Source organism: Gossypium hirsutum, chromosome A05 (genome assembly GCF_007990345.1).
Source record: "Gossypium hirsutum isolate 1008001.06 chromosome A05, Gossypium_hirsutum_v2.1, whole genome shotgun sequence".
NCBI lineage: Eukaryota > Viridiplantae > Streptophyta > Magnoliopsida > Malvales > Malvaceae > Gossypium > Gossypium hirsutum.
In genome coordinates, this window is record NC_053428.1 from 39,122,692 (window position 1) to 39,194,780 (window position 72,089).

The 72,089-nt window shown below is 35.2% G+C and overlaps 4 protein-coding genes, 1 non-coding gene and 2 pseudogenes across 5 annotated transcripts in view; 3 read left to right on the forward strand and 4 right to left on the reverse strand.

The window, feature by feature from the left end:
- Nucleotides 1-6,253, reverse strand: part of LOC107960593 (putative disease resistance protein At3g14460) — an 8,786-nt pseudogene extending 2,533 nt beyond the window's left edge.
- Nucleotides 6,254-6,260: 7 nt separating this feature from the next.
- LOC107960594 (putative disease resistance RPP13-like protein 1) lies at nucleotides 6,261-7,900 on the reverse strand. The gene has a single exon (XM_041112379.1). The coding sequence runs from the start codon at nucleotides 7,308-7,310 to the stop codon at nucleotides 6,405-6,407; it is 906 nt and encodes a 301-aa protein (XP_040968313.1). The 5' UTR covers nucleotides 7,311-7,900; the 3' UTR covers nucleotides 6,261-6,404.
- Nucleotides 7,901-20,299: 12,399 nt separating this feature from the next.
- On the forward strand, nucleotides 20,300-47,271 carry LOC107960595 (putative transcription elongation factor SPT5 homolog 1; annotated as a pseudogene).
- Nucleotides 47,272-55,715: 8,444 nt separating this feature from the next.
- LOC121229869 (small nucleolar RNA R71) lies at nucleotides 55,716-55,822 on the forward strand. Its single transcript, XR_005927824.1, has one exon. It is a non-coding gene; the product is annotated as a small nucleolar RNA R71 (small nucleolar RNA).
- Nucleotides 55,823-60,466: 4,644 nt separating this feature from the next.
- On the reverse strand, nucleotides 60,467-61,710 carry LOC107941839 (uncharacterized protein At4g13200, chloroplastic-like). Its single transcript, XM_041112380.1, has 2 exons — nucleotides 61,569-61,710; nucleotides 60,467-60,681 (listed from the first exon to the last, which is right to left on the reverse strand). The coding sequence occupies exons 1-2, from the start codon at nucleotides 61,635-61,637 to the stop codon at nucleotides 60,496-60,498; spliced, it is 255 nt and encodes an 84-aa protein (XP_040968314.1). The 5' UTR covers nucleotides 61,638-61,710; the 3' UTR covers nucleotides 60,467-60,495.
- Nucleotides 61,711-65,589: 3,879 nt separating this feature from the next.
- On the forward strand, nucleotides 65,590-66,640 carry LOC107957379 (probable acetyltransferase NATA1-like). The gene has a single exon (XM_016892888.2). The coding sequence runs from the start codon at nucleotides 65,729-65,731 to the stop codon at nucleotides 66,434-66,436; it is 708 nt and encodes a 235-aa protein (XP_016748377.1). The 5' UTR covers nucleotides 65,590-65,728; the 3' UTR covers nucleotides 66,437-66,640.
- A 178-nt stretch (nucleotides 66,641-66,818) lies between these two features.
- The window catches only part of LOC107957377 (probable lysine-specific demethylase ELF6), a 9,288-nt gene continuing 4,017 nt past the window's right edge, over nucleotides 66,819-72,089 (reverse strand). Inside the window, exons 4-7 of the mRNA XM_016892887.2 lie at nucleotides 71,512-71,662; nucleotides 70,380-70,939; nucleotides 69,783-69,980; nucleotides 66,819-69,391 (exon numbers count right to left, since the gene is read on the reverse strand). Of these exons, the coding sequence (XP_016748376.2) occupies nucleotides 67,092-69,391; nucleotides 69,783-69,980; nucleotides 70,380-70,939; nucleotides 71,512-71,662 (3,209 nt within the window). The 3' untranslated portion in view covers nucleotides 66,819-67,091. The remainder of the gene's footprint in view (nucleotides 69,392-69,782; nucleotides 69,981-70,379; nucleotides 70,940-71,511; nucleotides 71,663-72,089) is intronic.

Genomic DNA, 72,089 nt, shown 5'->3' on the forward strand with positions numbered 1-72,089 from the left:
ATGAAAATGATAATGATAATGAAAACGGTAATATTAATAATATTGATAATAAAAATAGTGATAAAAGGATAATATAAAAGATAATAATAATAATGATAATAATAATAATAATATACCTATGATAATGTAAATATGGAATAGTAGAGGACATATATGTAAAACACCTAATACTAGATTAAAAATATTTACAGTATTTATTGAAAATAGTAAATAAAATAAAAAAATAACTAAAAAAATAACTAATAATAATGATATATAAATTTATACATATATGTACTAAAATATATACGTAATAATAAGAATAAAAAGTGTATACATGATATTAAAAAGATATATAATATATATATTAGAAATAATAATAATGTTAAAACAGCTATTAACAATTCTATTTATATATGCACATATATATATATTAATAAGTATATACATAATAATGATATTAAAATATATACATAATATGTACATGATATATATAAAGAAAAATATACATAGTATATTAAAATATAGACATAATATATATAAAAAAAATATATATATACATATAAGGTTTAAAAAGAACAAATATATGTAATATAATACTAATATATATGCGTAATATGGACAAATATATGTAATATAATACTAATATATATGCGTAATATGGAGTATAAAGTATATATATTAGAAGAATACCTACATGACATACAAGTACCTTAACAAAACAATAATATTAACTTTTAATAGTATTACATAAATACATATATATATTAAAAGATATATATACATATGAAATGGAACATATACTAATATTAATAAACATAATAAGAGTAGAAATAGACATAATAATAATATGTATAGTGGTTTAAAATAAACTATATACCTATAATTTAAAATGAATGGAAGTTCAAAAGTGTAAAGAACTTAAAATACATAATAATATGATTTTTTAAATAAATACTTAATAATAAAACAATTCTTAAAAAGGCTGAATGAATAAATAACTAAATGAATTGACAAGCTAGGACTAGACTGAAATTAAATTAAAGATTAATGGTACAAATTGTAAATAACCTAAAAATAAAACCAAGGACCAAAGTTAAACACACATAAACTACCAAGGACTAATTCGACAAATAACCCTGACTCTAGACACATGTCCCTGCTCAGCGAGCTAGGGATTAAATTGAGACTCACGACAGATTAGATGGCCAAATCTATAAAGAGAAAAAAAAGAAAAAATGACTAAATTGAAGCGTGACTCAAAATTGAGGGATCACGTGCGTAAATAGACCAAAAAGACGGAAACAAGCGGATCCTCTTTGGGTGTCGGGTCGGGTCGCACGGGTCAGGGGCCAAAACGACGTCGTTTTGAGCCCCTGAACCCACACATCAAACGGCGTAGTTTGCTTCTTCACAAAAACCCCTAAAATTTCTTTTTTTGCTTTATTTTCAGCCCTCCCTTTTTTAAAATAACAGAGAGCAGCCACTACTCTCTCTCCCTCTTTTCCCCTTTGCTGCTAGGGTTTGAACCCTAGCTTTACGCCGCCGTCATGAAGCCACCATAGACGGTGATCGGGCCGTAAAAATGGGTTTTTTAACCCCGGTTCGGGGTACCTTTGAAGACCAAGAGAAGGTCATTTCCGTCTCCCTTTCGAGTCCGTTTCTGAAGACAAAGATGAACTCCGACGTCGTGACCCTCGGGATCTCGGTAAGTTTCCTCTTCCCCTCTTCTTTATATTTTTATCCAAAAAGAAGTTAAAAAAATAGAAAAATAAGCAACGAAAAAAAAGGAAAAAATCGAAAAAAAGCACAAGTAATGGGATTCAAAATCAACCTTTTGCTTTTTGATTGCTTAATGCTCTGTGTTACAATTTTCTAAAAAAAAACCTCCTTTTAGAATACAATCGGCCCCTCTTCAAAAAACTACCCCCGGTTCTTAAAAAAATGGCTTTTATAGCCGAAAGATATCATTTTTTATTATCGTTTGCTTCTTTTTGCTGCTATTGCGTGTTTCTGCTCTCTGTTTTTGTCTTGTAGGTGATGGGACGATGGGACGGAGGCAGTGCAAGTGGAGGCAAGTGGTTTAGGGTTAGGTGGGTTTGGGCTTCTGTTTTAGGCCCAAAATTGGGCTTGTACAGCTGCCCCTCTCTGCTTATTGTCGTGTAACGAGAACAGAGCAAAGTCTTAAGAAAAACCAATTTTGCCTGGTCTCACCGTGTTTGGACTTGTTTAGCGCTCCTTTTCTCCAGGTAGCTTCATTCTAATCCACTGCATCTTGTTGCTTCACTTTGCTTTACTGCTCTACTGCAGCTTTAGTGAGATAATGTTTGTTTTGATCTGCTCTATTGCAACTTCAAGGGAATAAGACTTGTGACTTCAGAGAGATAAGATCCGTTCATTATAGCTTCAATCCATTCCACTGCACTTTAGGGAAATAAGACTTATGACTTCAGCCTACTTTACTGAAACTTCAAGGAGATACTGCTGTGGCTTCCAAGCTCTCCAGTGCAATTTCAAGGAGAAGAGATTTGTGATTTCTAGCCTGATACCCTACTGCTTAGGGGTTTAGGCTCATCGCTTTTGATCTCTTTCCCTCTTACTTAGAGGGTTAAGATCCGTAAATTTAGTTTGCTCCACTACAACTTCAGGGAGATGAGACTTACTAGATTCGATCTGTTCCACTGCAACTTCAGGGACATAAGACTTGTGATTTTCAGCCTATTACCTTACTGCTTAGGGGGTTAAGGTCTGTAAATTTGGCTTGTTACCATACTACTTAGGGGGTTAAGGCTTGGTGGTTTGAATCTGCTTTACTACAACTTCAGGAGGGCAAGATTCGTCGTCTTTTGATCTGCTTCCCTACTGCTTATGGTGATGAGATCTATAAATCTTCAGCCTGTTACCCTACTGCTTAGGAGGTTAAGGCTTGTTACCTTTGATCTGTTTCCCTACTGCTTAGGGGGATAAGATCTATAATCTTCGGCCTGTTACCCTACTGCTTAGGGGGTTAAGGTCCATCTTTGATCTGTTTCCCTACTGCTTAGGGGGTTAAGATCTGGAAATCTTCAGCCTGTTACCCTACTGCTTAGGGGTTTGAGGCCCTTCGTCTTCGATCTGCTCTACTACTACTTAGGGAGATAAGATCTGCAATTCGATCTGTTACCCTACTGCTTAGGGGTTTAAGACCCTTCGTCTTCGATCTGTTTCCCTACTGCTTAGGGGGTTAAGATCTGTAAATTCAGCCTGTTACCCTACTGCTTATGGAGATAAGGCTTGTGAATTCACCGATTCCACTACACCGTCCTCTGAGGAACATGATCTGTAGAATCAATTTCATGTATCTATGTTTATGCCAAATAATTAGGATGATATGATTGAAATGAATCAAATGCTCCTAACTAAATGTGATGCTTATGTCAAATAATTAGGATGCTATGATCGAAATGAATCAACTGCTCCTAATTAGATGTGTTATGAATGCAGAAATGAAATGATCCTTTTTAAAAGGCTTAAAGTATCATTGCTCGTTGTTTATTAGGACATTATCACTCACGCATTACACTGCCATCTTGTTCGATTGGTATTCTTGACAGAAAAGTTAAAGAAACAATCACATTTTGCTCAGCAAGCTTGCCCCGCTGTAATTTCAGAGTCCCTTCCACTGTACCTTCTGGGACATAAAGTTTGTGCCTCCCACTGAATTTCAGGGGAATAAGCATTTGATTTCTTCTATCCATCCTACTGCCATTCAGAGGTATAGGATTTGTATCATCTTCAATCAGTTTGATCTGTTACACTATTCCCTGAGTGTAATGACCAGATGTATATGCCTGATATTTGCATAAATGCACAGTATCATTTTTCTTTTCCCGAGAATAGTCCCATTGCTCGTTCTTTGCCGGGATTATAACACCATCGTAATTTTTCTGCTCAACCAACGTCTTTGACAGAAAACCCAATGAGATAATTTCAAATTGGGCTCAAATATTTTCAACCCTTAGGCTTGGTGAGTTCTGAATAATGGTCCTGTTTCAGGCTCCTGTACTATTTAGAAGCTTCTAAAGTAATATACAGAACCTCTTTTATAAAAGTATTATTGGTCTATTAATCGTTATTTCAATACAAAATGCTTGAAAAATATCAAAACGATGGACAAGAAGGAAATTGATTGGGAGCATAGCTCGAAATGAATTAATCAAAGATTGCAAATGCAATAAGAAGGAAATTAACTTAAAATGAATAAGTTAATCAAAGATAGCAATGCAATAAGAAGAAAATTTATTCGGACATATCTTGAAAAGAATCAAAGATAACAAATTTAAAATGGGCAAAATAGAAGCTAGATGCCCCAGATATCACAGCTTGAGCTTCTCTGTACCAACTTCTTAAGGACCTTTCTGAGCTCAATATGTGTTTAGGGGATCCGGAGTACTTTGTCGATGCCCCAAGACGTAACATACTTCTTCATTATTAATTCAGGCATAGCAAAACTAATGTATGCCCCACTTTGATCCAAATTTGAGCCGCCCCTTTTGGGTTTTCAACTCAAATCCCCTTTGGTCTCAAGGCGCTCTTTGCGGGTTTTCACCATGGCCTCTCCCCCCCTGTTTTTTTTAAGGCACCCTTTGTGGGTTTTCACCTTGGCCTCTTTCCTTTTAAGTAGAATATTCCTTGACTGGATTTGAATTCACTGGATTGGACAAATCTTTGCCATCAACGCTCCTTCAGAATGGGCCTTTTTTACTACATAAAGTCCTTTCCAGTTTGGCATCCACTTTTCTTTGAAGTCCTTTTGTATAGGAGGAATTTTCTAGGATAAACTTCTTCATCGTAAGCTGGCGTCAATTATTTTCGATGCATTGGACTTCGACAGATAGCTTTCGACCCTCTCTTTTCAAATTCAATTGATCCTATCAGGATTGGATCTATTCTGCCTTATTTAACTTCAGCTCTGACGAAACTCGGAGAAAATGAATCTCATCTTCAAAACCGATTCTATCCTATAAACCAACGAGTAATGTGTTGCCCCAGCTAAGGTCCTAGCCGACATTCGATGAGCATTGAGGGTACATGATGACTTCTTATGCCGATCTTTACAAGTCTCAGTCATCTTTCCATGATCTTCTTCTTCTTCTTCTTCTTTTAGGATTTGATGATTGGCATATGAAGCGACTTTCACCCTCTTGGCGAAGTAATTGATGCCTGCTGGAAGCCTTCGACGAGATCGGCCCAATAACTTCCATGCCCCATATAGAGAAAGTCGAAAGAATGAAGAGGCACATGAATTTTCTCTCCATAAAGTCGAAATATATCATTTTTCATTATCGTTTGCTTCTTTTTGCTGCTATTGCATGTTTCTGCTCTCTGTTTTTGTCTTGCAAGTGATGGGACGAGGGGACAGAGGTAGTGCAAGTGGAGGCAAGTGGTTTAGGGTTAGGTGGGTTTGGGCTTCTGTTTTGGGCCTAAAATTGGGCTTGTACAACCATCAATATCATCATCTTTACCCCATCTCAACTTCAACTTTTTAAGGTCCACCTTATCCTTCAAATTGGCATCTTTGGCATCCATGGCACTTGCAACATTTTTTAGTCCTGAAATGGAAAGTCTTCCACGTAAATGCTTGAGTTTTCCCAACTCATTAATTCTTGATCCAGTTTGACAGCCTAAAACAAAATCTGTTACTATTTGAAAATCTTTCAACCTACCCATTCCTTCTGGCATCCTTGCTAACTTTGTTCCCTTGGTATCAAGATATAGATCAATCTCTCCATGTCTCTCGGCAGCTCATCAAGGTCGCTGCATCCACGCAATTTTAATGCTTGCAAATTATACAATGTATACAAAGAGTTTGGCAACCTTTTAATTTTAGTTCTTGAGAGATTCAAATTTCGTAGATGCTTCAAATTACCAATATCTTCTGGCAAATTCTTGATATCTCTATACTCAGCCAATGAAAGCACTCGTAAGCTTGATTTCACCATCAAATCATGCATTAGGACATCACTGACAAATGAGCAATACCAAACTGGTTTTGTATTTAAGAAAGTACGCAGACCCTTTGCTTTAGCTAAACTTTGAATTTTTTGCCGCACATCATATGGTTCTTGGACATTGGACATATGATGGGTCTTTTCAGTTATTACACAAGAACCACCACCACTACCTTCCAATCAGCAAATGAACTCTCGGGTTATAGATTTAGCCAAGTCACTAATTAGGTCATGCATGATAAAACAAGATTTCTTTCCTTTAGATTGTTGAAAGAATGACCTCAATCTTAAATATTTGAAGTACTCATTACCCCGTTCTTCCAGATCTCCATTGTCTTTGGGAAGCTCTAAAAGACCTTCAGCCATCCATAATTGAATAAGTTCTTCCTTTTCAAATTCGTAATCTTTAGGGGAAATTGAACAATAAGCAAAACATCACTTCAAATGGGAAGGAAGATAATGGTAACTCAATGTTAACGCTGGAAGAATATTAGTTGCATCATTTGGAATGTCCCAAAAATTGCTATGTAAAATTTTGTTGCACTCATCAGCATCTGGTTTGCAACGCAGAAGACCTCCAAGAACTTTTGCAGCCAAAGGGAGACCGCCACATCTTTCAACAATTGCTTCCCCGATTGCCATCAGATCTGGATGCTTGGTGGGGCTTGAACCATCAAATGCATGCTTTGCAAATAACTTCCAACAATCATCATCTAATAACACATCTAAACGATAAGTTGGAGCGTTCCTCATGATTACTGCAACATTTTCATCACGTGTTGTTACAATAATCTTGCTATTCTTGGCCCCAAAAGTAAAGGGACTTGCAAGCTCTTTCCAATGAAAATAATTCTTGTTCCAAACATCATCCAAAAAGATTAGATATTTCTTTCCGGACAGCTGCTCTTTGAGTTTAAGTTGAAGCTGATTTAAGTTCTGGTTTCCATCACAGCTACATTTGATCTCTTCAAGAATGGTTTTGGCTACCTTGAAAGCATCAAATTCCTCTGAAATACACACCCATGCTTTGCGGTCAAACCATTTATCCGTTATGGGGTCGTTGTAGATCAATTGGGCAAGGGTGGTTTTGCCAAGCCCGCCCATACCCACAATGGGAATCACAGCTATCTGATTTTCAGACAGATTTTGAGGATCCAACAACTTCAATATTTCTTCTTTTTCATCATCTCTGCCATAAACATCAGATTCGTCCACCAAAGAAGTTGCAGGCGTTATTTGAAATGCCTTTTCTCCTTCATAGCTTTCTTTCAGACCCAGAATCTGTTTTTGGTTGAGTAGGTTGTCTAGTGTCCCAAGGATCTCTTCCAGCTTTGACTGCATCCCATCTTTGAAAGGATAGAAAGAAGAGAAAAAGCTACTAACCTACTTCATAGGAGTAGTTTGATATTCGGATTCGATCTTGTTCCGAAGAGCTTCAGTAGAGATCTCGTCCAGGAGGTCGTCGGCATCATAAACATCATCTTTGAGCTCATCAGTCCAACTTTTGACATTTGGGTTGGTAATCTGCTTATTTTCAGCATCATCCAACACTGCTTTCACTGACATCAAGGTTGGCTTCAGTTTCTTCAGCAGCAAAGATTCAAGTTTCTTTCCTTTGATAAGCCTTAGAACATCCCCAGAAACAATCCTATCAAGCAGCACCTCAATGGAATCAGAGAGAAAAGCTTCACCGTACAATAGCCATGTTTTTTTTTTGCTTTTTGTTTTGCAAAGAAAGGTTTAAAGGAAGTAATTGCTAACAATGGAAAAGAAGAGTGAAGAAAGTTGCAGAGATGAAGGATTGGAAACATAATAAAGTAAGAGAAAGTGAAAGCAAATTGAAAAGACAAGAGCAAGAGTGAAAATATGAGATGAAGATGAAAAGGGGAAGGCTTTAACTTGGAATACTTTAATTTCAATAGAGATGAAAGAACTTCATCACTGCTAATGGGACTTGTAAAAGGGAAAGGCTTTAACTTGGAATACCTTAAAATTCTTTAATATTTAACAACATAAAAGAAACACTATTTTCTATAACCATAGTTGGTTTTTTACAGATTTAGCATAATGAAGAAATGGATCAAATATTATATTATAATATAAGCAATAGCATTATTATTCCAAATATTATATTAATTGTCATATAAAAATATTATCTATACTATTATTTATTTAAGTAAAGCTATGTTGAACATTTTGGTTATGCTTTTTGGCATATCTTTGTTTGGTTTTGTAGCAAGTTTGTCTTGTTTTCTATTTTTGTTTTTTCTATTTTGGCTTGAAATGAGCTTTTGTATTTCAATGGAGGCAGATCTAGTGGGTTTATCCATTATTGATGGAGAAAATACAAGGCAAGTGGAAATCGGTATTCAAAAAGGGGAGGAGTTTGAGTTCTATTTGATGGGTTGCTTTTTTACTACCAGTGTTACCCACTTCTAGTTAACGAGAAACCCCATGGCCAACCTTTGGCAGCCTGTTGACGATATCTCTGTATCAAATATGGGAGAAACATTTCTTGTTTACGTTTTATTATGAGTTGTGTAAGACCCAAATTTTGCCCGGGCCCAGACCATAAAATCCAAATAGACCAAGACCAATAAAGAATTAACAGACCATTACAACAAAATTAACCCCAAAACCCAATCCAAATGCCCAATAATGATAAAAACCTTAGAGGCCCGAATGGCCCAAAACTATACTAGTTTTCAGCCAAACAAAAAAAAAACCTAGCCTCATGCTTTGTAGCTGCCGCCGCTTCACCTCCCCTCACGCATGCACGCCTCTGACCGGTCGCACTCGCACGCCTCAGCCTTGGCCACTTGCCCACTAACCTTCTGACACCAGCTCTCCATGCCACCATGTCGGCCACCTGCTCCTCTGTACCATCATGCCTCTGCCACCGCCGTTTGCCCATTCCCTGCAAGACCAGAAAGAAGATGGACAACAATATTTTTAAAGGCTATAAAAGCCCGAAGAAAAACAGATGCAGGAGGGAGGAGGGGGTTCTTCTTTTTTTGATATAGAAAAAAAAGGATTTTGTAACACAGATATTAGAGATCGAAACAAACATAAACAAAGGGTAGCAAGAAATCAAAAAGGTTGATTTTCACTTTCGTTCTAAGATCTGAGTTCACTTATTTTGTTTTTTATTTTTCTTTTTTATATACGAAAATAGACAAAAGTAAAAGAAAAGAAATAAGGAAACCTCACCTGAAACCACGGACGCGTCGCCGGAGAACCTTCTCCATCGTGGCGATTGGGTTCGAAGGAGAGGGCCACGGGTTTCTCTTTTGGCTCCCAAAGGACGTCGAGGTGCTTGGCCTTCGAAGGGCCCCCAAGCGGGGTTTAAATACCCATGGTCGCGCGTCGCCGGGCACCGAAAATAGTGGTGATACGGTGGACGGCGAGATAGCCCGATCGGCTGAAGCAAAGAGAGAGGGAGAGAGGGCAAAAGGCCCTCAGTTTTTTAAGAGAAACTGAAATGAAGAAAAGAAACTAACTTAAAGACTAGAGGCAAACGGCGCCGTTTGGGAGTGGGGGTCAAGGTGCCAAAACGACACAGTTTTAGACCTCCCACACGCGACCCGCGCTACGCCCACGGAGGATCCGCGCATTTTGACCGAATGGTCTATTTGCGCATGGGATCCCTCTACTTTCTTGGCGCATTTCAATGTGTCCTCCCTTCCTTTTTTTATTTCGAATTCGCCCCAAATTTGTGTTCCAAAATTCAATATAGTTTTTTTTTAATTAATCAACTTTATTTTTATTATTAATTCTATTATTGCTGCTTATTATTATTGCCATTATTCTATTATTTCTTATATTTTATCATTATTGTTGTTACTATTTATATCACTGTTTTACATAATAGTTATAATCATTATTATTCTTTATTTGTTATTGTTGTTATTCTACTATTGTCGTTATTGTTAATATTGGAGCTATTTTTGTCCTTATTATTTATTGATATCATTGTTTTCTATGTCATTATTATTGTGTTATCATTAGTATCACCACTATGTCATCAAATCAATCAATTTTATATTAAATTTGTCATATTATATTATTTTATTTTCTTGTTTCTTATCTACATTATTATTACTATTATTATTGGCATCATTTTGAATATATCATATATTCTAAATCATTATCAATTTTAGAAATTTTGCATATATGTTATTTCTTCTGAATCATCATACGTAATATTCATTTTAAATTTTTATATGTATCTTTATACTCTAAATTATTATGTGTATATATACGTACTTATACATACTTAAATATATTTTTCACATTTCATAATTCTTATATACTTACATATATTTATGCATATTTTACATCATATACATACTTATATATATTCTTTATATTCTTAAAAATGCTTTTTGTATATTTCACATATTTTATGATTCACATACATATACTTTATATTATCACAATTTGTAAATATATATAAACACATATTTACATTTTTATTTTTATAATACTTACCGATTTTTTATATATGTATATATTTATCTATGTTTTCACATTCTATAATTTATACGCATTTCTTATTTTATGGCTTAAAATTATACATGCATATACATTTTTACATAATTGTATTTATTGTCATCATTGTTATTTGGTGTTTGTTTATTTATTCATGTACACTTGTGCTTTTTCTAAAATGTTAGTTCTATTTATTTATTTGTATGCTTTGTTTATGTAATCGCCTCGTCATTTCATTTTGCCTATTGTATTATTGTTACTCACTTTGCCTTGCTCACCTTGTCGTATTCGTTATTGTTTTGTCAAGCATTAATACCAAGCATCAAAAGGAAAATTTTTCTAAATAAGGCAATATTTCGCGTTTGGAAAATCGAGAAAACGTGCCCTAACGTGCTGGGTTTCGATTTCTCGTTCGACTAAATAGCCAAATATCCTCTTAAAGCTTCAAAGTGTGGTTTCATTAAACTATAAGGTGATCTTGGTTTCGATGATTTAGAGTATCGTGTCCTAACGTGCTGGATGTGATATTCCTTCGGAACAAGAGAATCTTATATTCCAATTCACGTCATCAGAGTTTCTTTCAAGGATCGTATTTTTTAAAAAAAACTCTTCAAATTTCCAATTTTCGACACTAAGACACTAATTAATCAACTAGGTACCAATTTTGGGCGTATCGAGGGTGCTAATCCTTCCTCGTGCGTAACCGACTCCCGAACTCATTTTTCTAAATTTTGTAGACCAAAATCGTTGTTTTAATAAAATTAAATCATTTATTAAAAAAACAACCACTTTTTGAGGTGACTCGATCACACCTCATCAAAAAGGATTGGTGGCGACTCCCGTTTTCATTCTTTTTTTAAATCCAAGTCGACCCCGTTTCATCAAAAAAAATGGTGTCAACAGCTTGGCGACTCCACTGGGGAATATAAGAGAGTCAAGCCACGTGTTGATTATTTCTTGTCTTTTTGTTGAAAGTGGAAAATTCGATTTAAATTTACGATCCTCTCATTGCATCTCTTTTTGTTTTGAGTTATATTTTTTTATCATGTTCTGTATTTTATTTTATACCTCTGCACATTGCATTGCATGACCGTTGGTCACACCTTTTAAGTGGGAGTGAGAAACTACGCCTTCGTGAGGCTTTCACCTCCGCATGGGATAGTGAATCGCTTCCGGGATACATCCGTACCTATGTCTTCGTGAGATTTTCATCTCCGCATGGCCATAGAGAAATGTATCCCCCTGAACCGAACTCGGTCCGCATGAGCCTACAATGGGTGAGGATCGAGGAATCTGCTGGTTCAGGTACCCTTACTTTAGAACCAAACCTCATGTAGTGAGCCTTAGGAGCTCACCCTAGGTAGAACCACTTCGAACCCCTAGTATTCACCCAAATAGGTGTTCTATTTATTCTTGCTTGCTTTTTCTTTGTACTAACATGTTTTCTTTTTGTTATGATTGCATTGCATTTTCATCATAAAAAGAGGTGTTGATTCACGTTCAATTGCTAAATAGAGAGCTTGTCATAAGAAAATGGGTTTCTTGATAAAGTGGATGACGATACGGTTGTCCTAATACGGTCCGAGAAGATATAACAAAAGAAGGATGATAGTTCAGTAGAGGACTATACGACTTTGCCTCGTTGCCTGAAGACTCAAGATGATAAAGATTATTCGAGAACCGCTAAACTTTTTAAAGAGAAGCCAACGAGCATCACAAGGATGAATGAGTAACGAGTCACGGCCCAGATGAAGAAAAAAGAGATAGAAGGGATGTCCCTTTTGAAGAGTTCGGGAGATTTATCTTAACGCTCGAATGAAGAAGAGGATCGAATGTCCCCGCCTATGACCGCAAAGCCGTATATATATCTGCTTTATGTAAATAGATTTGTTTTCTATTCCAGTTGTTCTAATAGAATTGAACCAAGAATCAACGTTTCTTTTGGCATTCATTTAATGCATTTGCATTACATTGCATCATATGCATTAGACTTTCACGAAGTGACCCTAACTAGGTAAAATTATTTCAGTTACCCTGAAAACCACCAAAAATCTAATCAAATATCACTACGGTACTCGTCGCCAAACGAAAGCAATGGATCAAAGGTTGGAAAGATTGGAACAGTTGCAACGAGAGATGCAAGATCAGATGCACGAACGACTGGAAAAAATCCAGCAAGACATGTTAGAATCCTAGAACACTGTGATGAACCAAGTAAAGCAGTTATTGACTGGAAGGAATGACAAAGGAAAATGCCCTTTAGTTGATGCTGGGGATGATCACGATGACCCTGCCTATCCTCCAGGTTTCACCCCAACTAACATCCAAGCGCAACCAGAGGTGTACCCGCAGAGGGCACCTGTTACCATTAGATCCCAATACCAGGTCGGTGCCCCAGCATCGATGAACTTTCCAACAGGCTCGGGTTCTAATCCCGGTGATAATCCTACCAACCCCGTGTTTCCTGATCTCGATAACATGGCAGAGATGGAGAAAGTGAAAACGGACTTGTCAAAACAACTTGAGGACCGATGTAGATGGCTAGAGGAGAAATTTAGAGCCATGGAGAACACCGACTACCATTGTGGAGTCGACGCCAAGGACTTGAGTTTGGTACCTGATCTAGTACTCCCTCCCAAATTCAAAATGCCGGAGTTTGAAAAGTACAACGGGACTAGTTGTCCTGAAGCTCATATAACTATGTTCTGTCGAAGAATGACAGGATACATCAACAATGATCAACTGTTGATCCACTGCTTCCAGGACAGTCTGATCGGGTCTGCAGCTAAGTGGTACAACCAGTTAAGCCGCGTCAACATCCATTCATGGAAGGACTTAGCATAGGCTTTCATAAAGCAGTACAACCATGTGACAGATATGACACCCGATAGAATCACATTGCAGAACATGGAAAAGAAGCAAAGTGAGAGCTTTAGGCAATATGCCCAAAGATGGAGAGAGGTCGCGACACAGGTCCAGCCACCTCTTTTAGAGAAAGAAACCACGATGCTTTTCATCAACACTCTGAAAGCACCGTTCATTAACCACATGTTAGGAAGTGCTACCATGAGCTTCTCAGATGTAGTGATGTCTGGTGAAATGATTGAAAATGCAATAAGAAGTGGGAAGATAGATGCGGAATAAGGCATCAAGAGATCAACCCCAAAGAACAAAGACAATGAGGTGAACAACACGAGTACATATAGCAAGGGTTATTCAAAACCAATTACGGTGAATCAGCCAAGTAAAATGGTCGCTAACTAACAAGGCTCATTGAGACAAGAACCTGGAGTGAAACCAGGTACTGAGAACCTCCAGTTCACAACAATTCCAATGTCATATGAAGAGTTGTATCAAAATTTATTCGATGCACATGTTGTTTCCCCTTCCTACTCAAAACCCCCACAACCTCCATATCCAAAGTGGTATAATGCGAACACACACTGTGACTACCACGCAGGAATTACGGGGCACTCAATAGAGAATTGCATCACATTCAAGAAACTAGTTGAAAAACTCATCAACATGGGTATTGTCAAGTTGGGTGACTCATCTACGGCAGAAAATCTGCTACCCAATCATGATTGACAATAAGGTGAATGCGATGTATGAAGAGATGTTGGGAAGTGTTTACATCAATGACATGCATGAAGACACAATTGAAGAAGGGACTTTGTTAGATATCGACCCTTATAAACTTGGAAGTGTTCTAAATAAATCAGACTGTAAAAGAAGTCTCTGTAGTATTTAGAACCTACTTAGAGTAATATTCAGAATAAACTTGTTACTTTTAGCCTGAAGCAATATGAACTCTTTTTGTGAAATAGGCTCATGTCTGAACGTCGTTATTTTAATGAAATGCATCTTTGCGATCATTTTTGAGCTAATATTCTTTCATTCTTTATGAATAATTATTTTTAATCTTTCATTCTTTCTTCCAAATCATTCATTCATTCATAATCATACTGTACAGATAATTATTCTTAAATTCGTACATTCTTTTGCACTTATAACGGGTCCCTGAATATCAACGACATGAATGACACTGCTACAAACTCAGAACCTCCTTTTGAGTGAGACATGTGTTTAGAGGAATCTCATGACTTCGAAGAGGACATAGATTGTGGCCTATCTCCGTACTTATTGAGGAGGGTAGAACAAGGTGAAAAACAGATTCCACCTTACGAAAAATCAATGGAGTCCATGACTTCCCCTATGTGGGGCATGAAGGTTGTTAGGTCAATCTCGTCAAAAGAGTCTAGCGGTCATCAGTTTATCTTCACGGGAAGAAGCTGCTTCATATGCCAATGTCACAAAGTCGACAGCAATTTTTTTGAAAAAAATCACGTCAGCTTGAAAAGTCGAAAAGGATCATATTTGACAATGCACTAAATTTGAACAAGAGCACAATATCAGAAATTTACAGTCTGTTCAAGAATAACACCATATCGCCAAAAAAACTCTCTCAGGGCAACGCCCTCTTTTTGGGCTTATCGCGGTTTCACCTATTGAGGTCAAGATTTCCTTCTCTTTGAGTTTTTGGATCCAATCCTGGTTGAAGAGGAATGTTCAAAATATCTATCATGGTCAAATGTACCAAAAGCAAATGGTATGAGTTCACCAAAACAAGGTTTGCTCCAGAGAATTCCACAAAGGGAACCCGATATCAAAGAAGATCATTCCCATACAAAGGGGACTTCAGAAGAAAGTGGATGCCAAGCCAGAAGGACCTTATGTGGAAGGCTTTATCTGGGAGAGTGTAGGTATTGACCAAGATAGATGGCAAGAACTTGCCTAATCTTGAGAATTTTGATTCAAGGAACAAATACTTCACTTAAAAAAAAAGAGAAAATTAATGAAAAAGAAGAAAAGAAAAATGAGTGAAAAAAGGAGAGGCCAAGGTGAAAACCCGCAAAGGGCGCCTTGAGACCAGAGGGGCTTGAGTTGAAAACCCAAAAAAAGGGCGACTCAAATTTTGGATCAAATTGGGGCATGAGGTGATCAGAGCAGCTCAAATTTTGATCAAATCGGGGCATGTAATGATCTTGCTATACCTGATTCAACAGGAAAGGGTAGGTAGCATCTTGGGGCATCGACAAAGTCTTGTAGATCTCCTAAACACATGTCAAACACAGAATGATCTTTCAAAGAGTTGGTACAGAGAAGTTCAAGCTACGATATCTGGGGCATCTTGTCCTCATACTATTTTTTTTCTTGGAATACTTCATTCTTTTTCAAGATACGTGTTCCCAATTAATTCCCCTTTTATTCTTGCTATCCTTGATAGTTTATTCATTTTGAGCTATGCTATCAAATCAATTCTATTTTATCTATCGTTATGATCTTTTGCAAGCATGTTGCATTGGAATAATGATTAATGGACTAATAAAACTTTCACGAAGGAAGTTTTGCATATTACTCTGAAAAGTTTCTAAATAATATAGGAGCCTGAAGCAGGACAATTGTTTAGAACACTCCAAATTTAAAGGTTGGAAATTTGGGAAGGAATAGTCTAAGTTTAGACTTTCTCTTTGGATTTTTGTTGTCAAACGCGTTGATTGACAAGACGCCATGTTGGTGACAAAGCTTGAATAAACAAGAAAGTGATGATCTTCAGGCAATAGGAAGAGGTTACCTCGGGAAGGAGAGCCCTCGTTTGCGCATGAGTCTTTGGTACGACACCTTGGGAATGATGTAAGGGACCAGAAGGATTTAAATCTTATACCCTTGAATTGCGATAGGAGAAGATTGACAAAAGCCATATCTTTCTACCCTGGGGTTACAGTGGGAGATTGATGGTACAAATTTTATGTCCCAGTGGGTTGAACTTCGATGTTCACAGTGGGGGTAATCAGATTACGTGTTTCTTTGGAAATGCCGGCCGGTCAAGAAGGCGTTGCGACACGTTAGTGATAAAGCCTTAATAAGCTTTTGAGCGATGATAACCTAAGCATTAAGGAATTATTTTCATGACATTCTGCATTCATTCAAATACCATTCACGCATGTCTAGTTAGGAGCACTTGATTCATTTTGATCATGCCATCCTAATCATTAGGCATAATTAGGTTCATTATACAGGTCATGTTCCCTAGAGGACAGATCAGTAAAAATTGAAGATAAACCTTACCTCTCTCGGTCGTAGCAGAGCTGGTTGAAGTTATCAGATCTTGCCTTCCTGCATTGACAGCGAAGCAGATCGAAGACAAACCTTGCCACTCTCGTTTGTAGTAGAGCTGGTTGAAGATAGCAGATCTTGCCTTCCTGCACTGACAGCGAAGCAGATCGAAGACAAACCTTGCCTCTCTCGTTTGTAGCAGAGCTGGTTGAAGATATCAGATCTTGCTTTCCTGTATTTGGCAGCGAAGCAGATCGAAGATGGCAGATTTTACCTCCCTGACTACAGAGGAGTACATTGAAGCCGATAACTCTATCTCCCTGTATTTGGCAGTGGAATAGATTGAAGATTGCAGATCTTGCCTTCTTGTATTTGGCAACGAAGCAGATCAAAGATGGCAGATTTTACCTCCCTGACCACAGTGGAGTACATTGAAGCCGATAACTCTATCTCCCTGTATTTGGCAGTGGAATAGATTGAAGATTGCAGATCTTGCCTTCCTGTATTTGGCAGCAAAGCAGGTTGAAGACGGCGGATTTTACCTCCCTGATTACAGTGGAGTACATTGAAGCTGATAGTTCTATCTCCCGGGGCAAGAAGTAGATCGAAGAGAGCTGATCCTATCTTCCTATATTGGTAGGAAATGGATCGAAGATGCAGATCTTGTCTTCCCATATTGGTGGCGAAGTAGATCGAAGAAAGCAGATCTTGTCTTCATGTATTGGCGTGAAGTAGATCGAAGATAGCTGATCCTATCTTCCTATATTGGTAGGAAATGGATCGAAGATGCAGATCTTGTCTTCCCAAACTGGTGGCGAAGTAGATCGCAGAAAACAGATCTTGTCTTCATGTATTGGCGTGAAGTAGATCGAAGATAGCAGGTCCTATCTTCCTATATTGGTAGGAAGGGGATCGAAGATGCAGATCTTGTCTTCCCATACTGGTGGCGAAGTAGATCACAGAAAGCAGATATTATCTTCATGTATTGGCGTGAAGTAGATCGAAGATTGCAGATCTTGCCTTCCTGTATTTGGCAGCGAAGCAGATCGAAGATGGCAGATTTTACCTCCCTGTGACTACAGTGGAGTACATTGAAGCTGATAACTCTATCTCCCTGTATTCGACAGCAGAATAGATCGAAGATTACATTCTTATCTCCCTAAGCAGTAGCGAAGCAGATGAAACCACAGATCTTATCTCCCTAAGTAGTAGTGGAGCAGATCACATCCAGTCTTATCTCCTTAAAAAGTAGTGGAGCAGACTAAAAACACAAATCTCATCTCCATGGAGTTGTAGCAGAGTAGATTGAAGCTACAAAGCATATCTGAAGTTGCAGTAGAGTGGATCGAAGCAACAAGACGTAGCAGACTGGAATAAGGCTACTTGAAGAAGATGAGCACCAAAAAGTCAAGACTCAGCCCGATTTTTTATATATGTATATATTTATCTATGTTTTCACATTCTATAATTTATACGCATTTCTTATTTTATGGCTTAAAATTATACATGCATATACATTTTTACATAATTGTATTTATTGTCATCATTGTTATTTGGTGTTTGTTTATTTATTCATGTACACTTGTGCTTTTTCTAAAATGTTAGTTCTATTTATTTATTTGTATGCTTTGTTTATGTAATCGCCTCGTCATTTCATTTTGCCTATTGTATTATTGTTACTCACTTTGCCTTGCTCACCTTGTCGTATTCGTTATTGTTTTGTCAAGCATTAATACCAAGCATCAAAAGGAAAATTTTTCTAAATAAGGCAATATTTCGCGTTTGGAAAATCGAGAAAACGTGCCCTAACGTGCTGGGTTTCGATTTCTCGTTCGACTAAATAGCCAAATATCCTCTTAAAGCTTCAAAGTGTGGTTTCATTAAACTATAAGGTGATCTTGGTTTCGATGATTTAGAGTATCGTGTCCTAACGTGCTGGATGTGATATTCCTTCGGAACAAGAGAATCTTATATTCCAATTCACGTCATCAGAGTTTCTTTCAAGGATCGTATTTTTTTTAAAAAAACTCTTCAAATTTCCAATTTTCGACACTAAGACACTAATTAATCAACTAGGTACCAATTTTGGGCGTATCGAGGGTGCTAATCCTTCCTCGTGCGTAACCGACTCCCGAACTCATTTTTCTAAATTTTGTAGACCAAAATCGTTGTTTTAATAAAATTAAATCATTTATTAAAAAAACAACCACTTTTTGAGGTGACCCGATCACACCTCATCAAAAAGGATTGGTGGCGACTCCCGTTTTCATTCTTTTTTTAAATCCAAGTCGACCCCGTTTCATCAAAAAAAATGGTGTCAACAAGTTGGATAAGTAATTTTTTTTATATTTTTGTATCGTGTTTTAATTATTTATATGTCTAAAATTGGTTCTATGTAACTATGAATCCAACGAAGATATATGAATTCAAACTTTTAGTAAAAGTCTCCTCCAAAATCAATAATGGCAAACAAGTTAATGATCTAGCTAGTTACCTCAATCATCATCTATAAATACCAACAATCATATATCCTTCCTCCATTCAAATATCATAATCAAAGCAAAAGCATCAAATATTAACAATGGAATGCTTCCTATGATTTAAATAACGACAAGATGGTATCAGCTATTATTTTACAGTAATAACTATTTTTATCGCAATTGATTGTGATCATTATGTTTTAGTTATTTTTTTTTAGATTTCTTCATGTTTATTTTATGGTACATGTTAAGAGTTCATGATTGTCCCTTTAACAATATTGTCCCCAAAATTCAAACTTAAAATTTTCTTTTGGAAGTACAATATGTCTTATCATTACACCCAACTAATTATTGATAAAAGAAAATTACATCATGTAATTTTATTGATTCTAATATTGTCATAACCATTAAAAGAGCTCTTACTAATTTAGCAAGTCAGTTGCATATCTCAATTTAAATAAAATAAAATTTAAGATTATACATCTCTTATCATATTTAATAACACTAACAAGTGAAATTTAGATGATATATTTAATACAATTTACTAATATAATTCCATTTATAAAAATTCATTTTATTTAATTAAATATAATTAATATGTTTTTATATAAAATTTAAATATTTTATTGAAATAATATCTTAATTAAAATTTATTATTTTTATTTTATTTAGGAATAGAATTAATTTTATTAAAATTTAAGATAAAAGATTATTATTGAGAACTAATTTAGAAAAGTGTATGGTTCTTATTTTATGGTTGTAGCTAGATAAAAAAAAATATTGATGAGGTAAAAATAAAACATAAAAAATAATTCTGCTACAAATTTAATTTTTTGAAATGTGGTTTTAGATAGTGGTCTCATAGAAAAATTTGACTATAAAAAAAATTCCTCGTTTCGCTTAGCTTTTTTTAAAATTTATTTCAAATATTAGATATTATATATTTAAATTTATAATTGTTATATTTTAATAATATTTAAAATATAAATTATATTCTCAAATTAAATTTTGCAAATAATTAATATAAAATAAAAAAATAGACTCTTGACAATTAACAATTAGAATCATAATCTAATTCCAAGGACATAACTAATCACCAGCCACCACTATAAAATTCCTCAATAAATTTGATCTTCTGGGTTAAATATCAACTATATAATACACTTAATTCAACAATAGTTGTGGAGGGAAAATTTTGTTGTCGAATAAAAATGACTTTAGAGCCTCAATCAAGTTGATGCAATGTCCAAAGGAAGAGGTGAGGAAGATGATGACATTGAAGATGAAGAGTACTAAGATGAGGACCAATTTTTGGATGAAGACGTAGGAAGAGGCTGTTGCACTTCAAGTAAGAAGCGGCAGAGATCTGATTTCATCGATGACGTGGCAGAGGAGGACAATGAGGATGACGATGAGCTTTATGGCGGTGGTGGGAAAAAGCATAGCAAGGCTCCTCGTGTTGCCTCTCAGTTTTTTGATCTTGAAGCTCAAGTCGATAGCTATGAGGAAGAGGAAGAAGATGAGGGAGAGGACGATTTCATAGTTGAGACTGGAGCTGATCTACCTGATGAAGACGTTGGTAGAACGACGCATCGTTACCCATTACTACTCCGGAAGGATGAACAAGAAGATGTTAAAGTTCTTGAGAGAAGCGTCCAGGCTAGGTATGCAAGATCAAGTCACACAGAATATGATGAGGAGACAACTAACGTGGAGCAGCAAGCACTTTTACCTTCAGTAAGAGATTCAAAGCTGTGGATGGTGAAATATGCAACTGGTCGTGAACGAGAAACTACAGCTTGTCTCATTCAGAAATACATTGATAAAGGATCTGAACTACAAATCAGGTCTGTGATTGCCCTTGATCACCTTAAAAATTATATTTATATCGAAGCAGACAAAGAAGCCCATGTGAGAGAGGCTGTCCAAGGTCTGCGTACCCTATTTGCAGCAAAAATTATGCTTATTCCAACAAGAGAAATGACTGATGTTTTATCAGCAGAAAGCAAAGCGATTGATCTTTCTAGAGATACCTGGGTTAGAATGAAGGTTGGGACATACAAGGGGGATCTTGCTCAACTGGTTGATATGGATAATGTGGGAGGCAGAGAGTCACTGTGAAATTGATTCCTAGGATTGACTTACAGGAACTTGCTAATAAATTGAAAGGAAGAGAAGTTGCAAAGAAGAAAGCTTTCGTCCCTCCTCGTTTTATGAATGTTGATAAAGCTAAGGCTCTTCATATTCTTGTAGAGTGCAGACGAAATTCGACCACTAGTGATTACTTTGAGAATATTGGGGGCATGTTGTTTAAAGATGGGTTCTTGTACAAAACGATGTCCATGAAGTCAATTAGTGCTCATTATCAGAAACCATTACAAAGTACATACAAAATATCTTTCTTCCTTGAATTCATTTAGAGTCACTTGCCGACTATTTAATATACAAGGATAACTGCTAACTAACTAAAGCTAATAGCTAACTACCTACTGTTAACAACAAGCTAACTGCTTTAACTGACTTTAGCTAACAGATACTCATAACATGCCTCGATATTTGTTAAGCTTTCATTTCTCCTTGAGCTTTCTAAGCATTACTGACCACTCGAAGTTGAGTCTTAAATTTGTTGAACATCCCTTCAGATAGCGGTTTTGTTAGAACATTTGCGATTTGGTTTTTGCTGAATATGTGACCTACGTGGAGCACTCCACTTGCAACTTTTTCCTTCACAAAGAATAAGTCCAACTCGACGTGTTTGAAATTGGAATACATGACTGGATTCCCTACAACTGCAACAGCAGCTGCACTATCACATCATACCAAGGCTTTAGTCTTTGAAGCATAAAGTTCAGACAGTTAGAACTGAATCTAGACCATTTCTGCAGTAACGTGTGCAAGACCTTTGTATTCTGCTTCTGTTGTAGACCTGGATACCACTTGCTGCTTTCTCGAGCTCTAGAACATAGGATTATCCCCAAGAAAAACACAAAAACCAGAGGTGGACCTACGATCATCCGTATTGGATCCCCAGTTTGCATAAAAAAAACCCTCAAGTAAAAACTTTGATGAACGAGTAAACTGTAGACTATAGTCCAACGTCCCTTGAAGATACCTCAGAATTCTTTTAACTACTGTAAAATGAGAATCCAACGGCTTGTGCATGAACTAACATACTTTATTTACTTAGAAGGCAATTTCTAGCCTTGTGATCATAGCCCCTACAATGCTTCTGTAAAGGTGCTCATCTTTAGCAGGACTTCCCACATTAGCTGACAACTTGTAGGTGGTAGTCATTGGTGTAAGGGTGCCCTTTGATCTATCCATGAAGGCTCTTTGAAGAAGTTCTAATATATACTTCCTCTAACTTAGAAAAACACCACCCTTATTATAAGTGACCTCTATGCCAAGAGAATAATTCAGCTGGCCTAAGTCCTTTAAGGAAAATCGAGCATTCAGATCTTGCACAAAATAATCGATGACTTGACTATCATTCCCGGTAACAATGATGTCATCCACGTAGATGAGAACGTAGACCAACGTTGACCCCGAGAGATAAACAAAGAGGGAATTGTTAGCCTTCGAGGCTTCAAATTTGGTAGCGAGCAAAAACTCATTTAGTTTGTGAAACCAGGCCCGGGGTGCTTGTTTAATGCCATACAAAGCCTTTCGCAACCTACACACTAGCTGCTGACCAGATACACCTTGTTGTTCGAATCCTGGTGGTTGCACCATATAGATTTCTTGATGTAAATCACCGTTTAGAAATGTGTTGTTAATGTTGACTTGTCTGAGAGCCCATCCAAAAGAAATAGCTAGTGCAATGACCACTCGTATTGTTGTTGGCTTGACTACAGGACTGAAGGTTTCCTAAAAGTCAACACCTACTTTTTACAAATATCCCTTAGCCACTAATCGTCCTTTGTATCTTGCAACTAAACCATCAGCATGCCTTTTTACTCTGAATATCCACTTACATCTAACCGCCCTATGTCCTTCAGGAAAAGGAACAAAGTCCCAAGTATGATTAGAGAATAATGCATTGTATTCTACCTGAGCTGTTACTGTCCATTCAAGGCTTTGAAATGCCTCTAAAATAGTTGTAGGTTTCTTCTCAATCAGAAAAGAGGAGAAGGCCTTAGGCTTATAGATGCCACTCTTTGACCTAGTCTGCATGGGATGAAGGTTGACATTGATGGATTCCTATGAAAGAGCATGAGACTGATTAACCAAGGAAGGAACACAAGTTGTTGTTGAGGGATCCCCATACTGACTTGAAGAAGAAGGTGAACGCAAGTCAAAGGAGCCAGTGGGCGAATCAGCCTAAGGAGGACTGCTACTTGACCCTGAGGAAGGAGATACCACAGGAACACTATGGTCAGTAAGTAAAGCCATAGAGAGATGAAATGTCTGATGATCTGACCGAATAGAGGCTAAAGGTGAATGTGGAGAGAATCTATTTGTAAAAGGATACTGAGACTCATCAAACACTACATGTCTCGAAACAAAAATATGACCATCTTCATCGAGGTACGTGTATCCCTTTTAATTAGTGTTAACACCAAGAAAAACACATCTCTTTAACCGAAATTTTATCTTGTATTGTTGAAAAGGCCTCAAATGAGGAAAGCAGGAACATCCAAATACTTTAAGTTGAGAGTAAGTGGGTTTTAAATTGTAGAGTTTCTCATAAGGACTGCAGTGTTGAAGTATGGGGGTGGGTAGTCTATTGGCTAAGTAACTGCATGAGCAAAAGCATATGACCAAAACTTCAAAGGCATAGATGCCTGAGCTAATAGAGTAAGGCCCATGTCAACAACTTGTCTATATTTTCTTTCAGCAACCCCATTTTGTTCGGAGGTGTGAGGACATGTGATTCTACGGTCGATACCAAATCGAGAGAGCTCACTCGAAAGTGCCCGATACTCCCTTCCCCCGTCGCTTTAAAGCATCTTAATGGAACATCCAAACTGCACCTTGACCATTTGATGAAAATGAATAAAACATTGGAGAACTTCAGATTTTGTCTTGAAAAAGTAAAGCCATGTATATCTACTACACATATCAACAAACGACACATAGTAGGAAATACCATTTTATTTCACATGCGATGGTCCCCAAACATCAGAAATAACAAGTTCAAAGGGTGATGAGTATATCATTTTTGAATGATTAAAAGGAAGCTTGTGTGCTTTTCCTAGCTGACAAGAAGAGCATACATGAGGTAAACTATTGTGTTTGAAGGGAACATTACAGGTACGCAGTACATGACTCAAAATGGTATTACAAGGGTGGCCCAGCCTGGCATGCCATAACATAGGTGAAGTGAGCTGTGCACTGTTGAGAAGAGCGGAGCTAAATTTTTGAGCACCAACAGGTTCTGTAGAGGCCATTATGCATGTGGCCCACTAGTAGAATTGTCTCTATCTGTATGTCCTTCAGAAAACACAAAAATGGGTGAAACTCAAAATACACAGCATTATACCTTGCAAATTGCCCTACTGACAGCAAATTCCTACAGACATTGGGAACATGGAGAACACTTCTAAAATGTACGAGCCTAGAACCAGCCAGTAGGGTAGATGAACCTACACTACTTATAGAAACCAGTTCACCATTACCCATAGAAACTCGATTCATACCTGTATAGGTAGAAGCAACTGTGAGATTGGACATGTCAGGGGTGATATTATTCGTTGCCCCTGAGTCAGGATACCATGTCTGATCGAGTGGAGTGGAGAGGGAACCTCAAGATGTAGTGTGACTAGAGATAGCGGTACTAGGTGAGAACGCTCCACAACAGTGAGGCACAGAGGGATATCTAGAAGAAGGAGAAGAAATCCCTTGACCATGAAGTTGATGACAGTTAAATTGTACTGAATGACTAGGTCCTACCCCAGTAAAATTCTCATCGAACCTGTGATAGTAAGTCTGAACTATATGACTTATCTTTCCACATAGCTGACACTGTGGTCTAGAATGTGACCAGCTTCGTCCACTGCTACAGCCCGCCCACGAGACTAGCCTCGGCCTTGTCCCATTTGTCTTTGCTTAAACTCCTGAAAAAAAACAAGTGGAGGCTGCAGACTGACCCGAGTTGTCTGTACTATCTTGTTGAGAATGAGAAGCTAGGTTGGCTTGCAAAGGAGCATCAATTAGTCAGACCATCTGTCATGCTTCACAATCAAGAAGCATTTTGATTAGCAAGTCAAGGGTGGCAGGGGTTGCCGAGGCAAGAACACGAATAGATTCATACTCTATGGGAAGACTAACTAGTATGATACTAACTTGTTCTTGTCTAGAAACTAGGCTGCCTGCTGCAGTTAAACCATCACTCAGTTGTTTAACCTTGAACAGATACTCTTTAACAGTGAGGTTTCCTTTCTTGTTTGAGTAGAGGGAATGACGCATATTAGAGATCTTGATGTTTGACTTTGCTCCAAATTATCTTTCAATTGCAGTCCAGATTTTAAGACTGGTCTTGGCCATTGTGAGATGAACCAAGATACAATCTGTAACCGTAGATAACTGTAGAAGCCCAAATTACCCGGGCCCAACTAAACCTACCCAATCAGCCCACATCCACCAAATTATCAACCCCATACCCCAAGTACCCAAAGCCCAATTTTAGCCTAAACCCCAAAACCCAATCAAAAAAACCCAATACCCAAATAAACTAAACAAATCAGAAAAAACCCTAGCCCCCACCCTAGCTACCGCCCCTGTCCCATCACCTCTGTCAGACACCACCCACTGCCACCTGCTCCTCTATCACCACTTGCATCTGCAAAAGGAAGGAAAAGACAGCAAATAATAGAAAAAACATGTACAATGGCTATAAAAGCCGAATCAAAATCTTGTAGAAGGGTCGGCAAAATTTTTTTTAAAAGACACAGAACATTCAGCAATCTCTTGAGAAATACAACAAAGGATATTCAAATTTTACTCTAGCAGCATCAAAGCAAAAGAACAGTGCAAAAATCAGACCAAATATCACAAATCGGAGGACCAAAATACCAAAACCTAAGGTGATTTTAAGTTTATTTTCGTTATACTTTCAGGTCCATTTTCTCACATATATATATTAAAAAACCTATAAAAATATACAAAAAAATAAAAAAATAAAAAAAATACCTTTTTTTATTTTCTACGGTGGCCGACAGCGGCGGCCAACGACGGTCCGGCGACTGGCCCTGTGGCCGAAAATCGCCCCCTCTCCCTTTCCCCTCTCTTTTTTTTTCTTTCAAATGCTACAAATGATTTTTTTTTCAAAAAAATTGGCCTTTTACAGCCTTCCAAAACGACGTCGTTTTGGGGGCTGCCTTTTAACCTCAAAACGACGTTATTTTGACTTAGACCGGATCGACCCGACCCAATCCGCCTAGGATCTGCGTGTTTTTTAATAGAATGGCTAATTGCACTTTTAGCCCTTTCGCTTTTTTATTACTTTGAATTAAATCATTTTTTAATTTGAATTTGGCCCCGAAATTTGTCGCGATTTTCAATTTAATCCTAGCTGATGCTGTGCATTTTAGGAAGGGGGTTATTGCACTTTAGGCCCTCCGTCGTTTCACGCGCGTTTAAATAAGCCCTTTTCTTCTTTTTTTATTTCAAATTTACCCCAAAACTTCATTTTTAATTCCAATTTAGTCCTTTTTTTTTAATTTAAGTTGATTTTTATATTATCTTTGCTATTTTATTATATTTTAAATATTATTTATATTATCCTTATGACTATTATTATTAATATTCTTATTATCACTATTATTTTTATTCATTTTATCAATATATTATTACTACAGTTACTATTATTATATTATTATCATTATTACCATTATTCTTAATTTTTTAATATTAGTTCCAATAATAATATGTATATACTTTTAAATACACTCTTTTATTTTCTTTTATTGTAAATATTATTACTTTATTTTCCTTACGTTATTATTATATCATATTGCCTTTTTTGTTTTTTATTATCATTATTATATCATTATTATTTTTCATGTACACATTATTCATATTATTTTTATAATTATTATTATTGTATTTATTTTTACTACTATTATATTTATTATTAGTATTAATATTATAATTACTATTATTACACTTATATGTATATATATTTATATGTAAAGTTATCAATGGTTATTTTAATATTATCATCATCTTAATATTAATATTTATATATTTTTAACATATGTATGTATATATTTATGTAATATTATTAATATTTTTTTAACATTATTATTATTTCTTAGATGTATACATCATGTTTTTTAATACTATATTTTTAATACTATATTATGTATATATTTTTACATGCATTATGTACATATTTTCAATAACTATATCATATGTATATATTTTATGTACATACTTTTAATATTATTATGTATTTATTTTTAATATATATGTATATATTTATGTAGTATTATTAATAGTCGTTTTTTTTATTTCTAATATGTATATACTATGTAAATATTTTAATACTATATTATGTATACATTTTTTATATATTACGTATATATATATCTTTTTAATATTGTATTTTATATATGTCATGTATATATTTCTAATACTATATTACTTTTTTTACATATTATCTTATGTATATATTTTTTAATAACTATATTATGTATGTATTTTTAACGCTATATTATGTACATATTTTTAATACTATGTATATACCTTTTATTCCTATTGTTACGTATATATTTTAATACATATATGTATATATTCATATATCGTTATTATTAGTTATTTTTTTATATTATTACTGTTTTCAATATTTATATTGTATATATTTTTAATCTAGTATTATATGTTTTATATATATATGTTCACTACTATTTCATGTTTACATTATTACTATTATTATCATGTTTAATATCATATGCACTACTATTGTTGTATTATTATCATGTATACATTGTTAATTTTTTATGTATTTGCTTCGTATATTCTTAACTTTTTATTATTATTTGTCTGTTCCGAATTTAGCATATTTGTTCACATCTTATTTCAACATCAATATTAGTTTCCTTTTACTTTCTTTATATAGAAATATTTCCATTCTTGTTTTTAAATTAATTTCAACAAGTAAGGCAAAGCACCAATTTAACATTAAGTCGTCGATTTATCGCTATGTTGGGTGAATATCAATCGGCTCATGTTAAAAACGGAACGTCCTTCTCAAAAGAAACCGAAACTTGAAATTTCTCGTGTTTTGTCTAGATCATGATTAAATGTTACACTGAACTCGCATTTTTGAAAATTAAGACAACGCATGTTAAACGGGATACCAATTTTTGGCGTCGCGAGGGTGCTAATACCTTCCTCGTGCGTAACCGACTCCCGAACCCTATTTTTTCTCTGGCTTTTGACGTAGACCTAAACTCAGCCTTCATTTCATTTAAAAAAATAAATTTTCTTTAAAAAAAAGGATTTATTAGGTGTCCGATCACACCTAGGAAAAAGGATCGGTGGCGACTCCCCTTTTTATAAAATCGAAATTTGATTTTTAAATTTTCAAAAAAATCACCTTAATTAGCAACCGAAACAAAAAATTTTACGTCGCTACAGCTGGCGACTCCGCTGGGGACTTATTTTTTAGAGTCAAGTCGAATTAAAAGCGTGTTGTCAAAATTTTCGAATTTCCTTGTTCAAATTAATATTTAGTCGTGATCCTCAAATTTTGTTTCCAAAAAATCATGCATTTGCATCATGTTGTAAATATTTTTCTAACTTGTTTTATCCTTTTGCTTTTTAGCTCTAAGTCTTTATAGTTTTAATCTCTTTTAGTTTTAAATAAAAACGAAAAGGTTTGTGAGTTTCTCTCCACACACCGAGCACTTGCATTTTTCCATAACATGAGCTCTCTACCCGGGCTCCGTCCGCTTAAGTGGAAGTAAACGTTATGCCTTCGTGAGTTAACTCGTCCCTCCGCACAGGCTAGTAAATACTTCCGGGTTACATATGACTTATGCTTTCGTGAGTTAACTTGGCCCTCCGCATAGGTATAAGTGAATGTAATCCCTCGAATTGAACTCGTAAGCCTATGATGGGCTACGACTGAGGCTTCGTACTAGTCTTAGTAGACGATAATGCGAACGATTCGAGTACCTGTCTAGAACTGAAACCGCATATAGTGAACCATACGAGCCACCTAACTAGAGCCTTGCCGAACCTCCGTCCGTTAATAATTACCAAAATAAGTACACGGGAGAAACGCCTCCTGCCTTTCATTTCCTTTACATTTACACTGTTTATACAAAAGAATTGAATCGGGTAGTTTAATTTGTTGAAGTTTCCATAGTTTTTCTCAGTTTATATTTGTTGCGATTACTAACCAAGGTTGTTTATCTTTATTTTATTTTTCATCACGCATCGTAGGCATCTTGATTAGAAAGGTGTTGATTACAGATTGGTTGCCAAAAATATGTTTCTGATGGAGGAGTCAATTACGCAAGTAACCGAGAAAAATGTAGTGGTTCGAGACTGGTCTTTGAAAACCCAGAAAGTAAAAGGGAACAGTTTAACGGAAAGATGTACCTCCAATCTTCCCGAACATGTAACTTCGAACGTTCGTCAGAATAACCTCGAAGACTTGACTCAGATTTGGAAATAGTGGGACTCAGATACTAGGGGAATTTTCACTGAAAAGTACGGGGATATAGCTCACTTGATCGCCGTCAATGTAGACGAATAGTTGATTCAAGCCATGGTTCAATTCTGGGACCCAGCGTACCAATATCTCACTTTCAATCATGAAGATATGACTCCGACCATAGAAGAATATGCTACTTTGCTTCGTGTTGACAATGTACAATTCAACAAGATATATGTGAAAGAACCTAAGCCAATGACCTTCAAGAAAAAGCTAGTGAGGTTTACTGGAATGACCGATATATGGGCTGAAAAACAGATAAAGAAAAAGAATGAAGTTAGTTGTGTTCCGTGGTTTTCTTTGCGAGACTTAGTTCAAAATCATCCAGATATTGCGAAGAGAATAGATCTATTGGCTTTGGCCATTTACGGATTGATCGTCTTCTCAAAGGTTTTGGAGCATGTAGAAGTAGCGGTAGTGGATTTCTTTGAAGGTTGGGGAAAGGGATCAACCCCGTCCAAACTATCTTGGCCGAGACTTTTAGATCTCTGAGTAGTTGTAGGAGAAAAGGGGAAGGACGTTTTATCGGATGTGCGCAGTTGCTTAATGTCTGGATTCTGAGCCATTTCTGGAAAGTAGAGCGCACACCTTTCCACATGTTCTCAAAAACATTCGCCCCATTAAAGGCTTACTTTGAGAAAGATTGGCCAAAAGATGTCACCGAGCAACACTGGGTTTCTGTTTTTCAAAACCTTCGCGCTGAAGAGATAACCTGGAGAACACCATGGATTCGTCCTTCAGTTCTGATATATAAATGCGGAAGCCAAGATTGGGTGCCTTTACTAGGATTATGGAGAGGAATTGGATACGCTCCGTTAATGGTTCAAAGACAGTTTACTTCACACAGTTCATACCCGCTACTAGAAGATTGGCACAATCAGAGTTCGTCTTTAAGGGTGAAGGCTACATGAAAAGAGTCTGAGATACTCCAAAGTCTTGGAAGGAAATTCACCTAATGGAGTTAGCCCTTTATGCTGATACTATCACTCAGGTTTATGACTTATGGAGAAAACGATGAGTGAATAGTCAACAAATCTCACCGACGAGTTACACTTTCCAGAATCCTTTCTCAGAAGAAATGCCATCCGAGCTGGAAGTAGCGAGACATGAATTTGAACATGAAAAGGCCAAGCTGTTACGGGATATTAGTTCTCTTCAAGAGGAAAACTACCAGCTGAAGATCGGGGTTCAGATTGAAGAATCCAAAACCATGAAAGTTTAAAAAGAAGCTGAGATCGTGAAAAACGACTTAAGGGACCTTCATTTGGAAAATAAGAAATTAAGAAACACTATAAAAAAAAGTGGTTTGGGCAAGTCATCAGCAGAATGGAAGGAAAAAATTAGCAATATCAAATGAGGGATAGAATTCTAGAAAGGTAAAGCAAAGAAAGAAGAGGAAAAAGCTGCCGTGCTATGATAGAGTTAAGGAAGAATAATGCTGAATACGAAACTATGTCTGCAGAACTAATGACTAGTCAGTCTAAACATCAAGAGCTAAGAGGGAAAATACAAGATTTAGAAAATACACTGCAAGCTCATCAGCAACAGTTGGATAATCTCCTAAAGGCCCTAGAAGAAAAGAATAGTCAGTACGACCGAGACACTCACACCTACAAAAGAGCTCTCCAAGAAAAGGAAATACAACTCAGCTTTTTGATCAATGAAATTCGCAAGGCGGCTATGCAAGTTGTGCAATTATCAGATGAAGCCGAAACTCCCAGTTGCCAATTCCCTCCGAGCCAAAGATCAAGCATATCAGAATTCTTAGAACGAGTGAAGAAACAAGGCGATGTGGCTAGAAAATTTATGTAACTGTTGAATCAAAGATAGTGAAACATTTTGTAATAGACTCTTTTGATTAATGAAATGCCTAAGTAGGGGCCATCTTGGAATCAACACCAAATTCTTGCACATTCATTCATGACTAACATTCATTTGTCATTCATCGATCCATCTATTCGTTACATGTACATATCACCATAATCATTCACTAAGGCTAAAATCGTATAATCCGCAGTTGCGACACTCCAAGTCTGGAATCACGCCATTCTTATAGGACGTGCCGAAAAGCTAAAATTATGGAAGCTGAGTTCAATGAGAGAATTGAAAGGATGGAAAAGACCCAAAGAGAATTGCAAGAGCAGTTAACCAAGTCACAATAGGAAGCAAAAGATTTGACGTTAAGATCTCAAGAGGAATCACTCGAGCAAAGAGATCAGATGGCCAAAATGATGGAAATGATGACAGCTTTGGTCAAAGGAAAAGGACATATGCAGAACCCTGACACTATGGAGCCTCAGCCAAGAACTAATCATGATCAGGATCCACTCTATCCCCCAGGATTCACTTCACCTCATGCACATGTAATGTAAAGAGAATGTCCTCGAGGAGAACCTGCAAGCCTGGAGCAACGACCCGTACCCCCTGCTCATCTAGGGCAAGGTATATTCGTATCGAACCCCAGAGCTAATCCTGCCGATCCCAATTTTTTAGATTTGGATGATCCGGTAGAAATAGCCAGATTGAAAATGGATGATCATGATGTTCAGGATAAGTATAGGAGTTTGGAAGAAAGACTCAAAGCGATAGAAGGTATTGAAGCCTTCTCTGCATTGAGTGCTAAAGAGCTCAGTTTGGTGCCCGATCTGGTTCTGCCTCAAAAATCAAGTACCAGATTTCGAAAAATACAATGGCACGAGATGTCCAAAAATGCATCTTATCATATTCTGTCGAAAGATGACTGGTTACGTGAATGAAGATAAATTGTTAGTACACAGTTTCCAAGATAGCTTGGTCAGATCGGCCCTTCGATGGTATAATCAACTTAGTAGAAAAAGGATCCGATCATGGAAAGACTTGGCATCAGTATTTTGCGAATAATACAAGCATGTATCCGACATGGTACCTGATTGACTAACTTTTCAGATGATGGAAAAGAAGCCAACGGAGACTTTTAGGCAATATGTGCAAAGATGGAGGGATATCTCGGCCCAAGTAGAACCCCCATTGACCAAAACTGAAATAACGGTCCTCTTCATCAACACTTTGAAAGCACCGTTTTATGATAAGTTGGTAGGAAGTGCCACGAAAGACTTTGCAGATATTGTAATATCCGGGGAACTTATAGAAAATGCCATCAAAAGTAGAAGGATGGAAGGTTCCGAGAGCTCGAAAAGGGCAGCACCTGTAAAGAAAAAAGAGGCAGAAGCCTATATGGTGGGAATTGTGAATCACTACACTTCTAATCCGTATCCAACCCAGTCACGACCTCGATATCGCCCACCTCCAAACTTCTATTATCCTCCCCAAAGCCCTTACTATCAAGCACCACCTCATTACCCTTCTTACCCCGTCTACGCCACAAATAACCAAAGACCAGTCACTACGTTCCCACAGAATACCATGCCAACTCAAAGCCAACCCAAAGATGAACAAAAACCGACAAGATCCAATCCTAAAAAACCCCAGTTCACCCCAATTCCCGTGTCATACAGAGAGCTGAACCCAAAACTGTTGGAAAAACAATTAATATCTTCATATTATATGGCACCGTTGAAGCCTTCATACCCAAAATGGTACGATCCTAATGCCAGTTGTATGTACCACACCGGAAATCAGGGGCATTCTACAGAAAATTGTCTGGCATTTAAAAGGAGGGTTCAAGGAATCATTGATGCAGACATCTTATGATTTGATAGTACTAGCAATACAACTGGAAATCCGCTCCCTAACCATACTGAAGGGAATGTGAGCGCGGTGACCGAGGAAGACAAGTGGCGAACCAAAAGCTGCGTTTATGAAATAAAGACACCTTTACAGAAGATATGGAAGGTGATTGTTGAAAAGGGGTTGTTCTGTCGCCCCTACAGAATTTTTAAAGAAGGAAGTATAAAAATTCAATGTTTTTGTGACTTCCATGGTATTGAAGGGCATGACATTCGGTCTTGTGAGGAATTTAGAAAGTTACTTCAAGACATGATGGACAATAAGGAGATTGGGATCTTTAACAAAGAGGCCGATAAGGGAGAAGTATGCGCTTCTAACAATCAATCATCAAGTTTTCCTTATAGCACCGATCGACCATTGGTGATTTATTACGATGCAAAAAAGGAGCAAGTGAAACCAAAAATGATAATTGAAGTACCATATCATTTCCCTTACAAAGACAACAAGGCAATACCATGGAAATATGATGTCAACATTATCATACCTGAAGGTGAAAAATCCAAAGTCACGACCAGAAATGTTGGCGAAGTAGGACACTTCACCCGCAGCGGGAGGTGTTATTCTAAAGTGGTCGAACCAATAAAGATGACTAATGACTTGAAGTAGAAAGGAAAGGCACTAATGTAGGAGGTCGAGGTTGAACTTGAGACTCCTTCCGAACAAGAAGTTAAAAGGCCTGTGAATGAAGAGAAAGCACATGAATTCTTGAAGTTCATCAGGCATAGTGAATATAATGTCGTGGAACAGTTAATCAAACAACTGGCACAAATCTCGGTATTATCCCTACTGTTGAATTCAGAACCACATCGGAATGCTTTGCTGAAAGTGTTAAATCAAGCTTACGTGGCAAGCAATATATCTGTCGAAAAGCTGGATAGATGGGTGAATAACCTGAATGCGGATAATTTTATTTCTTTTAGTGATGACGAAATACCGCCAAATGGTAGGGGCTCCGTAAAAGCATTGTATATCACAACCCGTTGCAAAGTTTATATAATACCGAATGTGCTCATTGATAATGGGCTGTATTCAATGTCATGCCTTTGGCCACATTTTCTAGAATTCCAATTGATCTGTCTTATCTAAGGCCTTGTCACTCCACAGTAGGGGCATTCGATGGGATAAGACGAGAAGTCATGGGAAAGATCGATATCCCTCTAGAATTGGGCCCCAACATATATGATGCCGAGTTCTAGGTCATGGACATTACACCTTCATATAATTGCCTTTTAGGAAGGCCCTAGATCTATTCTGTTAGGGCAGTTCCTTCATCTCTCCATCAAAAAGTAAAGTTTATCATGAATGGCTGTTTGGTCACTGTCGCGGGTGAAGAAGACATTGTCGCATCTATCTCTGCTGATGCACCATACCTCGAAGTAAGCAAAGATGCAGTAGAATATTCCTTCCGATCCCTCAAATTTATCAATGCTACGTTTGTTGCTGAAGGAAATAGAATTCCCATGCCTAAGCTGTCAAGGAATACCAAGATGGGAATCAAGCTGACTGTGGGAAAGGGAGCCCGAGCGAGGAAAGGTTTGGGAAGATATCAGCAAGGGATAGCTAGAGCTCTCAAACCTGTACCCCACAAAGCTCGATATGGTTTAGGGTTCTAGCCGGATATACGACAGAGAAGAAAATAGTTGCAGAAAGATCGTGAAAGGTGGATTGCAAGAGTCTTAGGACAAGAATTTGAATGGGAGCCCATAACGTACCCTCCTTTGTCAAAAACATTTACATTTGCAGGAATGATATACCCTGGGCAAGATAATCCACGAAGCATGCTAGTATTAATTGAAAGGGGTCTTCAGAATATCAGTATAAATGTCATTGACAAAGGAGATGATGCAATTAAAGATGTTTCAATGATACGCCCTTGTCCTCTTGGATTCGTTTTGAACAATTAGACTGCTGTAGATCTCCTTGTAGTTTCTAAGTCTTCTCCAGAGTAATGCTCAATGTTAACACTCTTCTTTTTGTGTGTCCCTATGTAATAGTAGGGATTCTTTTGTAAGAGCTTATGATTTGCTCTTTATCATTTAAATGAAAATTAATGGAGATGCATTTTGTCATGGTCTTTTCATTCTCATTAACTTCATACTTTTTCCCTCTTCTCATAGCCTGTCACTGCATATATCTCACATCATGCCATTATGCTTGTTGGTCCCAATACTTTGATGCTCCTCTATAGTTTTCTTTTCCATTCAACTTTCAAGTGTTCAGATATCAACGATATGAACAAACCCATTACAAATTTTGAAATCGATTTCGAGAAAGCTATTTGTTTAGGAGAGTTCGAAGCTGAGGAAGATGTTGAAGACTATGTCTCGTCTCCTGACTTACTAAGAATGTTAGAACAAAAAGATAAAAAAATTCTACCTCATCAAGAATTTGTTGAGCCAGTAAACTTGGGAAATGAGGAAAAGAGGCAAGAAGTGAAGATTGGGACCTCCATTTCAGATAACACCAAACATGATTTGATCGCTTTGCTTCATAAGTACAAAGATGTATTTGCATGGTCGTATCAGGACATGCCAGGATTAGATAAGGATGTAGTGGTCCATAGACTCCCACTGAAACCAGAATGCAAACCCATTCAACAGAAGCTAAGACGAATGAGACTTGAAATGTTGTTAAAGATAAAAGAAGAAGTCAAGAAACAATTCGATGCTGGCTTCCTACAAGTCTCCAAGTATCCGCAATGGGTAGCTAACATAGTCCCAGTACCAAAGAAAGATGGCAAGGTACGAATGTGTGTGGATTATCGCAATTTGAATCAAGTGAGTCCTAAAGATAATTTTCTTTTGCTGCACATCGATACATTGGTGGATAATACAGCCAAACATTCATTGTTTTCATTCATGGATGGATTCTCGGGTTATAATCAGATAAAGATGGCTCCTGAAGATATGGAGAAAACTATTTTCATAACGATGTGGGGAACATTCTGTTATAAGGTGATACGGTTCGGATTAAAGAACGTCGGGGCAACGTATCAGAGAGCCATGGTGATGTTGTTTCATGACATGATGCACAAAGAAATAGAAGTCTACGTTGATGATATGATCGCCAAATCCAAGGGGGAAAGAGAGCATGTTGGGAACCTCAGGAAGTTGTTCGAAAGACTGAGGCTCAATCCGGCCAAATGTACGTTTGGGGTTACCTCGGGAAAATTGCTAGGCTTCATCGTCAGCGAGAGAGGCATTGATCCAGATAAGATAAAAGTCATACAAGAACTACCACCTCCGTGCACGCGAAAAGAAGTCAGAGGATTTTTAGGGAGATTGAACTATATCGCTCGGTTCATTGCTCAACTTACCAACCAGTGTGACCCAATTTTTCGACTTCTTCGAAAATATAATCCGGGAGAATGGAACGATGAGTGCCAAGTGGCTTTTGACAAGATAAAATAGTATTTGTCTAGTCCCCCAGTGCTAGTCCCGCCAACTCCAGGAAGACCGTTAATATTGTATCTGACTGTGTTTGAAAATTCAATGGGTTGCGTACTGGGGCAACATGATGAGTCAGGGAAAAGAAAAAATGTGATTTACTAACTCAGCAAAAAGTTCACAGAGTATGAGGCAAAGTACTCATCAATTGAAATTTTCTGTTGTGCTTTGGTTTGGGTAGTTCGGAGGCTCAAGCAATATATGTTGTATCATACGACATGGTTAATTTCAAAGCTAGACCCAATAAAGTACATGATGGAATCACCTGCACTATCAGGAAGAATGGTACGATGGCAAATCCTACTATTAGAATACGACATCGTCTATGTGAGTCAAAAGTCGATAAAAGGGAGTGCAATAGCTGATTTCTTAGCAACTCAAACAACGGAGGAATACGAGCCATTGAGATTTGATTTCTCAGATGAAGGCTTGATGTGCATTACGGGAAAAGAATGTGAGTCATCCAAAGAGAAGTCATGGAAAATGAGCTTTGATGGCGCATCGAATACATTGGGGCATGGGATTGGAGCAGTCTTAGTATCACCAGAAGGAAACCATTATCCGTTCACTGCCAGGTTGAATTTCTTCTGTACCAATAACATAGCGGAATATGAGGCCTGTATCATGAGACTTCGTACAGCTATTGAATGAAACGTCAAAATCTTAGAGGTGTACGGGGACTCAGCGTTGGTGATATACCAAATTCGGGGAGATTGGGAAGTGAGAGATTCGAAATTAGTTAAATACAGTGATCTAGTGGCAGGAATGATTAAAGAATTCAAAGAAATAACTTTTAATTACTTCTCACGATAAGAAAACCAATTGGCTAATGCCCTGGCCACTTTGGCTTCAATGTTCAAAGCAAACAGAGAAACAGAAATAATGCCTCTCTAAATGAGCATATATGAAGTCCTTACACATTGTTTCAACATTGAGAAAAAGTCAGATGGACGGTCATAGTTCCATGATATCTTATAATATGTCAAGAATCAAAAGTATCCCGAACAAGCAAATAAGAATGATAAAAGAACAATCAGAAGAATGGCAGTAGGATTTGTTCTTGATGGGGACATTCTGTACAAAAAAAGGAAAAGATCAAGTGCTCTTGAGATGCGTAGATGCTGTTGAAGCTAGAAAAATACTTGAAGATGTCCATAATGGAATCTGTGGGACACATGTCAATGGTTTCACTATGGCCAGGAAGATTATGAGATTCGGTTACTACTGGCTGACAATGGAAAGCGACTGTATTAGTTATGCACGAAAGTGCCACAAATGTCAAATTTACGGTGATAAAATTCATGTAGCCCCTTCGTCCTTTCATGTCATGACTTCTCCGTGGCCTTTTTCTATGTGGGGCATGGATGTTATAGGGCCAATTTCCCTAAAAGCTTCTAATGGACAACGGTTTATTTTTGTGGTTATTGATTACTTCACAAAATGGATAGAAGCCCCTTCGTTTGCCAATGTGACGAAGACTGCAGTTTGCAGGTTTTTAAAAAAGGAAATCATTTGTCGGTATGGTTTGCCTGAAAGAATTATTTCAGATAACGCCTTGAATCTGAACAACAAGATGATGAAGGAAGTGTGTGAGCAATTTCAAATAAAGCATCATAACTCATCACCCTATCGCCCGAAAATGAACGGAGCTGTTGAAGCGGCCAACAAGAATATTAAGAAGATTATTGGGAAAATGACCGAGACATATAAAGACTGGCATGAGAAACTACCATTTTCTTTGTATGCATATCGTACATCTGTACGGACATCTACGGGAGCGACTCCTTTCTCTCTGGTCTATGGAATGGAAGCTGTGTTACCTATCGAAGTTGAGATCCCTTCTCTACGAGTCTTAATGGAGTCGAAATTGGAGGAAGCAGAATGGGTTCGAGCTTGATATGGCCAGTTAAACCTCATTGAAGAAAAACATTTAAAAGCAATTTGTCACGGACAGATATACCAGAAAAGAATAATCGTGGCCCATGACAAGAAAGTACTGCCGAGAGAATTCCACGAAGGAGAACTCGTGCTGAGAAAGATTCTCCCAATATAAAAAGACCTGCGAGGAAAATGGGCACCAAATTGGGAATGACCACACGTAGTGAAGAAGGCTTTCTCAGGTGGAGCTTTGATTCTCACTGAGATGGATGGGAAAGAGTTACCTAACCCAGTGAACTCAGATGATGTAAAGAAATATTATGCCTAAAAAAAAAGATTAAGATGAAAACCTGGAAGGGGCGTCTTGATTAACACAAAAGATTAGGATGAAAACCCGAAAGGGCATTCTAATGAAGTAAACCTGGGCTTAAAGAGCAAGGCGGTTGAACGGTGGGTCAAACAGCGAGACTATAGTATTTGAAGCATTTCTGAAAGCTCGAAATCTTCTACACAAGAAGCCACACTCGAAAGGATTTTTGATTAAGAAATGTGGAAGAGTTCATATGTTGAATATCTAGAGCATTTGTATCCACTGAATGCGATCCCCTTTCTTTTTATTACACTTTTTACTATTATTGGTTAACTTTCTTTGTTTATCACCTTTGAAATAAATAAATGGAGGTATCCCTTTTGTACCTACCTGACCATTTTCATGCATCTCATTATGTGGTTTATTTAAATGATAAATAATGAACTGACATACTCTAGATAAAAGAAATGTTGAGCATTACCTGGATAAGAATTTGATAAGTACAAGAGTCTCAAAGTCAGGAAAAAGTTCAACCAGGGGCAAAAGAGTGATATCTGAGAAACATTGATTACTCGTGAAACTTGAGGACAGGTACAGGGCCTAAAGAGAAAGTCAAGAACCAAAGTAATGAATGCAGATCATCACAAAAAATCGTGACGAAAAAGGATATACGACAAACATGCCTAAGGCGCATAGCATAATCATGTAGGCATAAAGGCATTTAAGACAAACATGTGCATATCATAATAACATCATGCATGACATATACAGGTACTTCAGTAGAGCAAGAGGATATGATGATAGCTGTACTGAATCAAAGGAAAAGACACCTGAGTTCCACCAGATGACATGTTTTGGTATTTTGATGTTTTTATTTCTAGTTCAAAAATCAACTCATATTGTGAGAGGTGAGTTGAGCCTCAAGACACGCTGAGGTATTTTCAATTTCTATTTTTCAATTTCTGTCTTTCGGAAAAAAAATCAACTCATATTGCGATAGGTGAGTTGAGCCTCAAGACATGCTGAGGTAATTTTAATTTCTGTTCATCAAAAAAATCAACTCATATTGCGAGAGGTGAGTTGAGCCTCGGCTCACATGCTGAGGTATTTTCAATTTCTGTTTTTCAATTCCTATTCGTTAAAATCAACTCATATTGCGAGAGGTGAGTTGAGCCTCAGGACACGCTGAGGTATTTTTCAATTTCCGTTTTTCAATTTATGCTTCAAAAATCAACTCATATTGCGAGAGATGAATTGGGCCTCGGGACACACTGAGGTATTTTCAATTTCTGTTTTTCAAAAAAATCAAGCTTATATTGCGAGAGGTGAGATGAACCTTGGGACACGTTGAGGTATTTTTAGTTTCTGTTTTTCGAATTCTGTTTTTATCAAAAGTCAGCTCATATCGCGAGAGGTGAGTTGAGCCTCGGGTCACATGCCGAGGATAAATATTGGAGTTAATCGAAGACACAGATTTTGCCTCCTTGAAGTTGCTGTGAAGCAGGTTGAAGTTACAAGTCTTATCTCCCTGAAGTTGTAGCAGAGCCCTGAATTTACAGTGGAGCTGATCGCAGTTGCAGTGGAGCACATTGAAGTTGTAAATCTTATCTTCCTGAAGATACAGCAGAAGAGCAGATCACAACAAATTTTATATCCCTGAAGATAAGAATAGATTGAACTTACAAGTCATAGCTCTGAAGTCGCGATGGATTGAACCAAAGCTACAAGATGCGATGGATTAGAACGAAACTACTTGGAAAAGAGGAGCTCCAAACCAAGTCAAGACTCAGCAAGACTGGGCAAATTTGGTCTTCCTTGAAAGTCTTTGCTCTATTCCCGTTGCACGACAATGAGCAAAGAGGGGCAGCTGTAGAAGCCCAAATTACCCGGGCCCAACTAAACCTACCCAATCAGCCCACATCCACCAAATTACCAACCCTATACCCCAAGTACCCAAAGCCCAATTTTAGCCTAAACCCCAAATCCCAATCAACAAAACCCAATACCCAAATAAACTAAACAAATCAGAAAAAACCCTAGCCCCCAACCTAGCCACCGCCTCTGTCCCATCACCTCTGTCAGACACCACCCACCGCCACCTGCTCCCCTATCACCACTTGCGTCTGCAAAAGGAAGGAAAAGACAACAAATAATAGAAAAAACATGTACAGTGGCTATAAAAGCCGAATCAAAATCTTGTAAAAGGGTCGGCAAAAATTTTTTTAAATGACACAAAACATTCAGCAATCTCTTGAGAAATACAACAAAGGATATTCAAATTTTACTCTAGCAACATCATAGCAAAAGAACAGTGCAAAAATTAGACTCAAATATCACAAATCAAAGGACCAAAATGCCAAAACCTAAGGTGATTTTAAGTTTATTTTCGTTATATTTTCAGGTCCATTTTCTCACATATATATATTAAAAAACCTATAAAAAATATACAAAAAAATAAAAAAAAATACATTTTTTTGATTTTCCACGGTGGCCGGCGGTGACCGACAGCGGCGGCCGGCGACGATCCGGAGACCGACGGTGACTGGCCCTGTGGCCGAAAATCGCCCCTTCTCCCCCTCCCCTCTCTTTTTTTTTTCTTTCAAATGCTACAAATGAATTTTTTTCAAAAAAATTGGCCTTTTATAGCCTTCCAAAACGATGTCGTTTTAGGGGTTGCCTTTTAACCTCAAAACGACGTCGTTTTGACTTGGACCAGATCGACCTGACCCGATCCGCCTAGGATCCGCGTGTTTTTTAACGGAAGAGCTAATTGCGCTTTTAGCCCCTTCACTTTCTTATTACTTTGCAATTAAGTTATTTTTTATTTTTAATTTGGCCCCGAAATTTGTCGCGATTTTCAATTTAATCCTAGCTGATGCTGTGCATTTTAGGAAGGGGGTTATTGCACTTTAGGCCCTCCGTCATTTCACGCGCGTTTAAATAAGCCATTTTCTTCTTTTTTATTTCAAATTTGCCCCAAAACTTCGTTTTTAATTCCAATTTAGTCCTTTTTTTTTAATTTAAGTTGATTTTTATATTATCTTTACTATTTTATTATATTTTAAATATTATTTATATTATCCTTATGACTATTATTATTAATATTCTTATTATCACTATTATTTTTATTCATTTTATCAATATATTATTACTACAGTTACTATTATTATATTATTATCATTATTACCATTATTCTTAATTTTTTAATATTAGTTCCAATAATAATATGTATATACTTTTAAATACACTCTTTTATTTTCTTTTATTGTAAATATTATTACTTTATTTTCCTTACGTTATTATTATATCATATTGTCTTTTTTTGTTTTTTTATTATCATTATTATATCATTATTATTTTTCATGTACACATTATTCATATTATTTTTATGATTATTATTGTATTTATTTTTACTACTATTATATTTATTATTAGTATTAATATTATAATTACTATCATTACACTTATATGTATATATATTTATATGTAAAGTTATCAATGGTTATTTTAATATTATCATCATCTTGATATTAATATTTATATATTTTTAACATATGTATGTATATATTTATGTAATATTATTAATATTTGTTTTTTTAACATTATTATTATTTCTTAGATGTATACATCATGTTTTTTAATACTATATTTTTAATACTATATTATGTATATATTTTTACATGCATTATGTACATATTTTCAATAACTATATCATATGTATATATTTTATGTACATACTTTTAATATTATTATGTATTTATTTTTAATATATATATGTATATATTTATGTAGTATTATTAATAGTCGTTTTTTTTATTTCTAATATGTATATACTATGTAAATATTTTAATACCATATTATGTATATATTTTTTATATATTACGTATATATATCTTTTTAATATTGTATTTTTATATATGTCATGTATATATTTCTAATACTATATTACTTTTTTTACATATTATCTTATGTATATATTTTTTTAATAACTATATTATGTATGTATTTTTAACGCTATATTATGTACATATTTTTAATACTATGTATATACCTTTTATTCCTATTATTACGTATATATTTTAATACATATATGTATATATTCATATATCGTTATTATTAGTTATTTTTTTTTATATTATTACTTTTTTCAATATATATATTGTATATATTTTTAATCTAGTATTATATGTTTTATATATATATATGTCACTACTATTTCATGTTAACATTATTATTATCATGTTTAATATCATATGCACTACTATTGTTGTATTATTATCATGTATACATTGTTAATTTTTTATGTATTTGCTTCGTATATTCTTAACTTTTTATTATTATTTGTCTGTTCCGAATTTAGCATATTTGTTCACATCTTATTTCAACATCAATATTAGTTTCCTTTTACTTTCTTTATCTAGAAATATTTTCATTCCTGTTTTTAAATTAATTTCAACAAGTAAGGCAACGCACCAATTTAACATTAAGTCGTCGATTTCATCGCTATGTTGGGTGAATATCAATCGGCTCGTGCTAAAAACGGAACGTTCTTCTCAAAAGAAACCGAAACTTGAAATTTCTCGTGTTTTGTCTGGATCATGATTAAATGTTACACTGAACTGGCATTTTTTAAAATTAAGACAACGCATGTTTAACGAGATACCAATTTTGGGCGTCGTGAGGATGCTAATACCTTTCTCGTGCGTAACCGACTCTCGAACCCTATTTTTTCTCTGGCTTTTGACGTAGACCTAAACTCGGCCTTCATTTCATTTAAAAAAAATAAATTTTCTTTAAAAAAAGGATTTATTAGGTGTCCGATCACACCTAGAAAAAATGATCGGTGGCGACTTCCCTTTTTATAAAATCGAAAGTCGGTTTTCAAATTTTCAAAAAAATTACCTCAATTAGCGACCGAAGCAAAAATTTTTACGTCGCTACAATAACAACCAAGAAGCCAAAAACTTTTCATGCCTCTTGTGAACAAGAAATGCAGGATTATTAATGAGTTAACCCTCGTTTTCAGAAATGAAAGGTGAGGGAATAGAAACAGTACCTAGAACAAATCCCTCGAGACCATATCCTTCAAGAATCAACATAAGTTGATGTTTCCATAATAGGAAATTATGTTCCCCGAGTTTGATAGTGTCATGTTTTAAAAAATACTGAACAGTATGCGAAGAGAAATTACCAGAACCATGTGAGTGAACTGCTTTATCATTATTAGAGGAATACCTAGGAGTATCAACTGTTGGAACAGCTTTTGTAGCCATGGCCCCAAAAATATTTTACTGTAAGAACCTAGCTCTTGATATCATGTCAGAAACCATAACAAAGTACATACAAAATATCTTTCTTGCTTGAATTCATTCAGAGTCACTTACAGACTATTTAATATACAAGGATAACTGCTAACTAACTAATGTTAACAGCTAATTGCCTACTGTTAACAACAAGCTAACTGATTTAACTGACTTTAGCTAACAGATACTCATAACACTCAGAACATAAAACCATCGTTTAATGAACTCGAAAAGTTTCGGCCACCTAGAAATAATGGAGAAGGTGAAATCATTGGTTTATCAACTTTGTTTGCAAACAGAAAGAAAACCCATTTATGAAGGGTGATGCAGTTATTGTTGTCAAGGGGGATCTAAAAATTTAAAGGGATGGGTTGAAAAGGTTGAGGAAGAGAATGTCCATATTAGACCAGAAATGAAATGCCTCCCTAAAACTGTTGCTATTAACGAAACAGAGTTGTGTAAGTACTTTGAGCCTGGGAATCACATGAAGGTTGTTTCTGGGACGAAGAAAGGTGCAACTGGTATGGTTGTCAAGGTTGAGCAGCATGTTCTCACCATTTTATCTAATACAACCAAAGAACATATCCGTGTTTTTGCTGATAATGTTGTTGAGAGCTTTGAAGTAGCTACTGGTATTACAAAAATTAGAGACTATGAGCTTCATAACCTTATGCTATTAGATAACAATTGCTTTGGAGTAATTATACGTGTAGAAAGTGAAGCATTTCAGGTTCTTAAAGGTGTTCTAGAGCGGCCAGAGGTTTCTCTTGTCAAATTGAGGGAAATCAAATGCAAGCTTCACGAAAAATTTAATTTGCAAGACAAATATAAGAATCATGTTTCTATGAAAGACGTGGTTAGAATCCTTAAGGGTCCTTGTAAAGGGAAACAAGACCCTATAGAGCACATATACAAGGGAGTTGTGTTCGTGTATGATCGACACCACCTTGAAAATGCTAGGTTTATTCGTGTTAAAGCTGATTCTTGTTGTATATTGGGAGGATCACGTTCTAATGGGAACAGAAATAGTGATTCTTTCTTAAGATTTAGTAGCTTCAAGACTCCACCACATGTACCGCCATCACCAAGGAGATTTGCTAGGGGAGGTCCTCCATTTGATTCTAGTGGGAGACGATGCGGTCGTTGAGAGCACCAAAAATATCCTATTCCCTATAAAATAATGAAAAAGAACAGTAAAGGGGAAGTAGGGTCGAATCTTCAGGGATCGAATTATACGAATGCTTGTTTCTCGAAATCCTGGGCAGAATCATGCCCAAGAAAACTTGCGTGACAGAAAAAAATAAAAAATAACAGAATTAAAGATTTGATTTGGAAAAAATAAAAAAACAGAATCTAAAGTTGAGTGAAATTGTGATTACAAAAATAATAAAAATAATACAGTGAGTTGAAGGAAAAGAAATTCCTATTGGTAGATTCCAGCCTCCAGTTGTCTCATTCCGCCTTGGGTTCAATCCTCGGCTTTTAAATGACCCTTCTCAACTCAAGTAAGCTAGTTATAGTGGAAGAGGACACCTACGACCACTAGCTCCAAAGATTAGACTTACGATTTTTAAGGAACCTGACTCTAGCCAGTAATCTATGCTAGATCAACGCTTCTCAATGGCGAATCCCATGCCATTTCGTCTCTTTGGCTCGCCAACCTCTGACGCAGTAAGTTAACGAATTGACTATGCAATCCTTCCAAAACATACAAAGCGGTCGCCTTTGCATATGCTAAAAAGGTTACTTCTTAAGGGCCATGGACGGAAGCGTCAACCCGTAGTACGAAGAAACGATGAATACTTGGCGAGAAGGCTAAGTACGAATTCTAGGCCTCAAGAACCCTTTCTGAGGAATATTGACAACTTTCGGCTAGATAGGTTTTAGTGGCTCATGATAATGGTGGAAAAAGAAATAAATATAAAAAGGGAAAAGGGAATTTTATTGAAAGAAAATATGAAGAAACAAAAGCCTAGACTTTCAGCGGGAGAGTGCTTACAGAAAAAGTTGAACACCAAATAGAGTCACTTCACCCCCTCTTTATAGTGCTAGGGAGATAGTCTAATTTAACTTAAATTCTAAAAAGATAAATACATTTAATTAAAGATAAATAAATAAAATTAAAATAAAATTCTAAAATTAAATAATCCTAATAATTGTCTTAATATTAATTATTCTAATATAAATAAAATGGAGTCTTATAAAATAAAATCTCTTCTTTTTGCGTTTTTAGTCCTTGTGTCTTCCATGCTCGTACTTTTGACACAATCTTTTTCCTGTGTCGCATATCAGCCCATTGTGTCTCCAAATTCACACTTTTGTCCCTTAATTTTGCTTTTGCCTCCAAATCAGTCCCTAATCGATAAAAAAGATATAAATAGCTCCAATTAGTAGGATCAAGCCCAGAATAAACACATGATTAATACATGAAAGTACATTATTCTAGAGCATTATCAGAGACATAAAGGTGAAAGAATAGGGAAGAATAGGGCATGATGCTTTGAACGGTACTACTGTGAAAATTCGACAGGGTCCTTTTAAGGGTTACCATGGACGTGTTATAGATATTAAAAGTCAATCAGTTCGAGTTGAGTTGGAGTCTCAAATAAAAGTTGTTACAATCGATCGTAATTTTATTATGATAATGTAATTATTTTAACACCCACTTGTGATACATCTCGATATGTATGGAAAGTGAAACACCTATGCACCCTTTACGAACTCCTTTACATCCATACATAACTCCTATGAGAGATCCTGGAGCAACACCAATCCATGATGGCATGAGAACACCTAAGCTTGACAGGGCATGGAATCCTTATGCACCAATAAGTCCACCCAAGGATAATTGGGAAGAAGGAAATCCTATCTTGAATGATATATAAAGTTTTGACATTATCAAAGGTTTGTGATAGTGAAATCAATTTTATTTATCAAAATAGAAAACGTAGAGAACCAACTTTCCTTAACAATTAATTTGATAAGAAATTTCCCATTGCTGATTTGTAAGTGCATTGGAGAATTTACTTAATTAATTACTAACTAATGCCACCTTTATTGACTTAACAATGCCACCTTTATTGACTTAACAATCTCTTGTTAAATTATTTTTATGTAATTTCTGGGGTATGTTTTGCAAAACTTAAGGCAGTAGGAACTTTTCCAATGAAAATTTATTTATAGGTCGAGCTATTTGTTATTATCTTTGAATATTAATGTAAAATAAAATTATAGATATTTTATTTTATTTTATTTTTAAATTGTAGAAAGGGTCAGCTGCTCAGCCCCAATTCGGACATATGCATAATTTCTTCTAACAATAAAAGACTTTATATTTTTATAATATTATTAATTAATCTAAATAGTTAAAATCGTCAATTTTTATTAAATTGTTATATGGTTATTTGAACGCACTAAAAATCTTAGAGAATGAGACATGATTTTTTATTTCATTTGAATTTGCCTTGCTTTTCTTTCTCACATTATAAGACAAAGACTTGAGACTTAGTCTATATACTTTATTTTTTAAATTTAATTTGGTTCCTCTATTTTTATAATATCATTAATTAGAGTTAAAGTATTTGAAAAGTCCCTCTAATATAGGGGCTAGATCAAATTAGTCCCTATACTATTAAAAAGTCAAATAAGTTCAAATTGTAACAAAGTTAACATTTATTATATAAAAAATGTCTTGAAAATTATTTTTTCTATTGTAATTCATTTCCAAACAAAAAATTCCATTTATAGAATCATAAAAACTTTAAAAATATTAAATCTGTTAAAGCGTAAATGATATTTTTTAAACAGTAAATGTTAACTCTATTCCAATTTTACTTTATTTTATTATTTTTAATAATTTAGGGACTAAATTGATCCAATTCATTGTAGCAGGGCTAATTTGATTAGGTCTTTATAATAGAGGGACCTCATGTACATTTACTCATCAGTTAGTTTAAATAGTTAATATTGTAAAGTATCTCAATCAAAATGTTAATGTCAACTTTTTTTTAATAATACTACTCCTACGAAAAAATTATTTTATCATAACAAGTTCAAATAGTTTTTTTAGGAAAAAAATCTTAACCAGTATTTTTAACATTATTTTTATTGTTACGTGACTACCAAATGAAAAAAAATTACTTTCAAAAAGTTATACACGATAAATTTAATAGAAGAATTTTAATTACTATAACAATTGGAGCTAAATTTTTTAATTCAAAAAGTAGAGAGGCTAATTAAATTCTTTAAAATAAAAGTAAAAGACTAAATTCTAAATGTACAAATATATATAGATTTAAAAAATATTTTAATTTTTAAATTTTACTTTATAATTTAATAGAAACAAATAATTCACTCAAGACGAAAAATGGATGAAACCATGCTAATATCTATATACATGTATGTAAAAGGAAGGTCCAACTAACACCTGGCACATCAACCAGTTTTCCTTTCTTTTCTTTAGCATTTTACAAAAAATGTTAAATATTATTTTTAATTTCTTTAATATGTCTAAATTTGAGATTTAATATTTTAACTTCTAACATAATTTGATCTTATATTTTTATAATGTTATTAATTAGTTCAAATAGTTAATAACGTAAATTTTTCGATTCAAACACTATATGGTTATATATAATTTGAATACCCTAATACCACGTTTGGTTGAGGTGAATGGAATAAGACTGTAATGTAATTGAGATGTAATGGAATAGAGTTGTAATAAATAACTCAATTGTTTGGTTCAATGGAATCGTATAGAGTTGTAATAATATTCATGTGTTTGGTTGAATAAAATAAATGTTATAATAGCATAAAGAAAAAAGCTTAAATGACCAGAATACACTTAACACAATTTTTGTATGTAGATAATTATTATTGTTATTAAATTTTAATAAAATTATTATTAAGTATAATTTAATAAAAATAAAATAAATAATTTAATCATATTTTAACATAATTTTTATTAAATATAATTTAATAAAATAATATATAATTTAATCATATTTCAATTTATTTATTTATATAAATATTTATTTTTATCAAACTTTATAGTTACATACGTATTAAATTATATTAAAACATGATTATTTGTGACAAATTTTCTCTCCCCATTTTTTCCCATTTTCTTCTCCCTCTACCTCTACTTCACGAGTCCCATTCTTCTACAATTTTTCAGAAACCTGCAACTTGCAACCATTAGGCATTGTTTCCCACTGTTACCAACTCACTAATGGTCGAATGTTGGCCCAAAATTCATGTTATTTTCTATTTTTTGATATGTTATTTTCTTTCTATTATCTTCCTTTTCGCAAGTTTTTAAGTCTAAAAACCCACTAAAAATACTCAAATTCAGAACCATTTTTTTTTTTGCCAAACAAACATGAACCATTAAGGAGAAAAATAAATTTCGTAGGAAAAGGAAGAACAAATATGGAGGCAAGATCACAAGCTTTGTTAGTCATCAATTTCAATTCCACCAAATCTGGTAAATAAGGAATTCAAGTCTTGATATAGTCAATCTCTAAAAAGATTTGTTTAGATTTGTCTTTCTAAATTAAATCCAAGCTCTTATATCCTCTCTTTTTTTAAACTATTTTCTTTTATTTTGCTACAAGATATGCTGAGTTGGGCAAAACGGGAATTTTTTTTGTTGCATTCCTAGAAGCACCGAATATTCATTCAGAGGGTGATGACGTGCATACCTATTCAGCGTTTTTATTTTGGGTTGTAATCACCTATTTGTCTGAATGATATTACCAACAACCAAATTATTGAATGGAGGGACCGCATCAAATATGACTTTAATGACATTGCCATTCATATGAACCAAACATCCTCTAAGAGTCTTAGACACTGACATGTGACTTCACATTTCTTTTAGGTTTGCATTGCTTTTTTTGACGTTATAAAGTAATGGTTAAATTTCAATTTTGGTCCCTACACTATGTCGAAAATTAATATTTCATTTATATATGATACGTGATATTCGTGACAGGTTTTAGATATTTATAATGAATCGTTCTTGAAACTAACTATTATCACGATGAAGGCAAGTGTACCTATCGAATAGTAGTATAGCTTTAGCAAGACCGGATTATCGAACCCAAAAGAACTAAAAGTACTAGTATCAACTTTCTTTTTATTATCTAGCCTAAAAAAGAGAAGGGTTTTGTTTAGCTAACTAATTAATTAGACTAAGAAATCACAGAAAAGAAATTTGGGGAAAATACTTTTTTGGAAAACTCGATTGATTAAGACAATACTTAAGAAAAAATCCACCTAGACTTCACTTGTTATTTGACTCTGAATCGGACGATTTATTCATTCAACTTGTTCCGTAAAGATCCCTAAGTTATATTATTATCTCTCTCGAGACTAACAACGTCTAACCCTAGTTTGAATAATTGAAATCTCTTTCTAATTAACGCCCTAGGGTTGCATTAACTCGATCTATGGATCCCCTTATTAGGTTTCACCCTAATCCGGCAAAATCTTGTCACCCTATCTCTAGGCACGCAATCAACTCCGTTTAATTATGAAAAATTTACTCTTAGGTAGGATCTATTCCTCCTCTAAATAAGAGCTTAACTTGAATCAATATCCTGAAATATCAAAACAAGAATTAAGAACACATAATTAAGAACAAGTCAAATATTTATCATACAATTCAGATAATAATAACAAGATCCGTCTTAGGTTTCATTCCCCTTACGTATTTAGGGGTTTTAGTTCATACTAATGAAAGAAAACATCTCAAAAGAATAAAAATAACAAAACATACGAAAACCCAAAACTCCTGAGGGAATTTGAAGGGAGATCTTCAGTCTTGATGGTGAATCCGGCTTCTAAGATGGATCGATCGGCTTTCCTTGAGCAATTCCTTGCTTCCTCCTCTGCATCCCCCATCTAAGTGCCTCCTCAGGTGTTTAAATAGGCTTTAGAATGCCTAAGAGCCCTTAAAATTGACTTTTTCTGAATTGGACTAAACTTGGGCTCGGCAGGGACACGCCTGTGTGCGATTGCTTAAGGCAGTGGTCAAGGCTGTTAAATGGGCACGGGCGTGTGATCTACCCGTGTAAATCGTGTTTGACCTTGCCAAAGGGACACGGCCGTGTGGTCTGTCCGTGTGAGGAAGTTCAGGCCATGTTGATTTCGTACGTTGGCTCATTTTCTCCGTTTTTGGCCCGTTTCTCGTTCCTTTCACTCTCTTATGCTCACCTAAGTATAAAACATGAAATTAAGGCATTAGGAGCATCGAATTCACCAATTTTAAGGAAAAATCATCCATAAAATGTGCTAAGCATGGGATAGAAATATGTATAAATTACGGTTTATCAAATACCCCCACACTTAAGCATTTGCTTATCCTCAAGCAAAATCCTCAACTCATAATCAAAATAAATTCTTCTCAACTTATAATATCTATCGATAATATCTCAAAATAATCCATAGTTAATCATACATTGAAAATTCAACTGAAAGAACATCAAAGTTTCAAACATTCCAAGTTGAGCATTTTATTATGAAAACATAGGTGTCTCCCCTTATCTAAGTAATTACCTTTGATTCAAAATATCACAGAGTTTCACATCCTCACTAAAGATTCACTCAAATCACTCAAGGTGTTTAAGGACAATAAATGAATGACTCAATAGTTAATAGTGAAAAGTCATTACCATCGGCTTGCATGAAAATCAAATCTCCACCACTATAAATTGAGATGAAACATCAATCAAAAGGTCTTTAGAGGATTGTAACGTGGCTTTGGTTAGAGGGTGTGGTCACAAGCTGAAAGAAAGGGTTAGAATCGAGATTGAATTGAAAAATTGTCTAATTAGAAAAATGACTAGTCATCAATTGCGTACAACAGAGCTTTTTCTCAGAATATGGAATTTAACTTCTTTAGCTCAGAAGATCACTACTACTAATATGTATACATGTATTTTTTTTAAGAACAAGTCAAATTACAAAATAGAATAAAACATAGCTAAGAAACTATTCCAACTCAAATCTCGACAAAAAAAAAATAGGGATCAAATTAATTTAGAGGATTTTAATAATAATAAGTTATGGGTTAATAATGAGGGTAAATCAATGAATGGGTTGTTAGGCTCAAGGGGGTTCACTAAGGGCTAATTGTGAAGGTAGGCTTTTGTGGAGTGAGTGGGTTAAACCTAAGTGCCTTTATCATTTTGACATATCAAATCAAATGGTGTGGTCTTGACATGCATAATCAAGCAAGTTCTAGAATAACAATTCAATACTGACGCACTCATAATGAAAGTGAGCATGAAAGAAATAATAGATGCTCTAAAGGCTCAAGATCTCACAAAAATTATAGCTTTTTAATGTTTAAACTTGTGAATTCGAACTCAAACTAATACTTAAACTTAGGGAAACAACCTAAAAGTTTTTAATTCTTCAAAAATTAACTTATCATGTTTGATTCCCTAATGTCTTAAAGTTTAAACAATCAATGCATAAATGCCTATGTTTTAATTCAAGACATATCAATAAAAATCATAAATTAATCAAAATCTATTCTAATCATGGCATGAGAAGATCACATGAGAATAAGATAAAATTCAGGGATTTCTAATAACAATATAAAAGACCCCCTCACATTTAAGATGTACATTACCCTCAATGTACAAAGGTAGATATATTGAAAAAGATAGATTTAAAATCATAAGATAGGGAGAGAAGTGTGGACTTGCAACGGCTAGAGTTAGGGATTTTGGGTAAAGATGATGCTGAATAATGAAGGGTATTTATAGATTTTGGGACACACGGGTAGGGGACACGCCCTGTTCCCCAATTTTTGCCCGTGTGATTCGCGAATTTTGAATTTGGGCGCGTCTGACATTTGGCCCACGCCCATGTTCCTTGGGCGTGTGGGTGTATACGGCCTTGTCACACGGCCGTGTCTGTCTTCGTTCGCTTCTCCCACGCCTGTGTATATAGGCCCACGCCTGTGTTAATCTGACAGGTTTGACCACGAGTTCCAGACACGGGCGTGGCGAATGTCCGTGCTATTTTATCATATTCAACCATGGTTTTAAGACACGGACGTGTCGCACTCCCGTGTTGTTTTGGCAGGTTCGCCTACGGTCCTAACACACAGCCGTGGTGATTTATCGCATCCTGTGTTAGGGGAAAATTTTGCCCTGTTTTCACACAGCCTAAGGCACGCCCGTGTGCCTGGCCGTGTGTGCTTTAGAAAGCCTACGTTTCATAAGTTGGTTAGTATGTTAGATGTTAAAACTAAAATTTAAAGAAATTAATATTGTTACTGCTCGGATTGCCTCCCGATAAATACTTATTTATAATCTAAGCTCAATTTACCTTTCTAGTGTGTGATCATGGTAGTTCGAGGAGTTTATACTCCTCATTCCTACTATGAATCCCATCAAAATAAGGTTTTAGGCGAGTATTGTTTACCTTAAAAGTGTCGAATTTGGGATGACTTACCTCGACTGTACCAAATGGGAAAATGCTAAGTACCGTAAGAGGAATTTCTTCATTTGGTTTGGCAGTGTCAATGTGAGGATCTGCGTCATTTAATGAAACTTTATCTCCAACCTTAAGTTGATTTGGTGAGGCATTGAGCTCGTTCTGGCGTAGTTTTAGTTTATCGTGTTTTATCGGTTAAAAGGTCGGCCATTCATCTAACTCCTCGATTCGTGACCTTCGTTCTTCATGGGTAGATTCTTTGTTGTGGATTGAACATGGATCATGTGTATCTTTCGAACTTATTTCTTGCAAAATAGGTTGCACCGTATGATCAGTCTTAGTAGAACAATTTGTACAATCACCTTCAATTTTCAATGTGTTGTTCGGGTTGCGAGCTTGAAGGTTGATTGTTTCATCTCCTACACGGAGTATGAGTTCACCTGTAACAACGTCAATAATTGTTCTCGCAGTTGCTAATAGAGGCCTTCCCAAAATTAAAGAAACATTACTGTCCTCTTCTATATCTAAAACAATAAAATCAACTGGGAATATAAATTTGTCAATTTTAACGAGTAAGTCTTCAATGATACCCCTAGGAAATCTGACAGTTTTATCTGCTAATTGAATGCTCATCCTAGTTTGTTTGAGTTTCCCTAGACCTAGTTGCTTAAACAATTTGTAAGGCATAATATTGATACTAGCCCCTAGATCAGCCAACGCATTATTAACATCTAAACTACCAATTAGACAAGGAATCGTAAAACTCCTTGGATCTTTTAGTTTGTTGGGTAGCTTATTCTGAAGAATGGCTGAGCAAACCGCTTTCAGCTCCACATGCGACCTTTCATCTAACTTCCGTTTATTTGCTAGAAGTTCCTTTAAAAATTTGACTGCATTCGGCATCTGTGAAAGTGATTCAATAAATGGTAGGTTAATATGTAGTTTCTTTAAAAGTTTAAGGAATTTACCAAATTGTTTGTCTGTGCGATCTTTCCTTGTCGTATTGGGGTATGGCACACGAAGTTTATATTCTGTATTTATCGATTTTTGTTCGTTTTGGCCTACCTCATTCTTACCTTCGCTTACCACCAGTTCTGGCCTTGGTTTTGCCTCTAACCCTTCCTCATCTTGAATGGCAATTGTGTTAAGTTGCTCCATTGGGTTAGATTCAGTGTTGCTTGGTAGGCTACCTTGTGGTCGTTCGAAAATCAACTTAGGGAGCTGTCCAATCTGAGGTTCGAGCACTTGGATTGATGCTTGTTGATTTTTTAGTGCCGTCTCGGTATTCTAAAAACGAGTCTCTGACACTGAGATGAATTTAGTTAGCATCTCCTCAAGGTTCGACTTTTTCTCATGCTGGTATGGTAGTTGCTGAAAGCCTAGAGGAGGTGGTGGTTTCTGATTTCTTTGGCCTCCCCATGAAAAATTTGGGTGATTCCTCCAACCTGCATTGTAAGTATTGCTATAAGGATTGTTTTGGGATCGAGGATTATTACCCATGTAATTTAACTGCTCGTTCTCCATGTTGTGGCCATAAGGTGGGTATTCTGAATTGCTCGAACCACCTCCATTTACTTCGCACTGCATTACTGGGTGAACCTATAAAGAACTAAGAAAACCATCAATTTTCTTATTCAAAAGTTCTACCTGATTAGAGAGCATGGTGACCGAATCGACGTTATAAACGCCGGCTATTTTCGTTGGCTTTATCCTCATGACTTACCACTGATAGTTATTCAGTGACATCTCCTCTATAAAATCATAGGCATCTTCAGGTGTCTTATTATTGATGGTTCCTCCAGCGGCTGCATCAATCATCTGTCGAGTCGAAGGATTCAGACTATTATGAAATGTTTGAACCTGTAGCTAAAGCGATAACCCATGGTGAGGGCACCTTCTCAAAAGGTCCTTGTATCTCTCCCATGCATCGTAGAGTGTTTCTAAATCTATCTGCACAAAAGAAGAGATATCATTACGTAATTTAGCCGTTTTAGCCGGCGAAAAATATTTTAATAAAAACTTTTCGGTCATTTGTTCCCAAGTAGTGATTAACCCTCGTGGTAACGAGTTCAACCATTATTTAGCCTTATTCCTTGACGAAAAGGGAGAAAACCAAAGGTGGATGGCGTCATCAGAAACGCCATTAATTTTAAAGGTATCGCAAAATTCTAAGAAATTTGCCAAGTGGGCATTGGGATCCTCGTCCTGCAAACCATCAAACTGAACAAACTGTTGTATCATTTGAATTATGTTAGGTTTCAATTCAAAATTATTTGCAGCAATAGCAAGTCTAACTATACTTGACTCAGTTCCTGTTAAATTAGGTTTAACATAATCATACATAGTGCATGGAGCAGGATTCTGATTTACTGGATCAGTAACAATCGCAGGAGGTAGCAGATTTTCTTAGTTTTCAACCATCTCCTCGGTTGTGGTTGAAGTATTGTCATCTTGCTCTCCTCTGTATATCTTAGGCTTCGCCTTATTTCTCTTCGGTTTCTGCGGATTGTGCGGTCGATCTCACCGTCAAAAAGTAGTGGTCCTAACGAGTTTCTTCTGGTCATAAACTAGAAAAACCTGTCAGAAGAAAATAAATGAAGAATTAGAAAATAAAATAAAAATTTAAATTGCAATAAAATTAAAATAGCTAAAGTAATAAAAATCGAGTGTTCCTAATATATTAATTCCCCAGTAACAGCGCCAAAAACTTGTTACGTGATATTCGTGACAGGTTTTAAATATTTATAATGAATCGTTCTTGAAACTAACTATTATCACGATGAAGGCAAGTATACCTATCGAACAGTAGTATAGCTCTAGCAAGACCAGATTATCGAACCCAAAGGAACTAAAAGTACTAGTATCAACTTTCTTTTTATTATCTAGCCTAAAAAATAAAAGGGTTTTGTTTAGCTAACTAATTAATTAAACTAAGAAATCACAGAAAAGAAATTTTGGGGAAAATACTTTTTAAGAAAACTCGATTGATTAAGACAATACCTAAGGAAAAATCCACCTAGACTTCACTTGTTATTTGACTCTGAATCAGACGATTTATTCATTCAACCCTAAGTTATATTATTATTTCTCTCGAGACTAACAACATCTAACCCTAGTTTGAATAATTGAAATCTCTTTCTAATTAACGCCTTAGGGTTGCATTAACTCTATCTATGGATCCTCTTATTAGGTTTCACCCTAATCCGGTTAAATATTGTCACCCTATCTCTAGGCGTGCAACCAACTCCGCTTAATTATGAAAAATTTACTCTTAGACAGGGTCTATTCCTCCTCTGAATAAGAGCTTAACTTGAATCAATATCCTGAAATATCAAAACAAGAATTAAGAACACATAATTAAGAACAAGTCAAATATTTATCATACAATTCAGATAATAATAACAAGATCCGTCTTAGGTTTCATTCCCCTTAGGTATTTAGGGGTTTTAGTTCATACTAATGAAAGAAAATATCGCAAAAGAATAAAAATAACAAAACATAAGAAAACCCAAAACTCCTAAGGGAATTTGAAGGGAGATCTTCAGTCTTGATGGTGAATCCGGCTTCTAAGATGGATCGATCGGCTTTTCTTGAGTAATTCATTACTTCCTCCTCTGCGTCCCCCGTCTAAGTGCCTCCTCAAGTGTTTAAATAGGCTTTGGAATGCCTAAGAGCCCTCAAAATTGGCCTTTTCCAAATTGGACTAAACTTGGGCTCAGCAGGGACACGCCCGTGTACGATTGCTTAAGGCAGTGGTCAAGGCTGTTAATGGGCACGGGCGTGTGATCTACCCTTGTAAATCCTGCTTTAACCTTGCCAAAGGGACACGGCCGTGTGGTCTGCCCGTGTGAGGAGTCCAGGCCGTGTTGATTCCGTACGTTGGCCCATTTTCTCCGTTTTTGGCCCGTTTCTCATTCCTTTCACTCTCCTAGGCTCACCTAAGTATAAAACATGAAATTAAGAAATTAGGAGCATTGAATTCACCAATTTTAAGGAAAAATCATCTATAAAATGTGCTAAGCATGGGATAGAAATATGTATAAATTACGGTTTATCAATATACTTTAATTTTTTACATAATTTGGTTCCTCTACTTTCATAATGTCATTAATTAGTCTAAATAGTTAGTATCGTTAACTATTTCAATCAAAATTATGGCATCAATATTTCACAAGAGAACTATTCCAACAAAAAAATATTTTATCGTGATGATTTCAAATGAGTATTTTTAGGGGGAAAATTGTAATCAGTATTTTCAACATTATTTTTATTGTTACATGACTGTTAAGCAAATTTTTTAAAAATTTCCAAATGTCGCACCAAATAATTTAATAGAAGAATTTTAATGATGGTAACAATTAAACCTAAAATTTTAAATCTGAAAAATAAAGGATTATATTCTTGAAAAATAAAAGTAAAGGAATTAGATTTCAAATATACAAAGTATATAGAGACTTAGAGTACATTTTAACCAGTGGCGAATCTTTTAACCAGTGGCGAATCTAGGGGGCTAGCAGGGCCTAGCCCACCCTAAAATGTAAAATTATTATTTAGGCCCTTGATATTTTGAAAAAAATTTAAATTAGTAAAAGTAAAATTGTACTTTAGTCCCCCTAAAATTATAAAAATTTGATTTAACATTTTAAAAATTATAAAGATATAAACTATAAAAAATTAAAATTTCATATGACTTCCTTAAAAAATTATTCTGGCTTTGCTCCTTATTTTAACATTTGAATTTTCTAATTTATAATTTAAAACGTGAACCGGAAGACCAACTATTCTATTTTATGAGATTTGTTGGAAGTTTATACGTTAGAAAATGAGAGTAAAATTGAAATTTTCCTTTGCATTATATATGCAAATTTCTTTGAACGAGGAAAGCAAAAACAAAACAAAAACAAAAACAAAATGTTTACCTTTTGAGACTGTTCAAACTTTATAGTTAAAGTGAGATCGAAATTTGAAATTTGTTTATGATTTTTGTTCTATTTCGCTCTCTAATTTTATAAAAATTTAATTTATTTTTCTATTTAATTTTTTATCTCTTTTTTTAAGTTGTATTATTTGTCAAATCATCTTAAAATGAGTAAAAAAGTTAATGCTTGTTAACTTTGTTAACGTGACATCCACGTAGAAATTTACTTGTATGCCGCATTAGTAATTAATTAATTTTTAAAAAATTTAAAAAATATTTTTATAAACTTTTTACTTTTTTGAATTTTTTATATTTAAAAAACAATTAATTACTAACGTGGCAATCACGTATGTGTCACATCAGTAAAGTTAATAGATATTAACTTTTTTATCTATTTTGAGGTGATTTGATAAACAACATAAATTTAAGGGTTGAAAGAAATAAAAGATAGAGTTAAATATATTTTTATAAAATTAAAGAGCCAAATAAATCATTATACCTAAATTAATTTTTTTTTCATTTTCTACCCATGGTTTCTTAGACCAGTTAAGGTTGTGGGTTACTTTTTTTTCGATGAAATTGAAATAAAACTTTTAAAAATCTAAAATTTAAGATACTATTAAATATGTACACACATGCATTATAGATGAAAAAAATATAAAATATATATAAGATCAACGCTAACACTAAGGGTGCGTTTGGTTCGCTGTATTGGATTAGAGGTGTATTGGATTAGAGATGTATTGGATTAGAGGTGTATTGGATTAGAGGTGTAATAGCAAATCAACTGTTTGGTTGAATGTAATGGAATAGAGGCGTAATAGTAATCTTGTGTTTGGTTGAATGGAATAGAGGTGTAATAGCATAATGGAAAAAACTAAAATGACTAGAATACCCTTAGCATAAATTTGTTTTGGTAAATGATTATTGTTATTGTTATTTAAATTATAATAAGATTATTATTATCAATAATAAATAATTTAATCATATTTAAACATAATTATTATTAAATATATTTTAATTAAAATATATAATTTAATAAAATTCTTAATAATTAATATTCTTATATTAATTTACTGAAATCATAATATATGATACTGTAAAATATAAATTAACATAATTATTATTAAATATATTTTAATTAAAATATATAATTTAATAAAATTCTTAATAATTAATATTCTTATATTAATTTACTGAAATCATAATATATGATACTGTAAAATATAAATTAACATAATAATATATAAATTGTACATCATAATCCATATGTTCAAAAGTTTTACAACATCAAAAAGTTTGAACATTGATATTTAATGGTAAGAAAAAAATTTTAATTGTTATGCCATGTTTTATTTATATTTTCAATTTAAATGTATAGTTTTATATTAATATTGTATAATCAAAATGATTTTAATTATATTTCAATTAAAAATATTAAATAATAAATAATGATTTTAATTATATTTTAATATACCTTAAATAACATAAATAAAATTTTTATTTCAGCTTAAAGTTAGCACAATTTATTTTAATAATGATTAAATTTGAACGAGATCTTTGAAAGTATCAAAATCGTTATATTTTTATCATAATTGATATTAATACAAGAATTGGTACTAAAGTTTGATGTCCTTTTAAATTATAACGAAGAATTGGTACACCATTATCTTTAAGTATCAAAATATTTATCAAATACAAATAATAGATTAAAAAAAGAAAAAACACAAGTACCAAATTATATATTGCTCCTTTTTATAACAACATTTTGTCCATGAATTTCCTTTTTAATACAAGAATTGGTATCAGCCTTTGTGCCCATAGATGTACTTAGGGAAGTAGCCTTTGGAATCAGCCTTTGTGCCTCCAATGCCTCGCGTGCCGCTTGCTCTTTGGCTCTTTTTGCTCTTTCCAATACCTTTTCCTGTGTGCATGAATTAAAGGGGATGTCATATTTTAATAAATCATCAAAATGGAGTAGTAAAATGCAGCAAATTTGCAGATGAACGATTTCAATTCCAACAAAAGAAGAAAAGATCCTGATGGCCAATTTGTTATTGCATTTACTCAGAAAATAATGGTACATCCCTATGTAAACCGACACAGGTCAGTTTCAAAAATGCTGTAGTAGAAGTAAAGTTGAATTCTAGCTTGAGCCTCCAATAACTAACTAGAAGTGGAATTCAGATAATACAACTTGCTAGAATTTAAGTTGGTGTGAAACTATGGCCATGCAGTTCATGATGAGGTTAAGGGAGAGGGTTGGTTACTGGAAATGCCATTGATACAGTATATTTGAAAACCTGAACGCCATAATTTTCCTCAAAAGAAAGAAAAGGGGTCTCTTACATTAACTCTTCCTATTGTAAATGAAGCAAAAATAATACCAGCATCAAAAGAAGGCATTTAAAACAAATGATGGCTGCAATTTCGTAAGGCTCCCAAGAACAGATGTCAAGAAAAGAAAAGAAAACCTTTAGCTCCTCCCATTTAAATACCTTCAAATTATTGTTATTTTTCCAGTAAGGTTTGGTTTGTAAGCAATAGAACCAATCACTTTGGGCACCATAACATTAGGATTCAGAAACACACGTAATGGCCAAGCAGAACAGAAGTGTATTAAAGCCAAATTTCAAATTCATAAAACTCTCCACTGGTGGCGTTTGTGCATTACCAAATAAGCTATTCCAAGAGCTATGAAATAAACCCAGCAAAAGTGAACACCCCCCTCCCCCCCCCAAAAAAAAAGAAAGGGCCATGACATGAATCATGAATTTATCAAGGATTGATTCAAGAACAAAATCTGGTTACCTGGAAATCCTGCACTTGCTTTTGTTGCTCAGCCTGCAACCTTCCAACAACACTCCCTTTCAAATGCATTCAACAAGCAGGACATGGAAGAAGTGCATAGAATATTATCATCCTCGAAGGATTGGACCAACTAATATGCATGTCAAAGACAACATCAATTAGAATGAAAAAGTTTTACAGTTTTCTACAAGTTGCATTCTACAATATTAAAAAACTAATTAATTAAATAAAATCAGACCTATAATTCATACCTTGCACCCAAGTAGCTTGAATAGTGATGCAAAAAATGAGTTGCACGATCAATTGTTTTTGAAAAGTAAATTCCTTTAACACCTAAAAGTTGAGAAAAAGAACAGCTGATTGAAATATGGAATTTTAAGTTAATCACCTTAGCTCAAAAGATTCAAAGAAACATTAACCACTCAAAATAGATGGAGTAAACCAACAACTGCACAAATTAATGTAGACAGTGAGACTACAAAGAATAAAACATGAATAAACTCAACCGTTTTTACATGAAATTTTAATATGGAAGTATCTTAATTAGGTGGCTAACTAGAAAGTCAGAAAAGAAAACAAGAGGAAAAGAGAACAAAGGGGAGACGCCATTTATGGAGATGCTCAACCAAAGTTCCAAATTACATAATCACAGTTAATGACAAACACGGATTGAAACATGCTAGGAAGTTTAGGCGAAAATGAATTTTGCAGCAGATTGCATGCCAATGTCTTATGCCCTAACATAGAAAGAAAAAAGGGTAAAACAATGGGGGGCTCAGTCTTGTTTATGTAAAGTTGCACATCAACTGAGAAAGAAGAAACAGAGATCAAGCCCTGAAAGTGCAATGAAGAAGACACTAACAAGACAGCAGTAACACTAACAAGACACTAAATTACAGGATAATTGAGAGCAAAAGAGAGAAACCTTTACTTTTCAGTAGCAATAACACCAATTGAGAGCAATCGAATGACTGACACAGAGAAAAAGAAAAGAAAAAGGTGGACTGGTTGAGAAGGCAAATCAAAAGAGTGACTGGTTGTAAAGAAAAAAAAGAAGAGGTTGACAGACAGAGGAAGAGGCGAAGGAATGGGGAAGCCAATCGAGAGGCGAAGGTAGAACGAAGGAAGACGCGACGGAATGGGGAAGCCAATTGGGAGGGTAAAACAGGGAGGGATTTGGATGCAGCACCTAATCTGAGCAAAAGGGCTGTATTACAAATCGGTGGTTTTCACCGATTAAATCTGTATTGTATTACACGGGTATTAGAAACACATTCAACCAAACGATGGAATAGAGATGTATTAGGTGGGGCCCACCGATTAAGGGTGTATTGGCATAGCCAATACACCTAACCAAACATAGTGTAAATGATTCAACTCGCACTCCAAAAAGTTTAAATTTTTTACCACTTATCCATTTAAGGTTTTTTTTAAAGTGTAGTTTAAATTATTTAATTTTTATAAATATTTAAAATTATTGAAAGATATAAATATATTTATAATAAAATAAATTGTTCTTCGATTTTTTTAATGAAACGATGTACAATTAATTTATAATACCAATTCAATTAAAAGCTTTATAAATAGTATAGATATTGAAATTTGATAATTTTTTAATAGTTAAATAAAATAAATAATATGATTTTTTTTAACTTTATAAAAAAGAGTTGAATCTGACCATTAATCTTTCAAAAAAAATTTAAATTTTTGGCTTTTTAATGAAAATGCTAACTAAAAAGTTAAATTATTAAATATGGTAACCCGAATAACAATATATGTGTACTTCATACTAATTTTTAAAACTTTTTATAAATTTTATGTCTTTGAAATTTAAAATTTTCTTAATATTGTGAATATTTTTATAGTTTTTTAAATTATAGTTGATGTAACATATATGACAAATAATACCATATTAGCATAAAGTATATGTGAATCACCACACATAGAGGTGAATGTAGGGGGCTGGCAGGGGTCTCGACCCCCCTTAAAATGAAAAATTATTATTTAGGCCCTTTAAATTTTTTAAAAATTTTAAATTAGTAAAGATGAAATTACACTTTGCCCTCTTAAAATTATAAAAATTTGATTTAATCCTTTAAAAATTATAAAGATATAGACTATAAAAAATTATAATTTCATTCACCCCTAAAAAATTGTTTTGGCTTCGCTCCTGACCACGTGGGTTACCATGCCAACATCTCGAGGTGACACTAAGAGAGGCTAGCAGTGGCCTTGGCCACTCTTGAAAATGAAAAAAAAAATCAATTTAGTCCCTTTAGAAATATTAAAATTATAAGTTAATTTATGGTAAAATTGCACTTTGGGCCCCAAAATATAAAAAAATTATTCTATATAGTCCCTTTATAATGATGGAATTATGAATTAATATATGATAAAATTACATTTTGATCTCCCAAAATTTTTATAATTCAGTTCCGACCCCTTCTAAAAAAATTTCTAACTTTGTCCCTGTTAACATCGTTAATAAATTAATATTTTATTTAACATTTCCGTTTAAAAAAAATGATTCAACTTTTTTTGAAAGGCTAATGACCAAACTTAGCTTAAAAAATAAGGACCAAAATGACCAAAGATGTAAAAGTCAAAGGCTAAATTTATCATTATGCCAATAATATTTTACATAATTATTTTAATTCAAGTATGTTTAAATTGATTACTAATAATTATAATTAATAAATACAAAAGCTTGATTCTTTCATAATTTAATAGAGAATTTTCTGGTGATCAGATTTTTCTCTTAATTATGATTTTGAGATTAGAACTAGAGTTGTCCATGGGTCGATCAGGTAGCAGCCCAAAAAATTAGAGGTTTTGGGCAAAAATATAGAATCAAAAAATTGGCTTGAGCAAAAAATAATGCCCATTTTTTGAGTTGGGCCTATCAATTGGGCTTAAAAATTTATTAAGGCCTGGCCTAGTTCATAGACAACTCTAATTAGAACATGAATTTATTTTAGTTAACTATATAGTTGGTTTCTTAATTATGTGTACATTTTGATTTTATCACTCAATTATGAAAAATTAGAATTAATTTTCATAATTATTGAGCATATATTTTTTAATCATTTAGTCGTTAAATAATTAATAAAAAAATAACTTGATTTTTTTAATTGACGCATATACTATGTTAATTTGAACCTAATTTAAATTTAACTCTTAATACTACACATTGCGTAAGTTAAACTTATTCCAAATATTGAAAAAGAATACATTAAAAAATTCAAAAAATCATAAATTATAATAAATTCTAAAATAAATGAAAATTATTTTAAAAATTTAAAAATAAAAAACTGAAAATATGTATTTTTATAATTTATTATACACAATTTTTATATTTTAAAATGAATGTCTAATTATGAATACTATTAATTTTTTTGCTAAATTCATATTAATTACAATATCAAATTTTTTAATTACATAATCAACAATTGAATTTTTTTTATTTCAAAATGTCACACTAATAAATTTTAAAAAAATAAAAAATATTAACAGTTATACCTTAATTTTAAAATATAAAAAATAGACTAATTTTTTGAAAATAAAAATATAAAAATTTAAAATCTAAATTGTCAAAAAAATATAAAAATTCTTATTATTAAAAAAATCTCGAATTATGTGAATAATTATTATTAATAATAAAAGAGGCAAAAACCTTAGAAAGTAAAGTAGGTGCAGATTAGCAAGGAAGGTATCGTTGTTGAAAATGTGGCAGAAAGCAGGATGGTTGTCAAAGTTTTGAATTCCAGGAGGATGTGGGCTTCCCCAATTTCGCCATCTACTCTGCCCCAACTTTTCTTTTATTTTAGATAAAGCATTATAATTAAAATAAATTATATTATTTCTTATTAAAAATTTAGTAAAAATATGCTCAAATAAAGTATTATAGAAAAGAGAATTGATATAAACGCTCAAATATCACTTTATAAAAGAGTCTCAATTTCTGTTCTTTTTTATATTAAAAAAACTACTCTCGAGACAAATACCCTTCCATTTCCACACAAATTACATTCCTACCACAAAAACCCCTCCTATAAAAATCTTTTCTACCGCCGACTCCATCTTCCATACCCACTTCGCATTGTCTAGAAAACTCCCACATTTTCATCTCTTTCACTCACAAACAAGCACCTCCAAATCCAATGGCCGCTGCAGCTCCACCCCCACCACCATCCGCCGCCCCTGAACCTTCCATGGCACCACCTGAAACAACCCCGATAGGCCACCCCGTCTTCACCAGGATCCGCCTAGCCACCCCTTCAGACGTCCCTTTCATCCACAAACTAATCCACCAAATGGCCGTCTTTGAGCGGCTGACCCACCTCTTCTCCGCCACCGAATCTTCCCTATCTTCCAACCTTTTCCTCTCCCCTCCTTTCCATTCATTCACAATTTTTCTACTCGAACTTTCCTCTTCCCCCATTCCTCCTCTCCTTTCCCCTTCACCATCTTTCACTCCCATAGAAAAGACATTCAACTTCGACATCCCCTTAAACGACCCCGAAAGTGATGCCTTCTCGATCTATTACGGGAATCAGCAAGTTATAATCGGTGGGTTCGTGTTGTTCTTCCCAAACTACTCGACATTTTTAGGGAAACCAGGGTTTTACGTTGAGGATTTGTTCGTCAGGGAATGCTACCGGAGGAAAGGGTTTGGGAAAATGTTGCTGTCGGCGGTGGCGAAGCAGGCGGTGAAAATGGGGTACGGGAGAGTTGAATGGGTGGTTTTGGATTGGAATGTAAATGCCATTACGTTTTACGAACAAATGGGTGCTACAGTTTTGCCTGAATGGAGGATTTGCAGGCTTACGGGTGATGCTCTTCAAGCTTATCAAAATGCCAATGTTTAGCTGTTTTGTGTGAACTTACTGATGAGGGAATAAAAAGGATTTTTCAGTGTTTATTTTAGTCGGATTCTCAGCCAAAGACTGAAAGATTCGCTTCTTCAGTTTATATTTGTATTTGGTTGTTTGAAGGTGGAATGTTGAATTTCTATGGGTTTTTATTGTTTGGATGTACTGTTACTTTTCGCTATCAAAACAGGATTCTGATTACTCTTGCAGACTTTTTATCCAATTTTTTTAACTTCTCTTTTTATTGAATGGTTTTGAAATGAAATATAATGCTTAAAATAATTAAATTTTTTATCGACAATCAATATTTTTCTTTTTGAATTTATTATTTTAATGTGTTTTTGACATAAATTGCGAGTGCTTCAAGAAAATTAAAGAATTGAAACAACATAAAAGAGTAATTTCTACACAAAGGGATCGCCATAGTAGCACAATCCACAGAAAACAGAAGCTAAGAAGATTTTCCACTCTTTTAACAGCATTCAAATGATTGGAGAATGCCAATCTACAAAAGGGCTCAGTTTTCTGCCTAAACTATGCCTAATCAGAATTTTCGAGTTTGTACATGATTCCGGTAGACCTGTTACGGCCCCGGAACTGATAACCTTGTGCGTGACAGATGAAACCTAACTATAATGACAAACTTCTAGGCTCAAGAGTCAATGTAATGCCCGGTTTTTCGTCTATGCCGACTAAAATCAGACACAAACCTGAAAGAAAGGCTACAGCCTTCAACCTTGCACTTATACGGGCGTTCTCCGGTGTGCACCCGTATATGTTCAGTCCTAGCCCATGCCCACTTGAATGACATGGAACAACCTTTCCATGGGCACTTGAGGGGCCTATCATCATCGTGGACTCGTTGATGAAGGACTGCATATTTGTGGGAACGGAACTTCTTTCCACAGCCTTCGTACGGACACCGATTGCGTTTGTGCAACCTCAACTCTTCCTTTGTCTTGAAACTCATATGGCAGCCTTCCAGGTCACATCCATGAGACCCTTTTTTGATTATTATCTTCCTATGGGCATGAGTTGAAGGTTTCCTCGTCTCTTTTGTCTGCAGCCCCTCTGAGGATGCTTTGTCTGCATCAAAACTGCTGGTTGCATCTTTCCGAGCCCTTGGCCTCAACCCTTCACATGGACTTCTAATAAAGCCATCACTGCCAACCTTTTGACATGTTTCCTCCAGTTCTCTCTTCCTCTTTCGTCCCATGGCATTTGATTTACAATTTACCATAGCAGACTCGAGATCTCCATTCTCTACAGAAGAACAAACACCCGTGCCATCATTTACATTCACAGTAGCATAAGTGTCTCTATGAGCTCTTGAGTACTTTTGGATTGGGATAGTTGTCTGATTTATAGGTGTACGACAGCAAGAAGCAGATTCTTCATTCTTTTCATATCTATTCGGGTCATTTTCATGGCTGTCAGCATCTGCAGTTGCACCAACACATGGCTTCTTCGAAGAACTGCTATCCTGCTGAATCTCGGAGCAAGCTTCCATCATAACAGGAGTAGGCTGCTTTTCTTGCATTGGCAAATTGGAACAAGTTATAACTTCATCCCCACCGGTTCCTTTTGTAGCTTGGATCTCTTGGAACACTTCAACATCTAAGGTCACATCGGTATGACAGTCCTCTTCGGCACCAGGATTCTTGGAAATTGTGGAATATTCTTCGACAGAGAGATCAGTAGACTGATGATCAATGCCTGCTGACGTGAAAGAACCAGATAGTACTTCCTTCCTTGCATTAATCCGGATTTCCTGCTTCTGTGCTTTATTCTGGGAAACTGTACCGTCACATGAATCTGCTGCAGCAAAGGGCTCCTTTAGAACTTCAGATCTTATAATCACCTCGGAGTTATTTCTGCTGGTAGCTTCAGTTCCTTGCTGCACTTCGTTCTCAGACGTCATACCTGAAAAAGCCCCTCCGTTTATAGAAAATTTTGGAACAGTTATGTCCTCCAATCCTTGATTGTATCTTCCAGCACATCGCTGAGCAGAGTGTGAACTTGCTGAGTTACCATTTATCAAACCATACCCGGAAGTTGGTTCATCACTCTGTTGTTCAGAAACTGGGTTGCAAACCTTGGTAGCAGTTGCAGTATTTTCCAAATACACTTCATCATCCGCAACAAGACAGAATTTAGAACACTTTTCAGCAGGAGAACTCTCATCATTCTCACTGTTCCTTTCCATAAGCTTGTTCTCACATTTCTTTATAGAACTAGCACAGGCTATCAAACTCTGAGCTTCATCATCTGGACCCGATTCCTCCACAATTTTGTTCTGGTCCCTTTGTACAACTGAGGTAGTTGGGACCTCAAGCTGTGCCTGAATTGACTCACTTCTGGAATTGATCTTGGATTTATTTCCTCCATGTTTATCAAGAAGTTGACTTGAAGCAGCCGAATCTTCTCTTGGCAAGTCATTCTTCAACAGTTCAACACCCCCACCACCTCCAGTTGAATAATCTGATTTTCTTTTTTTCCTTCTCGAATACTGAATAATTTTCTGCCCATATTTAGAAATGTCGCTATCAAGTTTTTCCACCATTATTTCATCTACTTTCATTTCAACGCTTTCACATGGTTTAGAAGGTGATGGGTGGTTTAACTTGCCTTTTGAACGAGATTTTCTCGACTTCCATTTGATGTTAAATAACTCCAAACTGCTATATTTATCGGTGAAAAGACCACTCAATGGTAGTGCATGCTGAACTTGCTTAAACGAAGAGTTCTTTCGGACTTTGACACAGTATCGCAAGTTAACACCAAGTTTGGAGGTCCAGTCTTCCTGAATTTCATCATGTTCATCATCAATTGCAAAATTGATCAAATTTAGATCCTCCTCTGATGCAGCATCTAGTGGAACATCATTGTAATTAAAAGGGATACCAATATCGTCCGCAACAGGTATTGCATTTGCCTTTATCTTCTGATAATCTAACAAATCAGAGGAAAAAAGTAAGAACTAATTCAAGACTTCAACAAAGAATCAAATATAAGAAATGGTTGAACATCAGATAGCAGAAAATATTTACAGATAAGGGACTTAGGTGTGTCAGATACGGGTATGAGTCCAACACGGATAGGTTCAATTTTTTATAAATTTCCATCTATTTGGAGGACCTTTAGAGGATCATATCTCCATACTTGTGTCAGAATATGATTCAGAAAAAAAGGATGCTAGGAATGGGTACTCACCCCCCACAGGTTCGCTTTTCTTTTCTACTTTTTGACAGGTTGTTGATAACAATGGAAACGTAGCCTAAATGTAGATCAACTAAGTTGATGTATAGAAAAATGGGGCAGACAGATTTGAACTCAATCTTACCTGAATGGCAAATTATCAGCATTTTTGCTCCACCTTTGGACCGCAAAAGCTCCTCAACTTGAACAGCATGCTCCAGGCAGAAAATCCGAGGTCTCAGATATTTATTAGAGGTGTCCCATCCATCGGAAAACTTGGTTATTGATGGTAATGCCGAATGCTTGAAAGGAAGAGATAGATCCAGAACATGATTGAGATTGTCTGCAGAATAAAGCACTAGATTAACTTATCACTCAAGATGCCCAAAAAAATGGGGAAGCAAACTTCTCCTATTCAATTAAATCCCTTCAATTTCTTCCATGAAAACTACTATAGCATCATTGGCAAATACCCCACTCTCTTCCAGGAACCTGAATATAGAGAAAATCACAACACTTGCCATCCAAGTCTGGATATGCATTGGACATCAATGTTGGACATGGGTACTTTAAGAAAAATGAACAAGAGCAATATAGGTTCTAAGTTTTTATGGCAACAGATCTTTAAGTTACAGGACAATAATCCAACTACGTATCTGACAATTAGAGTGAAGAACAACATGAAGTAAAAAATGAAGTGATGGTGAACACGAGAAACAGAAAATTAGTAAAGGTCCCTTACCTGAAACTGAGCCCTCAACAGGGCAAGAATGGGCATTCTTAGGTACCAAGACTGTTGAACCTTGACTAGAAAGATGATCCACAGGTAGAAATTCCACTGCTGCTCCCTCGGATGGTTGTACCACAGACATAAATGGATAACCCAGAATTCCACAAGCAACACAAACCAATGTCCCCGAATCAACTTGAAAATCGCAAGTCAAATCATCATCATTCGAATATAAATAGTTCAGATTTTCCATGTAGAAGCACATCTCATCTAAAAGATTCTTTTGATCAGATTTATCTTCACCATTAATATCAGAAACATTTTCTTGCATTATTGTAGAATCTGTAGCAGTTCTGCTGGGCAATTCAGAATCTCTGCTTGTATAAGGAAGTAACAAAGGGTCCCACATTATTGCACGATAAGTTGATCCTTTCTTAAGAAGAAGAGATAACAATTTATTTTCGGTCAACAAGTCTTCTACAAAAGCCTTCTTTACTAACACCTCTCGTTCTTCCTTCAAGCGGTCTCTCAAACGAGAACTGCGAGCACCAGGTAGCAAGGATCTTGGTACCCTGGAATGAAAACAAATTAAGTGAAACAAACTTGAGAAACAACGAGACAGCTCAATAGATATTACCAAAGCACTACAAAAATTTATGGAGAATTCTATTTTCATTAAGCTTGATGAAATTAGAAAAACAGATGGTACAATTTTGGTTATAGATTGTTTGAAAAACTAAAAATGCAATTTGTTTTGTGTCTAAAATTGTTGTAAAAAAAGATGGCATAATTGGTGGGTTATTACGGAATAACTGCAGTTGATTAAACCATTTCAACAAAAGTAATGCAATAATTTTGGTTATAGTAAAAACTAAAAACACGAGTGTCGAACACAAGTACTTCAAGAAGCATAGAATCAGAGCAACATAGCAGATTACTATACCAAGCCTTAAATTTATCAACTTAAAATTACAAACAGAAATAGCAGCCTATAGGCCCCTTGCTGCAATCCCTAACATGCTATCTAACACAGGCAATCCTTATCCAATGAGCTAAGGAATATTGACAGCATAAATCTGCATAGTGCCAAATTTCCAAAACAGGTATAGCATAACTTCAGTCCATGGTTTGCTTACAAACTGACCTTGACATGAACGACATTGTCAAAAGGTATAACAGCTGCTGATGAGAAAGCATTGGAAGATAGTTCATAGCTGCCCTACGAACAGCAGCTTCTTTAGCAACTTGAAGCCACTGTGGAGTTCCAAAGTTTGCAGCTTCCCCGCAGTTAAAACCTGTTTAGTAAAACAATTGACCACAACAATTGATGAGAATTAGAATGAGAGAACAAAGCCTATGGTAAATGTATGTTCAATTTTTTCATAGATTTCAAAGTATTTAGAGGGTCCTAGGAGGACCATGTACCCATATGAATGTGTGGATATGCATTAGACATTGGTACTTCGAGAATAATGAAGAGTTGGAGCAATATAATCTAAGACAGTTTTCAGATGTAGGTTCACGATGACCACACTGAAAGGTCTCTCTACATTGTGATGGACTGGTGGTTTATGTAATATAGATCCAGACTTATAACTTCTAGTTGGTCCTAATTCCATTCCCGGGTAAAATCACATACATTATAAGGATCTTTGCAAGTAAGAAGTCCTACTTCAGAACTCATTTTGAATAACTTCTTAACATACTCGTTAATGAGATCAC

Excerpts from the sequence above, each read along its gene's own strand:
- LOC107941839 (XM_041112380.1), bottom strand. The coding sequence starts at position 61,637 with ATGCATTTGAAAGGGAGTGTTGTTGGAAGGTTGCAGGCTGAGCAACAA. Across the intron at positions 60,682-61,568 it reads AGCAAGTGCAGGATTTCCAG|GAAAAGGTATTGGAAAGAGC; the intron begins GTAACCAGATTT and ends TCATGCACACAG.
- LOC107960594 (XM_041112379.1), bottom strand. The coding sequence starts at position 7,310 with ATGCAGTCAAAGCTGGAAGAGATCCTTGGGACACTAGACAACCTACTC.
- LOC107957379 (XM_016892888.2), top strand. The coding sequence starts at position 65,729 with ATGGCCGCTGCAGCTCCACCCCCACCACCATCCGCCGCCCCTGAACCT.